This window comes from Ammospiza nelsoni, chromosome 1, assembly GCF_027579445.1.
Source record: "Ammospiza nelsoni isolate bAmmNel1 chromosome 1, bAmmNel1.pri, whole genome shotgun sequence".
NCBI lineage: Eukaryota > Metazoa > Chordata > Aves > Passeriformes > Passerellidae > Ammospiza > Ammospiza nelsoni.
The window spans coordinates 143,534,734-143,606,822 of NC_080633.1; the positions used below are offsets into that span (position 1 = coordinate 143,534,734).

Sequence of the window (72,089 nt, forward strand, 5' to 3'; positions counted from 1 at the left end):
ATCTCCAGCAGCTGAATTTAGACTCCTCCAACATTCCTTCTATTGCAGCATGATGATGGGGGACTGCTTAGCTAGCATTGAGAATGTGGAGTTTCATGATTAACAGTAATTTTGGACAGATAATACAAACTAATTTCATGTATTTGATAACCCTAAGTAAGCTTTGCCATTTTTCGGTATTATGTTCCTCATTAATATCTACATACATTTTTGTGGTCAGTGTTTCCCATTATGATAACATGGTAACAAAGCTAATATCTTGAAGCATTTTAAGTAGGTGATTCCTATTAAAGAAGGCTTGATGACTTTTTAAAGTGGAATTTGAATAAGCCCAGATGCCAAGTCTCAATGCATGACAACAGTAAAATTTCTTTACATCCATGAGATTTTTCTGCCATGTCTCTCTACTCCTCCCCACTCTCCAGACTGCCATCAGCTCCTCCTTGGCCCATGGGGAAATCTCTTGGTCTTTCAAGCAATGGCAAAACTCAAATAAGAAATCTATGCATAGCACCTTTGGGGAATATATGATGTTAATTTTGTCTTGGTGATGATCCATAAATTTGATGTCTCACTTTGTGGGGACCAAACCAAGAAATTTGCAGACTTGTACTCTTTCAATATTTCAGATTGTGAAGGGTTGGTAGAACCTTTTTCAACTGTATTTGCAGCAGAGTTATGTTTAATTAGAGACCATTACAGATCACTAATAAAAGCATATGAAGCAAGTCTCACTGTAACTTGCAAAATTATTATAACTAGCCCTGAAAGCTGAGGCAGATGGAGGCAGCTGAGGCAGAGGTAGATAATGATCTATGGTGGGCATCAACTGCATTTCCCCTGGGCTTGGCTAAGCCAAGTGTGAGGTGTGCTCCAGCCTGGGGAGCCCTCCCTTCAGCATGGCAGGGCAGCTGTAGAGCTACAACATCACTTTATTTTTGAAGGAACAGTAAATGCAGGTGTGATGGTAAAAAATCTGTATGTGCAGGTGAGGTGTGCTGTGCTGCTTATGAAACTGTGCAATTAAAGATGAACACTCTGTACCGCTTCCTAGACCCTAAATCTGTGCACAGAAAGTATACAGGTACTCAAACAAAAAGGTCAGGAAGTTTTGAAACCTTTTTCCAGAGGCAGGGTAACCAGTATATCTGTCACCCCAAATTATTTCCCATGTGGTTGCAGTGCAGGAGACAGGATGGAGAGAATTATGTGCTGATAAAAGTTAATGAATACTTTGTGTATGCCTCAGAGAACAAGCTCCCTTGATTTTTAAATCTCTTCTGTGTCACTTCAGCTCCCCAGACTGATCACTATCTCTCAGACAAGGCTTTGTCATTGGAGTGCAGCCAAAGCATATTTTGGCATAGGCAATACTAACAATCTGCCACTCTGTGGATAAATAAACATTTGCATCATTGTGTGTTTAAAAACTAATCCTGAAAGGCATTAAGTTGCTTTTGCAAATGTCCTCAGTGTCAGTCTGGGTATTCCTGATGTCCTCAGGAGCATTTTCCAATGAGCTCCCTTTCCTGCATTGTGTGATTTCCATCTGAGCACTGGGGGATGCTCATTCTTCTTTAGCTTTTTTTTTAGCTTTTTTTTTTAATGTAAAAATTCCCAAACTGAGCCATGTCAGTGTCACTCAGCTATCTTTGCTGCCACTGCTTTTGTGCCAAGTTCACACAAAGCTAACAATGACCTCAACTGAATAGCAAATCTAGAGTCCACCTGATATTTTTTGATTGCCTTTTCACACGAGCAGTGCAGCCCAAAGCAGATGGAACAATACAGTGATGAGAGGAAATACTCTTGTTTTGTGTATATATCTAGTGCACAATTACAGTATCCAAAGGGGCAGGCCATGCTTTTCCATTAAAAAGGACCATTGACCTTAACACCTCAAAACATTTCAAAGCCCTAAGTAAACCCATTTCTATCCTGAGTTCATGTATTGCCTTGCAATCTAGTGCCTTTTTTGATGTTTGATGTTTATAGGTAAATGTTTTACAGTAAGGATAACAAACCCAGAAAGAAATGAAACAACATCAATTTCAGAGCACATTTGGTTTCCTGGAATAAATCCTTGTAAGCTGGTACACTCTGATCTTGTGCTGCATTTTGTCCCTCAGTTTTAGCAACACTGCAGTTTGGATTGCTATATCCTACTGTCTCTGTGGGACTTCAGGTTCATAAACCAGTGAATGAATTATATTCATCCATTTGTTTAGTTTTATCGTCTGTGGCAGATAGGATAAGGAAAATAACTTTGTGTAATAAGGAATCTGTGACTGATGCTGTGTAAGTTTGAAATATACAAGTCATGGCTGGCCCTGTGTATTTGACTGAGCACAGTTTGGTGTAAAGAAATCATGAAATGCACTGATTTGTGGCATTTCTGCAGCTTGTAACTATGGCCACACTTTAAGACGTTTTCCTTCTTCTCTATGCTTTCTAAGGCTTCCCCCTCTCTCTGGTGTTGTTTGTTCCCACTCAGGAACACATCTGCACCTCCCTTCTGTCTGTAGAAGAGGGCAGGAGCTGCTGCAGGACCAAGTACATATGTCCCCAGCCATGTGTCTCCTGTCCCAGCTTTCCAGTGGAGCTGGATCCAGCTGCTTTTCCATGAGCAGCTGCACTTCTCACCCGTTTGAAAAAAGGTTCTGCTTTGGAGAACAGCAGGAATGGCCACAACTGGTTCCCAGAGAGACCCTGGAGCCCAGGGAGGGTCCCATGCCATAGCAGGAGGATATTTCTTGCAGGAAATGGAGAATCCTGGCAGGATCAGCTGTCCCTGAAGAGCTGTAGCCTGGGGAAGGGCTTGCACTGGAGCTCTCTTCCCTGCTGCATGCCACAGATTAATTCTGTGTGTTCAGTGCCATGACAATAATCAGCGGTGACAGGTTACTGTAGGCACCGTGAGATCTCCAGTGGGGACCTCAGCAGCATTTGGGAAAAGTCTAAGGGATATTTTGAAGTTTAAATTTGGAGCATGTTCATTCTACTTAATATTACTTAATTACCTAATAACAGTTTTTCTATCACAGAGACCAGCTGAGCCAGAGCAATAGCAGAAAATGCACAAAGGTCTCAGAGTGATGTTGGGATTTGGCTATGATGCATTGACAATTGTAAGTGCATTGGGAACATTTGGACTGGCTTGTTAACATAGCTTTGACTCCCTGAATGAGATTTAAAGTGAAGATGAGATGAGAAGTTCCCATTTGACTCTAAATACTGACAGGAGGTTGTTTATTTATTTTTTGATTCTAATCTGTAGCTCCAGGATTATGTGACACTGTGCCCTGACTTTTCTGTTGAAGGTTGGCTCATTGCTGGAAAGTCAAACCTCAAACTCAAAAACTCTAGCTCTAAAGAAGTGAAAAATGCAAGTGCTAATACAATGTGTTTTATAGCAATTCCTGGAGTATGAGGGCTTGGAAGCACAGTAGTCTGCCTGGAGACTTGCAGTTCATATAATAAAATTAATCCTGTGCATTTTGTTTGATCTCCAGGCATTACTCCAGCTATTTGTCATGAGGAGAGCAACACAATCCCTTGTGACCAAGCTGAATAATCCAAGATTTTATAGGCTAAGACAAATACCTTGGTTGCTAACTGGAAGGCAAATGGCAAGCAGCAAGGACTGTGGGTTTCTAACTTTACCATTTCTCCAATGAACCACTTCATTCAATATCCAAGCTGCATCCTGCCTTTGCTCCAGTGCCAAGCAGTCCCAGAGCAGGGTCCCCAGTGGAGCAGATTTCAGCAGCCTCACTACTTCAGTTAAACTGGAGGAGGAGCTGGTCAGTTAAAATTAAAAAAAAAAAAAAAAAAAAAAGGCAACACCCACATCACATATTGCTGTGTATGACTTAGATGTTAAGGATGGGATTAGAATTTGCAAGAGCTAAGACTCTTCAATATATTTGCATATATTATGTAAATGTCCTTGAAAATATATTGACATATATTAAACATGTGAACTCTGTAATTTGTGGTACAATTTCTTACACTGAGAGAGTTTCTGTATGGAAACTAGTAAAGTTACCTTGAAAATATGCATGGTAAATGTTTATATAATTAGCCAGACACACAAAGTGTAAGGCTAATTATTTTAATTGATTAATTTCAGTTGTGTAGACCAATTCTTAGAGTAATTACTTGACAAACCTTAATTGATTAGTTTGCTTTTTTTGAAGGCATTATTAAAGCTACCATTCCCTGGGGGGATCTTCATTTCTAAGAGAAATATATATCATATATAGCTAATGTCCTGGGCACTGGCACAGCACTTGCTGTTCAGGGACAAAGCACTGCCAGCCCTGGAGGTTTTCTCACCAGCCAGTATTAAAGGTGTTCAGATGAACAATGTGGAAAACAGCTGCCCCTGCAGAGAGGAATCCTCTAATATCCAAGTACTTGTCTGAGCCTGGAAATGGCTGGGGAAAGAGCAGGAGCTGCTGCTGCAGTGGCATGTGTGCAGAGGAAGTGGAAGCACGGAAGGCAAAAGCTGTATTTTCTGCGTAGGAGCAGTCTGAGCTGCATAACTTTACTTAAAATGTAAGGTTTCAGGGAGCTTCACCAAGGAAACAACACTTTTTCCAGCAAAGTCATCAGGAAAATATTCCAACTATTTTGGTGGTAACAGCATTTTGCCTAAAATCTTTGGGTCATGGCTGCAGATCTTCAAAAAATTAGGGCTGTGATCTGCTCCATGGATATTTGTGTGTGTGACTGTGTCCTAGCTAAAGAGGCAGGATAATAAAGTTTCTGGTTTGCTTTTGCTGTGATTGTATTAGCTCCAAGTATTTTTATATATTTAAACTAATGTTTCTGAAAACACAGAGTTCAAAAGCCAGTTCTACACAGGAAGGTTGATCCTTTGTTCACAGTGGTTTTATTGTTAGTGAGATTGACTCATGGATTAGAAATAGTGAACCTGCTAGTTTAATTCCCCCCACCACAATTTTCCTACCAAAATGCAGCACTCTTGTCCCAAACACAAAGATACAAAGACTTTACCAGAAAAAAATCAACTTGGGAAATATATTTATTTCAAGGGGGGTAGTGTTGGTGGGGGGGAGGGGGTGTGTTTAAATTGTTTTTTATGTTTTTTTCATTCTCAGAAGTAACAGAATAGCGCACTGAAAACCAGGGAGGAAAAATCAATCTGAGGCAAGAAGCAAGCATGAAATGCTGTAGCCCAAGTGGATAAAATGAGATATAAGCAACTGAAAACAGAGACTTAGCATGGGAAACGTTAAGCAACCTTATCTCTCTGTGTTGCTAGCAGCTCCATCTGTTACACACAGTAAAAATACTGAAACCAGAAAAGCAAACACAGCAACGATCAACTTTATTTATTGAAATAAAGATGCATAAAACAACACTCTTATATCAAAATGTCCTAGAGGAAGAAAACCAATCTCACCAACATGGTTTCCCAGTACTGGAAGAGCTATGAAGGGAATTGCTGGAGGCAGAGAGCTGCTTTCTCTGTAGGCAGTGATACATCCTGAGATACAGAGGACAGAAGGGTTTCTAACACAACAGAAGCTTTATATAAATTTTTCCAATTTGCATTTTCTATAGCTATATTAGAGACCCTGGCTATTCTGTTCTCTTTTTTTGAAATTAATTGTTGTGAAAGTATACTGGTCTAGGTAATTTACCGTTTCCCTAGGAGATTATAAAGAGGGAATCTATTTTGATGGTTAATCATTAAATGGAGTCCTTTCCATTTCCAGAAACAGAACAGCTCCTAAAAGAAACAGTGACTGAAGTGAAATGCTCTGTATTCATGCAACCTTGGGTTGTAAATAAGCTGAAAGTCATGCAAGCAATGGCACATGTGAGTCAGGTACTTTCTGAATAAGCAACTGGAACCCTTCTGTTTGCAAACAGTGAATTGGCCCAAATGGCACCTTAGGAAACAAGATGTTATCATCTGAGTGATCTAAAATATGTTTGCTGCTATGCTTGCTGCAGATGACGTTTTTTTGTTCTGTGCATTCCTAGATAACTTACCTAAATTGAAAATTAACTTATTATGTCAATAATCATACAAAAGTATAATTTTTGTGGGGTTTTTTTCTGTAAAGATGGAGTCAACGCTGCAGTTAAACAGGCTGATCTAGCTCCCTTCTCCAGCAGTGTTGAAATGAGGATGCACAAACTGTAATAAGCATTGATACTTCCATTTGCAACACCTACTGAAGATTCCTTCAGTCAAGGATTTAAATCAAATGAAATCTTTGCCCAAAGCAAAATCAGTTCTACAGAGACAAATATATAATTGCATTTGGTTCAGGCAACTGCCCTTCTTCTGATCAAACAAAAAAATTACTTTCCTTTTAACCAGTTCCTTTCTCACCCAGAAGTTGTTCGTGTTTGTATAAAATACCACACAAAATTATGCTAAATTTCATGAGATCTGCTTAGCTGGAGCAAATTTAGTAATTTTTTTTTGCAGAAATATAGAGTCAAAGAAATGTATGTGGCTTAAATGTTTGCAGGACTGATACATGTGTTGATGTATGCATCCTTTTCCAGAGAGTTTTTAAGCAGAGCCTCTGAAAAGATCTCTGAGTTCCAGTATAACACACCAGAATATGCTGAATTACTCAGCTGCATCGCCAAGCATGGCAAGCGTGTGTGGATGTGGATGTGTTTGTGTAATTTCTGTCAAAAACAGGAAGTAAAAGGGGTGAGGCTCTGCTGCACCAACAGATGCCTCACTGTGATAACCCTGCTGCCCACTTCACTGAACTTCCCATGCAGAGCCCAGGTGTGTCTTGCAATGAGTGCCAGCTCTCCACACCTCTGGGGTGCTGCTCTGAAGGCACTCCGTGCTCCTTTCAGTCTCCTGGCACTGGCTCCTACTCATCACAAAACAGGCGCAGATCCTGTGCTGCAAATGAACCCAGCCTGATTTCCCTGGAATGTGTTCCCAGCCTGAAGGGGCTCTGGAGCAGCCTGGATCCTCACAGACAGAGCAGTGCCACGGCACACAGCCCTGCTCTGTCCCACAGAGGCCCCTTCTGTTCCATGATGGGCACAGCCCTCGGTGTGAGCTGGCCCACACCAGGGAGAGGTTGCCCACAGGCTGCCCTGGCAATGGTTTGGGGCCAGCACAGAGCAGCTGCTGTGGGCTTGAACATCTTGTGCTGAGGACAGGGGCTTGGAGAGGGGGAATTAGATGTTGGATATAAAATTCATGTTATCACTTTGCTTACTAGGACCAGAAGAATGGTCTCTAGGAGGTTTTATCTAGACACACAATCTGAAAGATATGAGCCCAGCTCTTTTTACACGCAGCTTCTGAATCATTAAACTACAAAGCCCGCCTAAAAATGAAAGTTGGGACTTTGCTTCCATAGTGTTTTCCCTTCTCAGCGTCATTAATAAATACAAACTAAGTTTTACTCTCTATTACATCAACAATGTTTGGCTGTGCTTGCTCCTGTTGTAATTCCTGCTCTGTATTTTGGAAGGAACACAGCTAATGAATGATCTTTGTTGCCAGGGTTTCACTAATCATTTTCTGCTCTAGGAAGCTGTTGGGAAATGTGAATGTACCATGTTGCTCAGAAACTCTGAGTTTACTCAGTGATACCTGGTCACTATAAGAGTGTGAACCAATTTTTTTCTGAGATTAGTCTTCCTACAAATCTTCCAGGTATTAATTTAATAGAATGATTTACATAATTTATCTGCACTCACCTATGTATAGCCTGCCCCAGTTTTGTAGGGATTGGTTTAAACTTGTGTTGTGCATCCATATCAGAGAAAATATCCCTTTAGATGCTGATGAATCTATGGTGATAATTTAATATAAGTGGCTTTGATGTGATAGGAGGGAGTCAGACAGAGAAATTATGCCTGTGACTTTGACCCCTTGTTGAACCTGCGGTGCCTGAGGGGAGACATCTCCAGTGCTGAGAAGTGCACAGGATCCTGTCTGAGATCAGGTTAATCTCAACCCAAGTAAAATTTTAATGAATCTTTCCTGTTTTACTGCAAAATTTCAGGGTGTATGAGCCCCACTTAGCATTTGCACAGACAGGCTCCTTCTCCTCAGTTGTCACATACACCACACTACCTTTACAGAACTTTTGGCCTTTACCTTCCATTTCTAGGACACCTTCAATCTGGGACTGCCATGCTTATCAGATTTGGGGTCTTCTACCTTTATAATTCTCAGAGAGGTGAAGGGTCTTGAGTTGCTCTATTCATGGACTTGCCAGGCTTAGTGCATGGAAAAGGCTTGTAAATTGGTTTCTTTCTTTTCCACTGAGTTTGTTTTCTCAAAGACACCATTAACAGGTACAGTACAATTTTGCCTTTTCTTTTGTGACCAATGCAGTCACATGGATAACATCCACCTGGGTAGGAACAAGCCCATCTCTCGAGATGCCTGGTTCAGCCTGGAGCTGCTGGTATGAGTGGTTACTGAAGAGTGAAATGCAGCATCTTTAGAGCCTCCATTAGAACTCATAAGTTTCACCACTGCCTTGTTGGTTGTGCTTGCTTTTATTTACAATATAGGGTACATTGACTCCTCTGCCTTTCTTTCTCAAAATAAAAAATTATCTTTTCTCCTTCTCTGTGTTATCTGAAGGTAGGGACCACCCTCAGGGAAGATGCCAGTTGATGTCTGCCACCTAAGGTCCTGCCCTTGACGTTGATGGGATACTTGAAGATAATTCACATCTACAAGTTCATATCAAATGAACCCTTACACAAGAGACAGAAGAACCTGGGGCATGACTCATGATTTTCAGAGCTGGTTTTATGTTTTACTTTGCTTATTGAGTCACTTTTTATGTCCCTTTGTGTGAATTCTGACTGCTGCTTCTGGCATTACACAGAGCATCTTTTGGTCAAGTTCTGCTTCCCTTAGTCCCATAAAGCCTTTGAAGTCTTTCATCACTGACATGGTCCAGCTGCACTGAAGCATGGTCTCCAAATCATTTCAAAGCACTGATTCATGTTGATTTTTTGCTGTGGTATTATTTTTCTGTTTAACTTCCTCATTCTATTGCAAAATTTGAAGATGTCCTCAGTGCTGCCCAGCTTTGGGCATACAGTGCTCTGCTGGGAACTTTTACAGGTGACAGAAGGTTCCTGGTTTCTGGGATTGCAACAAGGCACTTCACAGGGCGTTAACATTTACTGCCACAGATAGTGAGAAAGTTGCTTTCTGTTTATCTTTATCTATAACCTTATTTGTGAGAAAATAGTGGCTCAACCTTTTTAACCTTCTGAACTTCCGTATGCTTTCAGGCAGCTGCTATGTTTCACTGTCTTTCTTTATTATAATCAACGTGTTCATGAAGTGTTATCTTCTGTTCCCAAACAGAATTTCATTCCTCAAACTACTGTGACTGAATTCAAAATAGATAATATTTAATCTCTGCCTGTATGAGTAACAAACAGAGTATTCACCTATCACTGGTCACAGTGAGTGCTGGATATACAACATGAGGATTTCTTTTAAACAATGGATCCAGTGTGAGGAATGGGAAATATCTGTTATATTCTTTTCACTCTGAGCTTCTCCTTTGGATCAGGGTAAGTAAATCATCTTTAGATTGAATGACAGAAATACTGGTAAAATGAAAAAAAATTTGAAAAGAAACAGCATTGCTGCACATATACAGAATTTATAGTAGGCTAAACTTAAGCTAATCTTTTTTTAGCGGCCAGCATTCTTTATTCTGTTTTGTCACTCTGTCTGTTTATTAAGTTATACTGAAAAGGTTAAGTAATGCTGCAACATAATATTGTGGCTTGTGTACATCACAGTATATCACAGACCAGATGCTCTGCAGATGTAAATCAAGGGGGATTCAGTGGCATCTGAGGAGCAGTATTGGTTTATTAATCAATATATCAACTGGAGATCTGTCACTTTATATGTAGACATACATTCATACATAAAAGAGCTATAGAAGGTATGTTCATTGAATTGTCAAGTTCCTGACACTTGGAAAGGAGAGCTGATAGATGAGGTACAAGTGTCCAGGTGATTTCATGGAACTGCATTTTTATTTTACAATTGACAGCAGAGAGAAACAAATTCAGCAAAGACTCTGCTTCAGAAGTTTAATCCTGACAAGAAATGTGTGAATATATTACATTATGTGTACATGCACACAAATGTGTATTTAGAGTGAGGATATGCATGTGCATACATGTGTGCTGTGCAATGTATATATAATATCAATTACACTATCTGCTTCCCTTACAGCTGAGCTGGGAACATGAACAGGAGCAGAAGATGTGTGTAAACAGCTGTCTCCAAAGAATCCCTCTCCTCTCCTGACTGCAGGTTGCCAGTGTTTCCTAGAGACTGCACAAGCTACAAAGTTGTGCATTATTTAAGAGAAAGGCACATAAATCCCTCTTGAGGATTCAACCCGAACGTGTTCTTTAAAGAGAGAGGTTGATGATGCTGATGCTTGATTGTACTGTAAAGCTGTGCACTTTTCCATGCCAGCAGAGAATGTGCACTGAGTAGTCATTCAGTGCCTCAAAAACATCTGTGGCAAGACACCTGATTCGATTTAATCCCTTACCTTGCCAGGATTTTTGCAAGGCTTTTCATGTTGAATACAATGGGCTCTTCAGCTTCTTTCCTGAAACCCTTGGCAGCTCTACCAAATACTCCATTGCCCAAACCTGCTGGGGGATATCAGTTACAACCAAGAATACATGACAAAGTGTGCTGTAGTATTGCTAATCATCCACACTACGCAAACAGGGACTTGGTCTATCAGGATTCCTCAGCATTTGCTGTATGCCAGGATATTCATGGTGGGGAATGGAGTTGGAGGAGGTGACACTGGGGCACCAAGCTTAAGGATGCCCAGCACAGCACATTCAGCACAGCCTGCTGCAGGTGCAGCCTTAGCTTGGCAGCCCTCTTTTGTGTGGTGCTGTTTGACAGGCTGCTGAGAAAACTGCACAGGCATTTTGAGGCTGTCAGAAGCCAAACTTTTCCTTGGGGCTGAGAGGTCTCTTGGCTTCCAGGGTCTATTTGAGGTCACTGTCATTGTCACATGTAGGGACAGTGACAGAGGTGTTTCTCCCTGCCCATTGCCAAGACAGTGGTTCCGCTGACTAATCAGTGAGTTTCTGAAATGGTTGTTTTTGTACATTTTCTGCTTAGAGATTAAGCTGAGCAGAATGACAGCCCTTGATCTGCTCTCTGTTCAACATGAGGGAGGCAAATTAACACAGACGTGGGTGGAAGAATCAAGAACTGAAGTCTAAATCAAGAGGAAAGACAAGTTTTGAGAGGGGCTGATAAGTGATACAGCAGGTTATGAGCAGCTAGGAAAGGAGGATGAAGGAGCACGAGAAAGGCCACCTCAGAATGATTGGTGAGTGCTCACTATTTTGGGGGAGGGTGTTTGGCTTGTTATGACCTCCCCTCTTTGCTGCATTTCTAGGACATCTCAGAACAGATGTCCAGTTCACCATGTCCACTACTAGATTTGATGTACTAAAGCCACTGAGCACCAATGCATGCCAGATCCTGTTTATGTGCTGGACTAAATATCTCCATATTTCCTAGAAAATGATTCACCCACATGGGGAGAAGAAAAAATGTTCATCAACACTGCAAGGAATGGGCTACAATACTAAATTAATATCAATAGAGTGAAAGTGGCTAAGGTTGGAAAAACTGAAATACTCCAGCAATCAGTTTGAAACATTAATAAAGACAGACACACGAAACCATCCTTATGGAGTAAGTGAGTTAACAGAGAAGTAACTCACTAGTGACACAGAGATAAGCCACTAGGCTATCAGCTCATGGTGTATTCATCAAGCCATCTCAGCTTAGATATGCTCAGTAAACCTTTATCTTCATAGAGCTTTACAACCTATGCAGTTTGTTTTGGCTGTTTTTTTCTGCACCTCCTGATTTCTGAGGAATTACAGAGAAGAATCTACTCCAGTCTGTGACCTGGCTGTTTATATTGTAGCTAGAGGTCACCTCTGTGCTTGAACAGAATTCTTATCAAGCTAAATGCTCTTTTTTCCCTCAGGCATCAAAGTTTTGGCATGATAAGATAACCTGAGTTGAAAGTTCATATTGATATGAATTCATATGAGTTCATATTCATATAATAGGCAGCATACAAGCAGGAAAAATAAGTTCTATCTATTGTTTTCCCATTTCTAGAATCCCATTTTGTTTGTGGACACTAGAAGTAACCGGCTCCACTCAATGGTAATAGTAGTGATGGCTCTTCTAACACTTAACCCTAGATACTAAAGTGTAAATCTAAGTTATACACACCAGGGTGAAAATGGTTGTGGTCTCTATAGATTTCCACAGCAGATACAGTCTTACCCTGCAGTAAAACAAAGCAAATAATTAATAACCTAGAGCCATCTCCTTCTGTTGGAGTATATTAAAAGAATGAGGGGAACTGCAACTACCATTAGTGGAAATAGTATCTACCCATTTTCTGATATTTACTCCTTGTTCTTTGGGTGACTCTGAATGCAGGGTTGGACATAATCTCTGAGGCCCAGCAGTCTCCTTTGCATGAGAGATGAGGGAATTGATTTTGCTGCTTAAAAATCACTGGCTGCCACATGGGAACTAGGGACTATGATCAGGATGTGGAGCTGACATTCCAGGGGTGTGTGTGCCACCTGAAATCTGGGGCTCTCCTTTAGCCAACTTGCTTTGAATTTTTAGCTAGAAGGTGGGGGGAAGACAGGAATCACTCTAATGTAATATTAACCACTTGTACAGGGATAACATGTGCAGCTACAGAGTTTTTTACTCAAGACTGTCAGTCATCACAATTTAAGGAATTCCCTTAAATCCTGTGTGCTACATTAGGTAACTGGACAACTATTTGCAGTAAGATAAGCCTGGCACTCCTGATGTTCGTGGTATTTCTTATGCAGGCAAAGACTGCAGACACAGAGTTTACCTGTTTATCTCTGGTTATATTTAGTAATCTTAAAAGATGGTGAAACTTAATGATAACAGTCACACTATGAATCCATATTGTAACTAAAAGGTAAAATGTTTTGTGTTTATCTGATTGAGATGGAACAGCTTCAGCCCAATCTTGTCTGTGACTGGAGTAGGATATATATTTACTTTCTGTTGTAAGCTCTGTAGTGACCTGCAAACAAGAGTCAAAATTCTGTTCTCCTGCATGTGGGAGGTTAAGCCTCCTTCCCTGAGCACTGTGCAGGGAGCGTGCAGCTCAGTAATGCTCATGCATTTTACATTGGTATCAGCAGGGTTTTGTTTCTCCACCGTGCTCAAAACTGAAATGGCACCTCTGGGTCAGAGAGAACCAAGGGCACAGCCCAGGCTGGAAGGAAGGGATCTGCCTGCTCTGAGGGCATTGCAGAAGAAAACCTGAGGCAAAATGATCCCACAGGGACATGCAGGGAAACCCAAATGCTGATCAAGGGAGGCTCTGACCAGTCCCTCAACTGGTCTGTGGAGGGCTAAGGTCTTTGGCTCATTTCCATGAGCTTAAGATGTGACTGTGACCTGACATATCTCTCAGGTATGATATTTAGTTTGCTGAACCATGTGTTAACTACTTAACTATCAGTTATATTCAAAACCATATAAATATTACTATAAGATGATGTTTTTGTGTCCCTTCCAAGTCAGAATATTCTGTGATTCCATGATTCTGTGATTTTATCTGATATGGTTTATTTTCAAAGCCTTTTACTAATATGAAGTAAATTCAGAGTAAGTCAGATAAAACTCCTCTATGCAGTATAGTCATAAAAACAGTGAAGGAGCAGAATCATAATTTGCTCTGTCAAACATCCATGATTGGATTTATCCACTGTAAGTGTGGGTGACAGTTTTGGATTTAGAATGCAGCTTGCAGGGGACTGTCAGCACATGCACACAATGTGTGTGGAACACATAGACTCACACAGATGTGTATGCACACATCTAAATCTTTCCTTGTGTGTGTGACTGTGTGTCTGTGTACACATACATATCTATAGAGAGAAAAGGTAAGAGATTGAGTACATATGAGCAAATAATTCAGCTCTCCTAAGATCCAAAATGTCCTCTGGATATGTTTGCCTCCCTTTGCTAAGTACTGAGAAAATCTAGGGAGGCTGAAAAAAGGCTATTTTTAGTAATACATTTCCTAGCTTGTGCTACTAATTCTGAGGTAATTTACCACACTGAAAGGTATTTGGGATTTAATTAACTTGGCTTTTAATTCTGATTGTTTGCTTTGTTCTTTCTTCCACTGTGGGCAGGGAAAACGAATTGTGGACTTTCACCTTTATTACCAATCAGTGCCCAATCACTTCCACTTTTGCATTCTCAGACATGTACACAGAGCCTCTGTGCAAGAATACAGACATTTCTCCTGAATTCAAAACTCTTTTTGTTAGCAGAAAGAACTGAATAAACAAAAATTCAAGGAACCTTGTCTGCTTTGAAAAACAATATATTTTCTACTGTCACTGTTGCTTACATTTCAAACTATTCAAGTTCAATTCTGCCTTTAAAACTTATTGTTTAATATATTTCTGGTCTTAGTCTGGGGGTCTGCTAGTCTGAGGTCCGTGCAGAACACTTCATTATTTCTACATAAAAATGGTTCCCAGTGCTGCAAGGCTGAGCCAAACAAGGGAATTCACACCACCCAAACCTCCTTTGAACTCCAGCCAGTCCAGACTCGTTTTTGCATACTTTGGCAAGCCCCAAATGCAGAAGATGGTTTGTCTTTCCACAATAGGTACAGTGACACTGAGTACACAACAGGGGCAAATTCTCAATCTTCTACTTCATGAATTGTTGCCATTTTAACCTCTTAATTTAAAGCCATTGTCTGAGATGACTGCTTCTTCAAGAACGAGGAACATTTGCCCAGTTCTGCCAAAGGCTGTTGTTATTTAGTTCAGAAAAAATGTATTGATAAAACATTGCTTAAATCAATGGCAGTATCTACCTGTTGATAAAACTGTTGTAGTAGTACATTTTAAAAGAACAGCAGAAACAAAATTGCATTTAGTGACTATTTGACACATGAAAACAAAGGTGTGTGGTTGCCCCCTTTCCTAGTCTCAGGGCAGAATCAACAACAGGAGGGCAGTGCAAGAGGCTGAAGAAAGAATTTAAGCCTCTTTTTCCTTATTCATAGCAGTCAGCTTGTTATTCAGAACCCGCTGTGTTGGTGAGAACACCTGTTGATGAGTGTTTCAGTTTTGTGGAGTTTTAGCCAGGTAAATTGTGTTGAATTGTGTAATTGTAATGTTTAACTGAAAAAGTCCAGTTTCTTCCAAATGTGAGTACTAGAAGAGCTCCTTGGTCTCACATCAACTTTCTGTGTATGAATGGCACAGTGCTGTTCACATTATCCATGGTGGCACTTCCATGCAGCCACTGGACAAGACTGACCCTTCCTCAAGCCAAAATTTTAGTTCTATGTACAGATCTGCATCTTATTTGCTCCCCATTCTACTTTCCAATTTGCAGATGATCCTTCTACAAGAAACTTATAAGAAGAAAACCTAATTTCAAGGTTGCACTGGATCTAGTTCACATCAACACAGGGTCTTTGACTCAGAGAGATGAAACACTGGGCACTGCTATCAATAAATAATCATATCTTCCACATGCCCTTTCCTTGTATAAGTATCTTCCATTTGGCCTGCATTAGAACATACTTCTGTCTTTGGCTAGGTTGTATTTTTGTTTCTCCACCAGAGATTTTGAAGTGTACGTTTGTGCCTGAACAGAAATTGCTCTCAGCATTGCTTGAAACAGCCTCTGTTTGCTAAGTAAACAGTTTGTACTAGTTATCACTAGCCTAAAATGATAGCAGACTTTTGAAAACTGATCTAAAGCAAAAATGGCTGCTTGAGATCAAAGTCCAGATCACAAACTTCATTCATTTTGCTTTTATATACCAGGAAAAATGACTCATATTCTCTGTCTCTGTTTCTTTTCATGCACCACAGTAGGATGTCTCATTTGCAGCCAAAAAGAGAATAAAGACCAATGAATGGCAAATTAAATTCTTGAAATTCAGTTTCTCTGCCTTTCCTGAAATTTGCAAAACATTATTGCTATCTTAACACTTCAAAATCTACAATATATTTTGCCCCATTTGTAGGTGGGCTTCTTTATTAAGTCACAAAACACTAACTGCAGTATCCTATAATAATGGTCTTAAGTGTGGCAGTAAATTGGCAGGAAATTATTGTAATTTCCCTTCTTGAAAAAAACAGGCAAACCCATCCACAAATTCATGTTTGTGTGAAAATACCCAAACTCCTTTTTTTCCATTTAACGTCTCTATTACCCACTCTAACATTACACACCCCTTATTTGCGCTACACATCTTGTTTTTCAGAAGCTACATATAAAATTATAGTTTAAAAATATGAACCAAATTTTTTTAAAAAATTATGAAATTCGCTCTAGAATTACGTTTCATGACACAATGTAAGCAATCACCCTATTTTCATCTTTCAAAACAACATTCCAGCCTGGCACAACATTAGCCTGCAGGAAATATATAGGACATCAGCAGAGCTGGCAGCCTGTTGGGACCATGTTTGCTCAGTTTGCTCAGTTTGCAGTGTTCACATTGCTCTAACCTTTGTACTTTTGCACAAGTGCACGAGGGATTTGAAACCTCTCACACCCTCCACAACCACACATTGCCAACCCACAGAAGTCTTTGCCTCCCTGGTTACCCAGCTAATGGAAGAGGAAAGGTGGAATGAGGAGTGGGTGAATGAGCTGTCTGCTCAGATTTGGACGACAGGGAAGAGGAAAATGCCTGGCCTCGGGAAGAGTTAATCCTGCCTAGCCCAGCCTAGCATGACAAGCTGCGTCATGGTGACTTCCCTTGCAGCACTGAAAAGTTTGACAACACTGTTTATTTAGGGCTGTGTCCAAAAGCACAGTCACACCCTATCAGGAGCTACAGCTTTCCTTTGGTGCCAGCTCTCTGTGCAGTCCCCAGGGACCAGCAGGGAGAGAATCCCCTGGTGAGGCAGAGCTGGAGCACCAGCAAACATTGAAACGAGGCTTTATCATTTAATCGTTCATTTTCAGACCCTTGATTCAGAAGCATTTTTGGGTGTAGGCTTACAAAGAAGCAGGAACTTCCGCTGAGTGTCAGAGTGTTCTTTCAAGTGCACTTCCCTCCCAAACAGGCTTACACATTTCCCATCAGCTCGGGGCTTATTTAGCTCTAAAACATGTTTTGCTGTAACAAAGTGGAAAACCTGTATTTGTCAAAAATGAAGTGCTTCCAGGCCTACCCACATTTTTAAGTAAGGTTTCTATTCTGTTATGGCTCTGCTGTTGCAATTTATCTTTATGTGCACGTTTTAGTGCTTGCAGAGATGAATTCTGTGTCTACAAGTGGCCTGTTTTTCAAAGGCATGCTGTGGAGACAAAGGTTGAAACCCAAATCACTTCACAGCAGTCTGCAAGTCTGCTTCTCTCTTCAGAAGCTGTAAATGTGTCTAAAGCAAAAAACAACAGTTCTCTCCCATCTGTAAATAATGGGTTTGGGTGAAATAGCTCAAATACCTGAAAAAGTCCTTATTTAAAACAGAGAAAGAAATTCTGGTTCTGGGCAGTAGCCTGGAATACTTTAGGGCTGGATTAGTATGCAGGAAGTAAAGAAATGAAAAGGCAAAGGGTGGTTTAAAAATGTCATTGCACAAACAGGCATGCATATTCTCTCAGGCCCTGCTTGGTGGTTCAGTAATGCAGTAGGCAATGATAATGATACAATTTCATAGCTCCTCTAATCCCAGAGGATGCACAAAATGCTTGACAAACTGATGTTCTCTATAAGCAATAGTCTGGGCCTCTCTTTCTCATCTGTAGAGGAGTGAAAAAGATTACAGTACAAATATAGCAAAATCTGGTAAGCTCAGAAGCAAGGGGAAGGAAAATACATTCCATTCAATGAATACACTGAAATTTGTATAATAAAGAAATTAAGACAACTTTACACTTAATTAGCAGACAAGCTAGAACTGTTCCATTTTGGTTTTGGGAAAGCGTGTGGTAATAGAGAACAGAAATCACCTAGAAGACACATAGGCCTCTTGTACACATAAACCTCTGATTCAGAAGAGAATATGGAGGTCTCCGATCTCATTACATGGCAGAGAGAGAAAGATACAGCCCTGGTAAACTTTATTTGTGAACCTTGTAATTTCCCTTACTGTTGACTTTGCTTTTTGCAGTTTGCTTATTATCTTCTAAGTAGATTTTATTTAATTAAATGACACCCTATTAGAATCATGTAAAAATTCTTCTGAGGAAGGAGTCACCACATGTGAATGAAAGGTTTTATTTGAGTGGAAAGGTGAGGTTCAGTAAATTAGGTGTTGTTTCTTGTTGAAGCCTCTAAAGACAGGCTGCCTTTAAAGGTTTCTCAATTGGGTGATGGGATTAACTCTAAGAGTAGCCTGTCTTTTTTCACAGATAGGGAACCCTGTCAGACCAAATGCATCATTTGCCTGCCTTACATCATGCTCACAAAATGCTCCCCTGCAACACAAATTACCAAATTTGTGAGCCAATAAGTGAGCTTCTTGATTTGTATTGGAAAAACCTTAGTGCAATGTAAAATTACATTCTACCAGGCAAAAAGGAGTGTTCATAAGCTTAATACATTGATATACCTCAGCTGCTGGTGGACAATAAATGGTTATTTATCAGGACATCAAAATCTTTCAGAGAACTTCCAAACCTTTACAGTCTCTGGAGCAAAGCAGTCCAAAAGTCCAAGAAAGAACATCTTGTGCTTTGAAGATCTTGATACAGACTACACATCTGCTTTGCAATGTTATCCTCTGTTGTTTCTCTGTGGCATATTTAGGTAAGTGTCTTCAAAAGTGTTTGTAATCTCAGTGACAATTTCTTCTAAGAAAAGAAGAAAGAACTCTTAAGGTGTTTTTATTGTCACCTTAGCCACAGTCTACTCCAGGAATAAAGCAGCAGCCAAAGAGCATTGGGTGTTTCACACAGGAGGAGTGCAGGGGTGGGATGCTGGCACAGATCCCCAGGCCAAGGAATGGTGGCAAGACTGTGAGGCTGAGAGTGCTCAGCTGAGAAGTGTTGGTGCTTGTGCTGGGTGGTGATTCCTCACCTAATCCTCTCCCAGAGGAGAGCTGGTATCCCAGGGAGAACACACACACACCAGCACAGCTCTAAGAAATCAGACTAAAAATATTCATCATGGGACCACCTGTGGCACCTGCAATGTCATTTATTACTCAAGGTCTATCACATGGTGAAGGGACAGATGCTGTGGTCATCCTCAGCACTGACAGGCTGTTCATCACTGTTATGAACTTATATATCTCCTACAGGTTCTGCTCTCAGTTCTGACCCAGTTAAATGGGTCAGGCGAGGAAGTACATTCCCTAAAGGAATTGCAGTCTCCTATACCTCAAAAACTTCAGTCACAGAGGAAATATCCTATTTTGATGTGCTTCAAGAAGGTGGCAGGGAGAGGAGTAGAAACTTTATAGCAAGACCAGTTTGACTCAGAAGAGGGACTGTGTGCTACATATTCAAGACTCTTTGGGATGAAAAAAAACAGAGAGAAGAGCAAGAAAATTGTTCTCAGTCTACATGTGGAAATTGTTAAAGGCGCATAGAGCGAGACATTGTGATAATATCTGTATTATTTGAAGAATTATTCTTTTTATAATGCCTTTATTCCCACAACAATACATCTGTTCCAATAGCTCTGTCAGAGCTACTGAGTGGTGAGTTAACCCTGCTGCAGCTCTGAGAGAAGTGGAAGCTGCTGAACTAAAGCAAAGAGTGTGGATAGACCTTTTCAAGCTGGAGAAGCCATCAACATAGAGGAGAGGAAGTGACTGAAAAAACAGGGTAAGGGAGACCTAATAACAACTTCCTGAGGAAAACTGTTGGTCAGAACAATTAGCTATGAATCTAGGAAAAGCCATAATTGAACAGAGAACAGAGGATTTATTTATTTTGGTATCTGGGAACACTTTGGATGGGAAATAAAAGAATACTTTCCCTTTCTAAGCAGATGTCTAAAAAGAGGTGACCAGAGCAGCCTCCCAGCTCCAGCTCTTCACTCTTCATTATGGCACATTATGGGACAATTGGAACAATAAGTATGGTGCAGTCATTATGCCAGTCACAGCTATGCTCTGTGAATGTGACTGCATGGAATATCTGGTTTCTAACACGGGCTGTGAAGGGATGTCCCTTTTTACCACGGTCAGGTAGGAGCTGACAGACTCGCCAGAGACTTCAAAAAACCTCAGCCTTTCAGTTAGCAAGGAGCTCAGTGCTCTCATGTACTCAATTTTCTCAAGGGGAATGCCATGCAATATTGCTCAGAGTAGTTATAAGGCATTAGCTGCCATCTCATTTACAAAAAAAAAAAATCACTCTTTTCTCTGCTGCAGTTCACCAGTGATCACAGTTACCCACAATACATCCTTGATCATGTCTCAATGGAAAAACTTCTTTTTCATTTTGCTGGGCTTTATGTATAGCTTGTGGGAGACCAGGCCAGTTAACAGTGTAATGTACTTCTAAAAGGAATGTGATTACTAGGAACTAATTTTCTCCATTAAAATCGGCAGAGAAGTTTACTTAACTCTTTGTCCTTTAATCAAAGCAGTAAAAAAATTCAACAACCTGTAAATCTGGCTGTATAGAGTAGGGAAAATTCACAATAGTGTCATTTTTCTTTGAAACTCTTTTATCTCAGTGAAAGATATTTGAGCAAACCCATCACAACACACACTGCTGTACAATTGACTGATGTTCCTGTTAGGAATTCTTGCCACAGGTTTTGCAGCGGAGGGTAAGAGCAGAGCGCAATCACGTTGAAAAGCGTTGGTGCTGGTGGTTTTAAAAATCACTGCTCTTTTTCTAAAACCCCAACTTTGTACCATGTGACACACACAAGCTGTGTTGTATTAAAATGTTAATTAGAAATATGAGTTATGCATTGCATAGTAACAAGAAATCACCATAAAATAATGTATACTCTGACAGTCTCAGACTATCACAGCAGTCATGCATAAGTTCAAATCCTTTTCAGTGGGACATTGATTAATTCATTCTTTGATGAATCTAGGCTCAGGCATTCAGCAGCTTCTTCCCTTTCCCAGCATGAGTTTAGTTATGTGAAGCCAGAAATGGCCTTAGTATGTTTAGACTTTGAGAGCACATTCAGCTGGAATCCTGCCTCACACCTAGGGCTAGACCTCTGCAATAATGCAGCTCTGCTTGTTCCAGCTCTGAACAAAGACAAGCAGGGCTGTGGAGTTATGTTACTCACTGCAAGTTGAGGAATCAGCTTTCCATGTGGCTTTATCCTCCCACCCCCTTTCCCACAGGAATAACGCAGTGTGAGTTAAGCTTGTGCCTTTGCCATTATCTTGCTTTAGTGGCTCAGGTCCAACACATAGCCATGTACCACCTCATTATTTATATCCTGCTAGCATCTTATGTAGTACCTCAGCTTCCACCACAAATGTATTGGTATAACTGGATAAAAGACTCATTATAATTGCAGCTTCTCTGCAGGGGTCAGCACCTCCTCCCCATGAATATTATAAGGTGCTCCAAGTGCCACCTCACCTGCAAATGGTGTTTTTCCCTGAAGACTCACTTCCCACAGGCTACAAGCTGCTGTTGAATTTCTGAAGTAATATTTTAATAACTTAATTTAAGATTTAACAGCATTCTTTCCTGTGCTTTGTTGTATAATTAATCCATGTGACGGGAACTCATTAGACTTAGGGATCTGAGATGCATCTGGACATGCTGGGGCTGTAAACAGCCCTAAACCTCTGTCAAGGCCTATTTAAGGTGGGCAAATGAGAGCTGTGTGTGGAAAAAATAAATTATTTTATCCTTGGGTGTAATCAGAAACTGCTTTTGATAGTTGGATGTGTCTTTCAATCATATCTGTAATTTGTTATAATAGTAGTAAAATCTACAATTTTTTGTCCACTGATATTTAATGTGGAATCCTTGACTTCCTTGGCTGAGAAGATCTGGCCCAACACCTCCAAACATCTTGCATGTCTGTGTGCATGCCCATGAGCTGTGTGCTCTCCTGCCTCCTGAAAACATACTGCAAGCAGATACTACAGAGACCCTTTGAGCCTGACACTGAACAGTCCACCATGGGATTTGTCTCTTTTGCTTGCTTGGTGCTGTGCTGCTGTGTTTATCACACGGAAGAGATGAGACCTGCCATCCTGAATTGCTGAAACAACTGAAGCCTTGGGATCCCACTTCTCCAGAGTTACTTCTCTGTAACTGCAAGCCTTCCATGAGGTTTCTTGTTTCCTGCTGGTATCAAAGCTATTCTGCTTTGATATGACCGAGAGAATGCAAATGGGTCTGGCCCTAAGCACTGGTTAGAGCATTTGCTCAAGTTTAATGTCCAAGGCCATGCTCTGGATTGGGCAGAGCAGAGGTTTGGAATCACTTTCCAGGAAAACATGTCTGAGTGAGCTGCCCATTTACCTGTAAGCATGGTGTGGGTATCTCATTTCTTCAGTTTGCAGTGAGAGCTGTGGAGCCAGCTCCAGGAGACAGGTTGTAGCAGAGAACACAAGGCTAAGTGTGCACACCAGTCTGCCCCAGTGCTGAATATTTCCCTCCTCTGCACATCCCTTTCAAGGGTGCACTGCTCTCTTGAGAAGCTGAGGAACAAAAGCATAGAAAACACAAAGACAAAACAACAGCATGAAAGGAGTAACACCTTTGGGCATCAGGGATGTGTTCCTCACTGTGTGCAGTGCTGAGCTTCCCAGCAGAGCACCTTTTCCCCACTGGACAGGAGCAACAGCTCTAATGAAATCTTTGTAAAGGAGAGTGCTGCCAGCTGCCTTCTCTGGGAGCTGGATGGGTTGTGTGCAGAGACCTGTTTTCCACAGACAGGACTTACATAAGCTCTGCACACATCTCTCTGAGTGCTGTCAGGGTGCCTCCATCCTTCTCTCTCTCAAGGCTCATCTTCCCCTGTACAATTTCTGTGGTGAGCCAGGTACACTTGTGTACCTGTTTTGCTCAATTAAAGCTTTTCCATGGATGTGAGTCATCTATTTCATGGTCCAGAACATGCTCATTTCATTTCCTCTGCCCTCTGGTTATTGAGTTAATGAATACTTTGTAAACACCCGGAGACTTCGTCACACTAACTACTGTACAAAGAACAGGGCTTGTCCCACAATGATTCTTCTGAATAGGACAGGTCAGAAGAAGCTCAGGAGAAAGAAAAAAATTAGAGAGCATAGATTTTATATGCTGCTCAATTCTTAATAGTCCCAGTTAATTTCTGCTGACGGACTAAATGCAATCAACAAATTCTGGTTTCAACATAGGGACTGACCACAATTCTCAGTGACCTGGGGTGAGACAAATAAGCCTCACTGAGCATTTAGGTTTCTGGCAAGCTCCAGACACTTCGAACAAGCTCTGCCAAATCTTCCTGACCATGGGCTGCTTCGAGTTCTTCATTTCCACTGGACTTTGGATCCAGTGTTTGGGAGAGAGGTGATGGCTGGCCCTGGCACACAGCCAGCAGTGTGTTTTGGCTGACAGGGGCTTTCACTTGCCCAGAAGGGCGAGGAACTCCATTGAGAGCAACAGAGATGCTCAGCAATGGTGGCGATGTGCCACTGGCATCCAAGGAGGGAGCAGCTCCAGAGGGACCCCAAAGAGAAGGCCTGGAGGAGGAGGAGTGCAGAAGGGGCTGCAGGCCCAGAGCAGAGATCCCCCTCAGGCAGCACCTCAGCTGGAGCACAGACACTCCTGTAGCCCAGGGAACACCCTGTGCCAGCACAGGGAGAAGGGGAAGGAAGGGGGAGCAGCCAGGAGAGGCTGGCAGAGACTCACCACAGCCCATCTCCACCCCTACACCCCTTGGTGTCATAGGAGAAAAGGAGGAAAGGTTTGATTTCATTTCATTCTTTCCTTCTCTCTTTCTCACCATTCAAATCTATTTTAATTGACAATATATGTAATTTTCCCCATTATGTGTCTGGCTTGCCTGTGACAGTCATGGGTCACTGATGTCCCTGCCCTAATCCCGACCCATGAGTTTTTCCATCTTCTCTTGCTCAGTAAAAGTGAGAGAGCAACTGGAGAGTTGGGGCCTTTACCCCAGGGAGGACCCAGCTGTGCAATCTCAGGCTGCAGGGTGCTCCTGGGGCTCCTTTCCTCCAGGTCTGTGCTGATGGAGCACCTCTGTGACCAAGGGAAGGAGCTGCAGCAGGAGCTTTGGAGCTACACAGATGATGGAGAGGAGGCTGGCTGGATGTTCTCCTGGATACAGGGGAGCCTGACCCTCCAGCTGAAGGAGGCACAGGCAGTCTCTGCTTATTGCATTGGAAAGCAGAGAATGGTCCATTCCTGTGTGCAAGAGGCCAAGCAGAGGTGTCATGGATGATCAAGGGGTCCTTGGCAAAACTCAAATACAAAAACCTTCACCACATAAGTGATTAAATGCTGCATTAAGAAATCCTCAGCCTCCATAATTGGAGTTATGAACAATAGAACTGGATTCAGCCTTGAGGAACCTGCTCCAGTTGCATGTGTTTTGAGCAAATGGGAGATTACAGGATCTCCAGAGGTCTCTTCCACCACTATGGATTTGCCATGACTATGCAAGTCTGCTGTTCCCTCTTCCCTTCCTTTCCCCTCTAGCCCTTGGGCACCTTGCCTTTGGCTACAAGCACTGCCTCCTGCCACAGTGCAGAGCTCTTTGGAAAAAAGCACAAGGCAGCCACTCCCAAATTGAAACTTGGGCATCTTCCTTTACAATGACAATGGCAACGTTAGTGGTGGGCAGTAGGATTTTATACAGTATCCTAGAGACCTGAGCAGAATTTCAGGACAGATGAAGGCTGAAAACTGATTTCCTTTTCTGCCTGGGGATTCAATCTTCCCATCACTCCCAGATTCTGTGGGGTGAACCTTCAAAGGTATTGTACTGGAAATGATCCATAGTGCACTGAAGAGAAAAACTCTCTGTATAAGTCCAGTGCTCAGAGAAACCAACCAGGAGTGCAGAAACCTTGACATAATCCATGCCCCAATACTTGCATTTTAAATTACCCTATTTCTAGCTCAGGTGCATTCTGACATAAAAGGGCAATGCAAATGTCCTCTTCAACATGCTTCTTTTTGGTATCTGATGTCACAGACATTCTGGAAGCAGCCACTGGGAGGGAGATCCAGCCAGCAGAATCTTCCTCTCTATGGGCACAGGCTGTGAGAGAATACATGCACTGCTTTGCTTTATGTACCTGGTGAAATTTCAGGAAAAAAAAAAAAAAGGCCCAGAGCATCAAGAAAACACTATGGTGATTAAATAAACACACACACACAAAACCCAGGTCAAACTATGAAGCTTCAGAATTCAGTGGCCTCCAGTGCTAAGTGATAACTGAGCAGGGATTTTCACATATTGATCCAGGCACCCAAATCACATTTTTGATTCTTCATGTTTTCAAATCTAGTATCAGACACCTGAAAATTCAGGCACTCTTGCAGTAACACAGAGCACAGCTGGGTGCCTCATAGATCCTGTTCAAAGTCACCTAAGTCCATACCAGAGCTACAAATTCGATGTTATGGTAGATTCACACCTGCAGCCTTGAGCCTTGAAAGCTGCTGTGTCTGATATAAAAATTTGTCTCACTTTCTCACACCTATAAGACAGCTGTCACGGACAGCTGCCACCCACAGAAGAGCTAAATCTCCACTGATACTTCCAGCAGAAGTCTCATCTTGTTACAGCTAGATTTCCTCAGGATAGTTTCACTCAAAGAATCCTTGCCAGTCCTTTTGTGTGAGACTCAAATAGCTCCTTGTGGTCAGGACCTTGAGGACAAGTACAGCTTGTTGGTTGTATCCCTGTTTTGCCATTGTGAATGCATCCAGCAGAAGGATTTAACTGATTAATGGTTACCCCATGGGTGTAATATTTCCCACAACACACAGCCCTTGTCACCTTGATTAAGCAATGTCCCTTAGGCTGGTGTGGGTAGAACGATGATCTCACACCAGCCATGGATCTGCCATGAGACCAAACACACAAACTGAACAGTTGTACAGATTTCCCCAAAAACTCCCTGTGAGTTCTGTTCTCTCGTTTCTCCCTCTAGCAGACACTACATCTGTTCCTTTAGCAGTAGCTGGCAGAAAAGACAAGCCCTGCTGCCAGCTAATACTATATGATCTGCTGCTGAATTAATTTTCCACTTAAAAATTAAATTATGGGCCAGATCCTCATTGGATTTAATACAGCTATCATCTATTAAGCATCTGATGGTCTGGCTTTTTATAGAGATTATTCTTCCTCTTTCTTTGAAGCAAGAATACAACCAAAGAGTTAGATTTTGATCTGATGTGTGAAGGCAGTGAAAATATTGTTTTGTGTCTGATGCGTCCATCATGGGAAATTACAACTTTTTTCCGAAAGTGGGAGAAAAACATGCTATTCAAAAAAACAAAAGAAAGAAAGGTTGTAAAAGACACTATAAATCTTTTATTTCTTTTGAGTTACTATGAAATGCCCTTCATTTTGAAGGAAATGGTACAATCAATGATGTGTACTTCTTTCTCAGGAAAAGAAGATATTTGCACTAACAATTCAACATTTACTGACAAAAGACAGCTTACAGAAAATGCTCATGGTGGGAAAAAAATCATATTTGTGATTACACTTCTTATTGTGGATGATTTCACGAAGTGTTACAATGTTAGGAATTTCAAGTGTGCGCTTAAAGAAAGATTCTAATCCAGTATTAATGCAAAGGAATTTAAACCATCTAAACCACTGGTGTTCAAAATCACCCTCATTTCTTCCTATTCACAGTTAAAGAAAAAGCCTAATCTGAAAGTCTAAGCCCATGATATAATACTCCTCGCCTTATCACTGCACACTGATTTTTAAGAGCAGTCAAGCATACTCAATTAATTGTAGATTTCTTACAAATAGAAACTGTGGTGGGAAACATCATATTTCCTACCTCTACTTAGTTACTAGTCTCTGATCTCTTATATAAAATTAAAATTTTGCTTTCAAAAATACTTGTTCCTACATGGCTGTTAGCTTTATGGTTGGTGCTGTTAATTGTCAGAAAAGCACAAGTGGGAAACCACCCAACAACACACTTCACATACCCAAGGACAGACCTTTGGTAAAACTTAACCAAAGGAAAAGAGAAAAAGAAAACCACCATTACATTCAAAATATGAAACAGATTAATCACACAATATCACCTATTATAGTACTGAATGGAATAGTGAAATCAAATGAACAAAAGGAGTTTGCCTATGGTTTCATTTATACAAAACAGTTTAAAGTTTACTTCCATAGTTTAGGGTCCTTCAGTCTGAAGAATGTATTTTTCAAAGTAAGAAAATACAGATTTTGAAGCAGCTTTTGGGAATTTTCCCTGCCTACTTGGCAGCTGCCTACCACATTGGCCAGAGGAGTTCTAGAGTTGCTGTAATCAATACCTTGCATTCACACAGAATCAGGGATAACAAAATAGTCTTCAGTTTATGTCTTTGTTCACTGCCACGGAAGGTGAATGTCTAAATTGTGTTTTTAAAATTACTCAATCAACGGATAATTGTAGGTTTTACTACAACGCCTTTTCCAAGGCATTATTTGCATCAAACACACCAATACTCCAGGGAAATAAGACTGCTCATCTACATTTCCTAGCTGGAGCTGCATTTGCACATCTGGGGCTCAGCCTTGCCAGCCTACACATGTGCATATTGATATTCACAAGAGTAGAGATGCCCAAATGAGTAAATTCATATAGATTAATGTTAGCACCATCAAAGGGCTTTTAAAACAAATTGTATTAACTTTAAATGTTAAAATGCAAGGGAAAGCTTAAGCACGACAAGACAAAGATACTGGAGGAATCTGCAGCAGATCACCAGCTTAGCTTACAACTGCTGTGTAACACACCTCTCACCAAATCAGTGCAGCTCCTGCATTTCCAGAGGGAAACTGAGGCCAAAGTTTGGGCTGGGTTCCACAAGCTCTGTTTGGACAAGAGGCCCTTTGAGAAACAGCTTTCATTGCACTACTTATTCTCCCCTGTTGATTATGCAACCTCAGAAGCTCCACACCCCCATCAGAGACATCATATTGAAATTCCAGACCCTCATTAATAAAGAAATGCAAATATACACTTAATTTCAAGCACAAGAATAGGCTTACTGATTCTCAAGGGGCCTCAAGTAGGTAGGTCTACTCAAAACTTTAAACTCAATCTAGACTTAAGACCTGTGAGGAAGCACAAGCTCTGCAGAAGGAGCACACCTGCATTTCTCTATGTTAAAGCACTTTATCTATTCCCTTCCCCTCTCTTTTGTGATCCATGTAAAAGTCCTGAAGTAGACATATACACAAAAGAGTCAGTTTTCCTGGGAGACCTTTTGTTTTTTTTAAATCAAGCTCCAGAAATCCCAGCTTACTCTGCAGAGAGTAACTGAGCAAAGAACAGCAAAGACAAGAAACCAAGTAGTTGAGCTGTGCTCCTACAGCAATTTCTGTTCTCACATCCAGGTCATTACAGGTCCATGGCTTTAAAAGCAGACTGCTTAGAAATGTGTGCAGTGGTGTTTAGTAGCACCTATTAAATAACACTGCCTAACCAACAAGTAGGGGAAAAGGACCTGCCTGTTAAAGATTCAACAGTTGCATCTTTATCTGCTGGAATAAGAAATCCCTGTATGTAGGTAGCCTCTTAGACAAAATTTTAAAAAATGCCAAGCTTTCCACCCTCTTTTACTTTTTACACATAATGGAATGTCAGGGGACAATAAATTCCCAAACATAGCTTGCAGGGAAACTTTATGATTCCAAATATCAAACACCTGTATGCCAGAGGAGCACAGAGGTTTTATAACATAGCAGAATGCAGCCAAACTCTGCTGTGAAGCAAGCTCCTCCTTCACTCTCTATCCTATCAAAGCACTGCAAGCTCTGGAATTCTTTGCTAAGGCCTTGTGCCTGTGGGGGAATTTATCCCAAAAGGCATGACCGGTACAGAGAAGCACCAAGACCAGCACAAGATAAGATTTCAATTGGTCAAAGAAGCTTTGCTCTCCATTCCCAAGCAGATTTGGTCCTTTTTTAATTAAAACAAACAAAAGAAAAACACCCAAAAAAACAAAACAAAAAAGAAAAAAAGTGGGGGAAAAAAGAACAGAAAACAAAGGCAGACTATTCAGGATATCTCAGAAGGAGAGAAATGGCTAAGTGTCATAGTTCTGATGTTTCAGACACAAAGGAAAAATATTTTCACAACTAGTTTACTGTTTAGTATCCTGTAGATACATAATATTTGACATTTATAGCAGTTTCAATATTTTATGACCTAGAATATACTTTAGATCATGAATGAAAAATAAACCCATTCAGAGAACTGGAAAATAACGTGCATAACAATTTACTTTCAAATGCAAGGTTATGAAGGGTTTTTTTTAAACTTCCAAAAATATCTCTAGGAAAATATTATTTTACACAGCTATATTACACAGTGAAATAAACTTTGTTATGTACAAGGTTTCAGTATGAAAGAAACCACAGCTAGACATTTGCTCATGGTCTAGATAATCTGTTGTCTCATATCAGTCAGAAGTACAACAGAGAGACTCTCCTTCACTCTTTTTCAGACTGTCTCAGTGATCATTTCAGCTTTCAGTAGTTACTAGTAGTTGTATAAAACCTGTGTGCAGACATCCACATATTAACCCTGTCACAATCAGATATGGGTAGATATGCTTTCAAACAAGGTTAGACATCTGCTTGACAACCACAGTAACCTGAGAATAACTCAATTGCATATTGGTGAAAAAAACCACACTTTGTGTAGGCACCTGAGCTATAGCATTCTAAGGGAGCTTGGTATTAAACTCTCCCCTTGATTTGTGTTTCACAGGCCAAATCCTAGCTTCTCTATTTTAGGCAGAAAACATGAGACCACAACCCACTTGGCTCAAATTGGCAAAGTTGCTTCATACAGTCTTAACTGATCAAAAGCTTGTGTCTACCTATTCTTGAACAACAAACTCTGCTCCTGTCACAGAGGTGGAAAGGACATGGAGTACTTTGCTATTTGTGGTAGAACTGTAAACAGCTTCGGGGAAGACCATATTAATTATGCTTCAAGTTTACATCACACTGTTAGTTTCCATTACTTAAATGAACTCAAGCTTATCTTCAAGTTCACATCATCATATTGGGTTTTAAAGGGAAGGAATTTTGAATTAGAAACTGCCTCCAAATCAGTGCTTGTTCATACACCCCAGATCCCGGGACAAAGATCTGACAGTGGTGCCTGTGTGGGAGATCTGTTCAACAACTGAATAAAAGTTCAGGGATTATTCAGGGCAGGCAGCACTGCACTCCCCCTTCCTGAGGGACTTGCACAACTTTGGAGGCATGTCCTCTCCTCTAATGCTATAGCTTAGCTGCATACCATAGAAATTAGCAAAAAAAGAAACAAAATCCCTATTGAAGAGGAAACTGCTCTGGAACACCTAAGCCCTGTAATGTCTTCCAGCCTGTGCTCCCTTCCATCACAGCTTTGTTCACTGTGGTGCAGAACCTGTGGCACCCTCACAGCCAGAAGCACCCAGCCAAGAGGTCACCCTCTTGAGGGACAGCTTACTCTAGACATACTCTTACACATAAGCAACCTGCCTCTACTGCCTCTGTGTGTATTACAGACATGGTCAGGAGCTCTGCCTCTTGCTTTAGGAGAGGTCAAGGCAGCCTGCAATGAGCCCTGACACAACTCAGCATCTGCCTGTAGGAGTCCCAACACACACCAGTGTGCAGAGTACAGCTAGGGTGGCAAACTTCCTTCCCTGGGACCTGCTGGCAACAAATTCATCTTCTGTCCCCAAAGCCACATGCTGATGGTAAAGGAGAAGGTCTCCCAGCCCACCTGCGACATCCTATCAATTAAGAAGGCCCAGGCACCTCAAACCCATTTCATCAAAATCAGTGGAGATTTCTGCCTTAGACCTTCTGGGGAATTGGTTCCCAAACCCACAAAGCCTTGAACCAGGCGAGGAGCAGCTCCTTGCAATACCAACAGAAGCCACAGCTGAAGAGAAACAGTAGCAGAGAAGGGAAAACAATATCCTCATGTTCAGAGCTACACGGTCATGTGTAGGGGCCTGAATATATGTATTAGGTATGGAATCCCCCGGACAGCCGAGAGCTGTGGCAGCCTGGGAGCTGGGACAGATATGGATATTGTAACTGAGTAATTGAGAAATTGTTAAAAGAAAAGGGGGGAAATGTAGGGGCCTGAATATATGTATTGTTATAAAGGAGTCCTTGTGAATATATATATATGTAGTGAGAGTCCTATGTTATGTATTAGATAGGTGGGTCCTGTTGCTCTGGATGAGCTACAGCTGTGGGATCCTTGGTTGGGTAGCAGCTGTAGCTCATGAAGGGCTCTGGGATAAAAGGGGGTTGGGTCGAGAGCCCAGGAGGAGCCCCTATGGAAGCCATGAGGAACTGTGCTGCAGAGAGGAGCTGCATAATAGGACCAGCAAGAAGGTATGGACTTTAAGATGGGACTCCAGAAATATGAAATACAATAAGATAACAACAACAATTGGTGACCCCGACGTGATAAAGAACATGCAGCCAAGGAGAAGGTATGGACTTTAAGATGGGACTCCAGAAATATGAAATACAATAAGATAACAACAACAATTGGTGACCCCGACGTGATAAAGAACATGCAGCCAAGGAGAAGGTATGGAATCCCCCGGACAGCCGAGAGCTGTGGCAGCCGGAGAGCTGGGACAGTGGAAGATAGGACAGCTGAGAGCTGTGGCAGCCTGAGAGCTGGGACAGATATGGATATTGTAATTGTATAATTGTTAAAAGAAAAGGGGGGAAATGTAGGGGCCTGAATATATGTATTAGGTATGGAATCCCCCGGACAGCCGAGAGCTGTGGCAGCCGGAGAGCTGGGACAGTGGAAGATAGGACAGCCGAGAGCTGTGGCAGCCTGGGAGCTGGGACAGATATGAATATTGTAACTGTGTAATGGAGAAATTGTTAAAAGAAAAGGGGGGAAATGTAGGGGCCTGAATATATGTATTGTTATAAAGGAGTCCTTGTGAATATATATATATGTAGTGAGAGTCCTATGTATTAGATAGGTGGGTCCTGTTGCTCTGGATGAGCTACAGCTGTGGGATCCTTGGTTGGGTAGCAGCTGTAGCTCATGAAGGGCTCTGGGATAAAAGGGGGTTGGGTCGAGAGCCCAGGAGGAGCCCCTATGGAAGCCATGAGGAACTGTGCTGCAGAGAGGAGCTGCATAATAGGACCAGCAAGAAGGTATGGACTTTAAGATGGGACTCCAGAAATATGAAATACAATAAGATAACAACAATAATTGGTGACCCCGACGTGATGGAGGTAACAGCCTGAAGAGCTGTGGAAAATAGGACAGCCGAGAGCTGTGGCAGCCGGAGAGCTGGGACAGTGGAAGATAGGACAGCCGAGAGCTGTGGCAGCTGGAGAGCTGGGACAGTAGAAGATAGGACAGCCGAGAGCTGTGGCAGCCGGAGAGCTGGGACAGTAGAAGATAGGACAGCCGAGAGCTGTGGCAGCCGGAGAGCTGGGACAGTAGAAGATAGGACAGCCGAGAGCTGTGGCAGCCGGAGAGCTGGGACAGTGGAAGATAGGACAGCTGAGAGCTGTGGCAGCCTGAGAGCTGGGACAGATATGGATATTGTAACTGTGTAATTGAAAAATTGTTAAAAGAAAAGGGGGGAAATGTAGGGGCCTGAATATATGTATTAGGTATGGAATCCCCCGGACAGCCGAGAGCTGTGGCAGCCTGAGAGCTGGGACAGATATGGATATTGTAACTGTGTAATGGAGAAATTGTTAAAAGAAAAGGGGGGAAATGTAGGGGCCTGAATATATGTATTAGGTATGGAATCCCCCGGACAGCCGAGAGCTGTGGCAGCCTGAGAGCTGGGACAGATATGGATATTGTAACTGTGTAATTGAGAAATTGTTAAAAGAAAAGGGGGGAAATGTAGGGGCCTGAATATATGTATTGTTATAAAGGAGTCCTTGTGAATATATATATGTAGTGAGAGTCCTATGTATTAGATAGGTGGGTCCTGTTGATCTGGATGAGCTACAGCTGTGGGATCCTTGGTTGGGTAGCAGCTGTAGCTCATGAAGGGCTCTGGGATAAAAGGGGGTTGGGTCGAGAGCCCGGAAGGAGCCCCTATGGAAGCTATGAGGAACTGTGCTGCAGAGAGGAGCTGCATAATAGGACCAGCAAGAAGGTATGGACTTTAAGATGGGACTCCAGAAATATGAAATACAATAAGATAACAACAACAGTCATGTCCTGGAAGTTGTTGGCTACTTCTTAATGGCATTAAAAACTATTAACTTCTGCTGATAAGTAGATGTCAAAGGCATTTAGCATCTTGTAGGGTCAGGCCTACTGGCAGATGGTTGAGGAAAAGGCTATGGGCGAATATGGCAGAGAGGAAGGGAAAGAGAGAGGAGAGGGGTAGAATTGCCCTGAGTTTTATCCTCTACAAATATTAAGTCAGGGGTTTTGTCATCAAGCACTGAAGGAGTTAAGCACTAAAGCACAGACACTTAAGCAGCTTTCCCCCTTCCTTTCACATGTGATTGGAATGAAGCTGCACCGAAGCAGCCCAAAGGGCTTATAACAGCTCAATTTCGCAGCCTTCAGTTTTAATCCCCATCACCCAGGCTAAGCAGAATGGTGGTGCTGAGGCTGCTACTCCACAGCAGTCTGAGCACCTGGATGATGATGGACTTCATCCTCCTCTTCCTCCTCCTCTGCAGCCTGCAGGTGGCTGGAGAGCTCCTGGATCACAGCAGCTCTACCAATCTGGTCATTTCTCCTCTTCTCCATGATCAGATCCTCCAGGCTCTGAAACTCCAGCGTGTGGCTGCGCTTGTCCCCCAGCCGGATCTGCAATCGGTAGGGCTGCTTGCCTATGCGCAGCTCCCCGCCGATTTTAAACTCTCGCTTGCCGTATCGGCACCAGGCAGCAAAACACTCCGAGTTTCTCCAGCTCAAGTCCCGATCCTTGCAGCCCACCTGCTCCAGGGCATTGCGCACCACCACGGCCGGGCTGAGGGGTTTGTAGCGGTACAGCTGGTTGGCAATGCGGCCGCGTCTGCCCTGGCTGGCGTCGGTGAGGAAGCTGTTCACCACCTCCAGCCGATGGAGGTGCACGACTTGAAAATCCCCCACATAAACCACCCAGTGCGGATACTGGGCTTGGCACACAAACTCCACCAGGTCACCTGGCTTACACCTATTAAGCAGGTTCTCCGGAGTGTAGGTGCTCAGATGCCCCCCACCTCCTTCATCACCCTCCTCTAGCTGCGTGTCCTCCTCTGAAAAGCTCTTCTGGTAAATACACTCATCCCGGTAATAAACTGAGCACTCCACCTCGTGCAGCTGGGGATCGTAGGGCTGCAGGGCAGGGTTCTCACCGCCCAGGTCATGCACCGAATCCTGCTGCTGCTCCAGCTCATCATCGTCATTCGAAAAGATGTAGGAGACCCCGATCCTTGGCCCTTCATCTCTGTCCATACCTGTCGGGTCGGCTGTGGGAACTTCCTTGTAGTTGAGATGGGTCAGCTTCTCCACCTGGTTCCCCATGCCCGCTGCAACGACAGACACACGGCGGGGCCATGAGGGGCGAGCGCTCCCGGAGCAGCAGCGCGGGCACAGCGCGGCTCCCCCTCCGCAGGCGTCCCGGCTCTCCCCGCCCAGCGCAGGCTCCAGCAGCGCCCCGGGGCTGCGGGAGCCCGTCGGGGACGGGGGGAAGGGGACCCGAGACTTCCCTACCTGTACGGAGGAAGGCGCGGCGGCACCACCACCTGTTAGGCGGCGGCGAGGAGAAGCAGAGAGGCGCAGGAGCCGCCGGGGAGCGGGGCAGGCACCGAGCCACCTGTTAGAGAGGGGCTGCGAGCGCCTGGGGAGGTGGGGAGCTCCGAGCTGGGCACGGCAGAGAGCGCACCCCCCCGCCGGCCAGGTGAGCCGCGCCGGGCCGCCGGCCAGGTGCGCCTTCCCCGCCCTCCCCCGGCACCGGGCGGCCGCGAACTTACCCCGCGGGGCCGGCGGCGGCGCCGGGAGCGGCTCAGGGCGAGCGGGCGGCGGGGCGGCGGCGCGCCCGGATCATGGCCCCGGCCCGGCGCGGCTGCTGCTCCCCGCGCAGCGGCAGCGCCCGAGCGCCGCGCCGCCGGCTCCGCGGCTGGGCATGAGCGCCGGAGAGGCACGGCCGAGGGGAGGGAGGGAGGCTGGATCCGCCACGGACGCCCCGGCAAGCGCTCAGCCCCCAGCATTTAAAGAGGCAGCTCTTTTTTTTTTCTTTTCTTTTTTTATTTTTTTTCCTTCCTTCCTTCCCACCCCACCCCCCCACCCGCCCGGCTTCCTCCCCCTCACCTCGCTCCGCACCTTTTCCCTCTCTCCGCTCCTACATGCCCGGCGCTCTGCTCCCCGCCGGCGCTGGCGGCAGGCGGAGGTCGGGCGGGCGCGGGCTGTGGGCGCCGCCGCTGCGCAGCTCTGCGCGGGCAGCGCGCTCAGCCCCAACTCGCCCGGGCGCGGCGCCTTTAAGGGAGCGGTGCCACGGCAGCCCAGCCCGCCGGTGTGTGCGGGGGGAGGCTCCGCAGCCGGAGTTTGCCCGGGACGGCGCCGAGAGGCGAAGCGGAGCCGCGGTGGACGCGCAGAGGCGCGGAGCTGCCTCGGGGGCAGCGCCAGGAGCGGCCGCCCTGGGGCCGCGCACGGTGACGGGGAAGTTGTTAAGTGAGCACAATCAAAGTGCCCCGTTCTCCTGGGCTGGCTTAACGCCTTCGATTCCTCCATGCGCGGAGTGTGTAATTAGGTTTATTAATTTATTTTCTTTCCGACTCCGAGAGCTCAGTCTCTTTTTCAATATAGAAAATTATGATTTTTTTCTCTCCTGGAAAGGAATTATGTGATCTGGTGGGAATATTTTGCTTTCTGTGTTTTGGAGAACACAAAACAATATTTTGCTTTTTCATTAATGCCTAGTTAGTGGGCTAGGTGTGTTTATTTTTCATACTGTTTTAACAGACACTGGTAAATTCACGCTGTTAAAACAGACTACAGAGAAAATTTATGGGATGTAGGAGTAATGTCTTTAATTTTGTCTCATTTATTCCCTTACAAGTCTGTTGTCTTGTAAGGGAATAAATGTAAGCCCAGCTGCAACTGCTGTTCTGAGTATCCACTAAATAGCGGCAAATGAAGGAACAATTGTTGTGTTACCAGGGCCCTGGGCACTGCCCACAGGCTCAAAGGATACGATTTCCATCAGTTTCTACATCTCTGTGGTTTCAGACCTGCCCTTTGGCGTGAGAAGAATTGCTCCATCTGGGACTGGGGAGATGAGCACTGCTTGGGATGGTGAGGCATTACAAGCAATTTTAGCAGTGACAGACAGCCAGATCAGGACCTTTATATTTTGGATTCAGCTGGTGACTATGTCCATGGGAGCATTTTTGAAATGAACCTCCCAAACATCCAGCCCTGACACACATGCACTTTGGTTTGCATCTCAGTGTGTTTTCAAACTGTGCACGTTTCTTTCACATCCCACCAAACTAGATGTACCCCGTGTGGCAGGGTTGGATCAAGGCTAGTTGAGCAAATGTCCAAAATGTATTGAATGTAGATGTGATTTCTGGGCACTGCATGTTTCCCCCTGCAGTTCCTCTCTATAACTTCTGTTGGACAAAAGAGGGCCTTGTTTCATAGTCAGGGTATTGTGAAATTGCTTTGCTAATTAAAGATGGCCATGTGTGAGAGTATCCTAAAACGAGGAGCTAAACTGAACATAGAAGTGATTTCTATTTCCATTGGAAGCTTTATCTCAGCACTGTATCTTCCTATCTCTGGACCACTTATACTTCGTTAAAATGTTTGGCAGCCCTGTGTTCAGGGCCAAGTTTCTTTCTGATTCTTCTGCAGTGTGTGGAAAGATGTGTCTGTGCATGAGTGGAAACTCAGTGTGGCCCAGACAGTCACTTGTGTGTTCATGCACATCCACAAAGATGTGCAGCTCTCTATCATGTTTTCTCTTTTTCTTGTCTGCTTCATTTCATCTCAGTGCTTAATTTTCTGCACCTTGTCTGCTGCTTTGATCTCTTTGAGCTTCCTTGCCATGACTGCTCCATGGAATCCATACTGTCTGTTCAATCTGCTGCTTTCTAGGCTAAGAAGCCTTTGGTAAGTATTTTTGTATTGTAAACCACATCCATAATGGCTTACTGCACACGTAGGTAAGGAATTGGGTGGAAAATCCACAAAGAATCTACAGTGGCTATATATCACTTTGACTAGTGCCTAAAATTATGGTGGCTAAAACTTCTTCATGCTTCATCTCTAAACCTAAAAGCACCTGTGCGTGCACATACACTGAAGTCAATAGGGAAGCCCACACTGTGAGTGTGATTCCTCTCTGGGGTCACTCCCAGGTTCCAGTCGTTTTCTTGTTCAGATTGCAGAAGTATTTCTTCTTTGTAAATTCCCTTTTGGAGAGAAAGCTCCACCCCTGACAAAACACAGCTTTGCTTCTGGAGAGGACTCATTCCAGCAGCTCCCTTATCTGAGTCCCTTCAAAGACTGCAAGGAAGCAGGGTTCAATCTGTGTGAGATCTGCCTCAGCTCTACAAGAGCCCTCCAACATTTTCACAGCTGAATTTCACATCCATATGCTCTCAATCCATTGTTGAATTCAGCAACACATCTACAGGTTCCTGACATAAAAATACTGTTCTGGTGGATCTTCATATGGCTTGTATGGTATTTGGTATGCCTGAAACTTTGATAGCCCCTTTTAAGGCAAAAATACCTGCCCTGCTGAAGGGCTCTGTGGGAAGCCAAAGCTGCTTGGCCATATAGTCCATTGATGAATACAGAGGGGACTGCACCTCTTGGCTTGGAGACTGTGGGACATCTATGTAGCTGCTATCATCCAGGGGCCTTTGTAGTGCTGGTTGTGGTTGCCTTAAACTTAAAGCTAATTTTGAGAATTAGATGTAACAGTTATTTTTTTGTCCCAACAGTTATTTTGTTGCTCCAACTGTGACCTTACAAATATTTTACATCCAGAGATCGAAAAGGTGATATTGATTTGAAATCACAGTTCATCCTTACTTGGATATGATGTGCTGTGGGCACGCTGTTATTGTTATTAAAAGATATCCTGGATGAGAAAAAGAAGTCTTGCTATGTGTTTTTTTTTTTTTTTCTTAGCAGTGTTTCTGAGTAAGACAAGGTTTAGTGTCATATTCTGTAAGCACATTCTGTTTCACAGGTATTCAGCCAGCTGATGGCTATGACACCCTTGAATTATTTAATAGCTTCCATTTCTTTTTTGCAGTAGAGTTTTATGAGAACTGAGATAAACGATGCTCCATTTGGCATGTAAGCACTCTACATCATAGATCTAGTGAACCAGAGTGCTTAAACACCATGGTGGAATTAGGGGCACTGGAAAAATAAACCACTTCCTAGTGCAGTCCATGGAAGTTCTCTCATGGAGTTCTGTAGAAATCAGTTATGTCCTTAACTGAGGTAAGTGTATGACCTGAGAGTCACTTGATGGATGGTGTCCTTCCATGACAGCCATGGCTAAGTCCTCCAAGGATATTTGGATTCAGAATAGTGACATTTCTTTTGTGACCTCTTTGTCCTCCAGTTGAAGCTGCACCAAGGTCCTGTAAATCCAGGAATGCCACCTAAAATGAGATTCATCCAACCTGGCATGCCAGCACTAGATGGTAGGGAATGGGACAGAGAGTTAGTTGGAATGGTGCTTCCTTTCACTTTTGTCACCCTAATACTCTCCCAAGGTTAAGTGCTTTAATGAGGTTGAATTTTCTCACATACAAGAGGAAATGGTGCCACGTCAGTTAATAAAAAGCATTAATATTTAAGATTGCTTCCTTGGGGTATGAAAGACCAAGGCTGAAGTCTCTTATCTCACTGAAGGAATTTGAACTGATATCTCCCGGGAGGGTACTGGAAGCCACCAGACTGTAAGCTCTTTTTGAGCAAGTCTTGCTTTCTCCGTCCCACTGAAGCTGTTCAGCGTTGCATGGGCTCATTAAATACCCATTCAATCTGTCTGAAAGAAAAGAAAAGAATGACAACATCTCTTAGATCAGATGCAAGAGAGTGCTCTGAGGTCTTCTCTAATGAATATTCAGATGTCTCACAATCATGCAGTATCTTCATCAGGAGCCATTCAGACAGACCCACCAGAAAGATCTGAAAGTTTTGGTTTTAGGATGTGATTATGAGAGAGTTTTTATCATGTCTGTGCTGGAAGAGATTGGACCTCTGGGTCTCACATGTCCAGCATGAGTGGTGTAACCCAGTGCTATTAGATATCAGCTTCTCTTTGTTTCTGTTGTGTTAGAGCCCTCTCACACTGCTGTCTCTGCTGGGCCAGGCCTCATGAAGGCAGAAGTGAGAGTTTGTGACATGAGTTTGGGGATCTGTGGGAAACACGCTAGCACTACTCAATGGTTCTGCTTGTGTCTCCAGGGGAAATACCAGGAACCAGAAAATTTATGTACCTCATAATGCTGAGAAATATTGTAGAATGTTGGTATTTCTGAACCTTGAGTTTCATATTTGACTTGAGACAGATAATCAGCCTCTGGTGTCAGGAAGGTTTTATCTGCATTTAGCCTATGAATTTTTGATTACATTGTAGAGAGTTTGACATCTGTGTGCTTCTACACATATGATCTTTGCTATTCCTTGTATTGTAGCATGGCTCACCATATATTCAAGAAATGAAAGATAGGCAAACTGCAGATAGAGGAGAGACCCACATCAGAGAGAAAATTCTGTTTTTTTCTAAAACTCTTACTGGAAGCTTATGGCTCTGTTATCTACTTCCAACACTCTAATTTGTGACTAAATGTGTTCTGTGGCAAAATAAATTGCTGTAATTGCCAAAGCTACAGAGTTTTTAACTGAGACATCCAAGCTGTATCTCAGAAGCTCTTCCACTGTGAGTTTTTAATTGTTGCATTTCAGCAAATGAAAATGAAGTAATTCACATGTCAGTAGGGGCCTGGATTCATAGGAATTGCTATCAAACCAACTTGAGCAGCAGGAAAAGATTAATTAAAATGTAGTCCCTTTTTGGGGGGTTTTTAAAACCAGAAAATAGCAACTATATTTCAAACATAACTTAACAAGGAAGGAGGTACAGCACACACATCCTTCCAGCGTGAGAACTGCTCATCCCTTGCAACTCTCATCTGTCTCATGCTGAGCTTCTGCCCTGGAAGCTCCTCCTGTGATGTGTCTTTTAGCATGTCACAGGACTGCTGGCTGCCTTGGTAGCACAGAGTGTCCCTGCAGCTGGGAAGGCGTGGGGCTTCTGATGGAAGAAACTTCTGATGATTGCTCCTGGTGAGCAGTACCTGAGCAGAAGCCATTAGTAAAGGGAAAGAGTCTTTTCTTTGGCTGTTGCCATACTGCTGATAAAACATTACTGTGAGGTAAACACATCGCTCTTTCCAGCAAATTTGTGATGTGACTGCAGGTAACTCAGAGAAACTGTTTGCTCTATCCCTCAAAGTGTTTGGGCCAGACCAGATGGGGACTTAAAGCAGCCTGATCTAGTGGAATTGTCCCCCCGCCCATGGCATGGGGTTGTAGCTTTAAGGTCTATTCCAACCCAAAGTACTCTATGATTCTATGGCTGTGTGTTTTTGCCCCCATTTAAATGGGGTGGAGCAAAGGAAACATGAGCCAAGTCTCCTGTGGGTGGTGGTGAGATCAGGCCGTGTGACCATACACAAGGTGCTGAAACAGCTGGGAATGTGTGGGGTCTGCTCTCTTCAGCCCAGCTCTGGATGCTTGCTAACTTGACCCAGAAATGCTGGCCATGGCTGCTTGCCACAGCTGCAGATCCCTGGCAAAGTATGGGAACAATGGCTGAGCAGATGATCCACCTTGTCATTCACCCATTAGACTGAGAACAGGTTAATATTTTTTTCTTGCATAGCCAATGGAAAGCAACAGATATGCAAAGCCTCAAACCATCTGTGAAGGTGATGTTTAGGGCTTTCTGCTGGACTTGTTCCAAACCCAGCAGAGCAGGACGTGGCCCCTGGCTGGTGTCACTTGCTGAGGCTGCAGTGCTGCAGCTGTGGGGTTGTGCAGCCACCTGCACCATGGAAGGCCTTGGGCTAGCCTGGCTCATGGGGTGTGTGTGTGGAGGATGGGAAAGGGCTGGTGCACAGCTTCCCCTCCTTGTAGGCCTCTCAGAGCCTCCTGTCACATTGCTTATCTCCCTCAGCCCTCACCACAGATGAATGCACAGAATGAACCCACATCAGCCCCAGGTGTGTTAGGGGTATGCCCGTGGAAGGAGGATTTGCTGAGCAAAACAAGGAGGGAACTGAAGGATTTGCTCTGGGGCATTAGAGGCAGAGCTGGGGGAATCTCATGGGCCTCAGTTTGCGTCAGTCTGAGGCAGTTTTGCACACACCCCCATCAGAGTGAGGCACAGCAAAGCTGGATGTGAGAGCAAGGCACCCCTGAGAGCACCAAGTGTGCTTTAGCAATGAATTTGAACTTCTAATGATATGAAATGGAAAGATCAATGCTTTCAGGGCTCTGGTCTCCATTTGTGAATAGCAGCAACTCCTACTTGTTGCACTGAAATGCTGCAGTGATTTATTAAACCATTAAGGCCCAAGGTGCTCAGAGTGCCTGCTAACAAGGCCCGTGGAGGCAGAGAGGCAGATTGCTAGGTAGGTGACATGTTTTTCCAAGGAGCAGGAGTATCCAAATTTGAATCAGCCTGCTGATGTCCACAGTGCTGGGTCTGACTTGGGTCTCTCGGTCCCTGACTCCTTACCTGGGCCTGCCTCTGGAAATGACTGCAGGAAATTCCCTGCAGCACATGCACCAAACACCTTCCAGCGAGGAGGATTTCAGTCAGCTGCAAGCATCCCTCTCCTGTCCCTCACTAATGATGCTGCTGAGTTGTTGGAGGCTGCAGGGGACCAGCCAAGCCCAGGCAGGCTGGAGTGACTCCTGTGGGTTCATTCATTACTGCCTGCTACCAAGAACCATTTTCTACCTCAGTTAAATGCACATGCTGAGACAACCTCCTTGGCTTCTAGACAAATAGCAGGTACAGAGAGAATTGTTAACTGTGCTAAGCAATTGCTGCCCCTTGGTGGAAGGTGCATAAGTGTGAGGAAATGCTGCTGTGCTTCTTCTTAAGAAAGCATCAGTATTATCCTTATCTTCCACTAAGCCCTGTCTGATAGTGCCTGTGGGAGGAAAGCAAGGAGCAGATGGTTATTCCTTCAGTCCTGTGAACTAGTTAGATGAAAACCATATTCCTAGTAGAATCTACTGTCAAAGAAGCTTCTGGCCTGCTGGATGACAGTGCTGGGTTGGATTTATAAAGTGGTCTCTGGATAATAATGTGTGTGTTAGTAATAATGACTTTCATCCTTGTTAGGACTGACAGCCTAATGTGTTTGTCTTTCCAGAGACAGATGTTCTCCTGCCTGGTTATGTGGGTTGCTTCCAACTGGGGAAAGAGGACAGCATGAGCAATGTGCTGTTCATTGTTATTTCATTCTTTTTTTTTATTCCTTTCCCTCCTTTCCTCCCTCTTTCCTTCCCTGGGCTGTCTTTTGGGCAGAGCCTGACAGATCACATCAGCTGCTGCAGGGAAGCCCCTTGGCCATCTGAGTTCATCCTGCTCTGCCATCTATCAGAGCACAGGAGGAGGCTCAGGCAGGGCTCTGAAATTGTCTCAGCTCAGCAGCACTCCAAGCAGTTTGATGATGCTTTCCATCCTCACATGTGATACCAGCTGAAGACTGGGCTTGATGCTCATGCTTACAGGCAGTGCTTCATCTCAGACAGCCTCTGTATAACTTAAAATTGTCAGCTTGACACCAAATCCCTTTTCTTGGCTTTTTCTGCATAACATGGTGTTCTCTTGCTCTGATTCAAGTGTTATGTGGTTCCACATGAAGGAGATAACAGCATGAGCAAAGCTGTGGGTAAAGATAAATCATCTGTAGGAGAAGATAGAAATGCTGTTTTTTGGAAGGCAACAAGGCCACCATGCCAAGGGACCAAAACACTTACTGTAGCAAATGTCTGCAGCGATCAGCTTAAATCTCTACTGCCTTAAATTCAAAGTGATTTCAATGCAAAGCCATTTTTCAGTGTACTTTTTTGTCAGAATGAGCTGTATTAAAAACATTTCTCTATGGAAGACTCAGATTCTCATTTTTCACCTGACAAGTCCCTTATTTGTTGCTATAAAGTAAATCCAGCCCATGGTTAACTTGACGGAAAAACTCCAAATTACTTCAAGGGAAGAAAAATTAAGTTGTGTGCGTTGTGCTCTTTCAGGGATACACTGATTCAGTGATCTAATTCTACTGGGTGTCCTCTCTTTTCAACAGTTACAATCTACTGATCCTAAGAGTAATCAGAAAGAAGACAGTGTTATTTTGCTGCTGTAGAGTAGATCAGGGAAAACAATTCCTACAGTCTGTGCCATTTCCTTGTTCAAAGTAACAAGAAAATACACATCAAGGTGATGACTTTGGGATAGATTAATGAACTGGATCTTGGTAACAAGAAAAAAAAATGACAAGTTAGTCTGATTTTGGGTCCTCTAAAGAAGTGCCTCCATGACTGTGCCACACAGAATAATTTTGTGTCTTGATGAAACTCATCAAGACTCACCAGTCTAGTGAATATGGGGGGTTGTATTGGTTTAGTTTGTCAGGGTTTTTTTGGGTTTGGTTTAGTTTGGGGGGTTTTGTTTGGTTTTTATTTGGGTGGGTTTTTTTTTTTTTTTTGTTTTTTTTTTTTTTTTTTTTTTTTTCATTTCAATCTTCATTTCGCTCTTCTTTCCTTGAGAAACTCTGAACAATTTGTGGCCTGAGTCATAGTCTCTGTTGCACTTTCTTTTATAAATGCAGAGGGGAAACATTTCCAGTTCTAGGTTTCCAGTACAGACTAATTAAAGCCATATTATAGCCAGATTTAAAGCATGTCCTTCCACAGCAGACTGTGTCCTGGATCCATCCCAGAACAACCTGATCTAAGCAGACCTTCTTTGCAAAGGGTTGAATTAGATGACCTCTGCAGGTCCCTTTCAGGACAAATTATGATTCCATGATTCTCACAGGTCACAATAAATCTGCTTATTAATAATTCCTGCTGGATCCAGTGATTATAATTTACAGCTTCTTTCAATTCCATCCTGGAGTCTGATTCAGTAAGAACTCAGATAAAATCTTCTGCTCAGTTTGAAACTCCGTGAAGAGAAAAGAAATCCTTGAGGCTCTCCTTGTCTAAATACATAAGTTCTGAATTTCCCGAACTTCAAAGGCAGAAGCACTTTTCTGCTTGGAAATGTCTTTTTCTGTGGATGCCTGAGAATAAAACTTTCCTTATCCTTGCAGATACACTGGGTCACCTGGCCAAATGACCCCAAACATCTTCCCTGATTTTGCCCCAGCTGTTTGGTTGTTGTAGAGCTGTGCGTGCACCCTATCCTGGGTGAACAGCACCCTCCCAGCTACCTTGGGTGGTGCCCAGGGGACCTTGTCACTGCCCTAGGATGGGGCTGAAGGCTGCAGCACTCAGGGGTTCTTATGGTCAAGGCTTTCATGAATTCCCTTCCCCATCAGAAATTTTGGCATAATGGCACTGATGGGTTTAAATCCAAAATCCAAGCTCAACACAGTGCTGAGGTGACTGCAGTGCCAGGTCTTGGGAAAGATGGGCATTACAGATCCCAAATAAATGCATGCTTTAAAGCACGAGGTTGCTCCCATTCTTGACAGATCTAAGCAGGCTTGTGAGAAGGTGCTGCTCCTTAGGCAAGGCCGTGGGAGCTTGGCTCTCAGGGGCTGTGGTCTCCTTGGTACTGCTGTGCTCAGTGCTTGTGATGGACAGCTGGGTGGCATCTGGGGTGAAGCCACTGGAGCTGTGCATGTCTGGGCTCCTCTGGCTGGAAGCTGGCCTCATTCACTCCACAAAAGAGGCTTTGAAAAGTTGATTGCTTAGGTTTTAACTTTTCCAAAAAGGTTTCTCTGTTAAAAGCTTCTGGTTAGAAATACCAAACCCTGTCGTTGCTAAGATTAAGGTATTTGTTTCTTAGAAATGGCTTATAAGCAGAGACCAGCACATGGATTATTTCTCCTTCTTTAGCCAAGTGGAGCGAAGGTGCTTCAAGTAAATTGGGTTCTAGGAGGATCAGTTTTGCATGTGATTTTGATAATGGTTTTGGGGAAGGAAGGGTCAGATCTAATTTTTCATGTTTGTAATTAATATGGAAAAAAAAAGAAAAGAAAAGAAAAGCAGTACTTACCACTAACATATTGGGGGATTAGGCTGTTTTAAAAGAAGATAGCAAAACCAGCTACTGTGTTTCAGTGAAAATTTAGAATGGGTTTTATTTTTGAAGACTAATGAAAAAATGGAATATCGTCAGATTTATGGGTTTTGCTTTTCTGGAACAGGTTTTTTTCCCCTCACTTTTTTTCTGTGGTTCACCACTGCCTCCCTCCCCAAGGCTAATGTCATAAGCAAAATAAAATCTGACTAATTAACAAGACCTCAGGAAGATTGTAAATACCTGTCAGGAAACCAGAATGTTTTTTGCTGTTGCTAAAAATGACCTTAACTGCGACCTGGAAAAATTGTGCTTGTAGTTTGTGAATGAAGTCAGTAACCATGCTGTGGTACTGCTGGCCTTATTATGAAATGCACATCACAGATTGTGTCTAATTGCACACGGTGGTTTTATGGTATCTGTAGCTACTGATCCAAGACTCAGATGTCAGATATCAGCACTCTTGCTATAGTTAAATGCTGCTGCCATGTAATAGGTTCTGTTTATCTCTCTTCCAGCTTCCAAATTGCTGTGTCTTGGGTCAGTGGCCTAAGTTCAATTCCTGACTGAAGTTATTAGCTCTCCTCTTTAAAAACCAGGATGAATTAATGTTGCATTATGCCCCATTCAGGGAAGTGTGGCCCCAGCTTTTATCATTGTCACTGGGCTTGCTTGTGCTAGGTTTCAGCAGAAGGTTGGTGGAATTCCTTCAGGAGGGTGTATCCATCCCTTTGCTTACATGAAGAGGGAAGCTTTCTGCTGTTCACAGATATTGCAGCATTGCTTTATCCCTTTGGAGGCCTGGAAAAAGATAGATCTCCAATGTGGAGAACAGATATTTCCTCATTTCCCCCAGCCTCAAATGCACATCAGCTTGAGATGTACTTACAAACAAAATGTACAATAAAAAAAATGGATATTCATGTTTCTAAAGCTCAAGGGTGCAATGCTGATGCCTCAGAGAGCACTGAGGCACTACCACCACTACCTTTCCATCCTTAGTCCTCTTGGTCAGTCCTCCCTGTGCCTAGCAGATTCCAGACACCAAGATCTGCTTCTGTATTGCCAAAGGGCCCTCGTGGCGCCCATGCCTGGATGGAGCCTCCTGCAGTGCCCTGTCTTTCATCCTCCCCTTCAATTTCACACCAACAGCAGTGGTGTCCTTCCACAGTGCCACCAGAACAGGATGCTGCTGAGAGGGATTGTGTGGGTCCTGTTCTGTACCTGTTTTTCAGACAATCAGCACTGCACAGAGCCACTTTCAGTCTTTGGCACATATGGTGTCAGCTGCCAGGAAAAGGACTAAAGTGCTGGGCTCCTTGCTGCACTTCATTCTCATGCAGCCCTGTACTGCTTCCTGTTTTCAGTTTCATAACAGTTTTTGCAGAGTGCTTTGTTCTTCCCCTATGCACTTGGAATTGGCAGTAAAATGTGGATTGTTCTCAATGTTTAGCATCAAGTCCTGCATGTGGGAAGTGATTTATCAACAAGATTACAGGCTGGAGTACTGTGAAAATTGGACTCCAAGGTGCCATAATTCTTTGGAAAATGCCAGCCACGGTAGGTTTTACCTCCCAGAGGCTGTCCATTATTGATAGCCTTATTCTAATATTATGTTTATGTTGTAAGCAGTGACCAGTTTCTCAGCTTTATACTTATACAGGAGCAGCTAATTCAAGTTTTTATCTTCATACTCATCTCTGTTCTTTTATGTCAGTCCCCTCTTCCTCTGCCCTCACAGTCTTCTTTTCTTTTTTTCTTTCATTTTATGCAAGAAAGCGGATATCTCTTCCAAAACAAAAAAAAAAAAAAAAACAACAAAAAAAAAAAAAAAAAAAAAAAAAAAACAACAAAAAAAACCCAAAAACTTTCCATGCAAAGTAGTGCCATAAGAAGTCATAATCATTAAGATATACTTCTGGAAACATGGAAATGCCTAAAACATTCTGATGTGACAGATGAGATAGACAGGGCCAGTTGTACAGTACTATGGAATCTTCATGCCATTGATAGATGATGCTGCTGCTCAATGGCAGAGAAAAAAGAATGTTGTAGTTCTCCTGGGACATTTTTTAATTACTGGACCTATGGCAAGGGAAAGAAATAATTAGCACAAATGCCCGCTTTAAGATATCCAGCCATTGGTTTTTTTTTTCATGGGAGGACTACAGGCTGTATTACAAAATGTGCTCAGTGGGGTGATGTGGCTGTTCTTGAGCTGACAGCAAGGAATGAAGTGGTATTTCAGTCTGTCTCTCTGCCAGCATTGCCTTCTCTTATCTTAGCTCCACACCAGAGCTTGCTGGCCCATAAACATTGGTGATGCTCTTAGCTGCCAGACAGCCAAACCACTGAACCTGGGGACCCTGAACTCCTCTGGGCAACATCAAAGGTCTCAGAGACAAAGTTAGTGGGAGGAACAAAGAAACAGGGAAATTTGACACGTGTCTCACATGACCCCATGAAACTTTGAGAAGTGCCAGACTAAATTGCTCTTTACATTTTTTTGCTTTATATCCTCTTTTATCTGCCTGTCAGGACATTGTCTCTTTCCCTGAGAAACTAAAGAACAGCAGGCACTGAAAAAAAAATCAAAGTGGTTGAACTGCTTGGAGGCTGCAGTCAGTAGTCCCACTAAAGCTGGAGGTATGGAGACTTCTAAGACAGGCTGTTATCTGGAAGCTGCAATAAAATACCTGAGAAGTGATCCAGTGTAAAGTTTACCCATAACTGTGCCAGCCTGTTTTAGACTGGAATTCTTTGATATTGAGATAGGTTTCACAGACTATCCATAAATATTTTGGAACCAGCAAGTTTAGGAGGTAACTGTGATACAAATAAAAGAAATTTTGAGGGTCATGAAGCAAGCAAAATTAGCAGAATTCCTATTGATTTCACCAGGAACAAGTCTGGGCCTTGAGTTATTTGGCTGATAAATTTTCAGCCAGACTGAAAGAAAAGGAGTCTAGGATTTTTTTGATTCTAAGATTTTAATAATGTCCAACCAGGATGCTGTTTATTCTTCAAAACAAATTCCAGCACTCAGAACACATCAATTGTTTGTATTCTGAGCTCTGTGTTGCACTTATTCATGGACAGGGAAATTACAATAAGAATAGTCATTGTCAGAATACTAATGTGATGTAAACTAGTGTAGAGATATTTATTCAATAGAATGCAATTACCAGCAATATTCTATTTTCTGAACAGTGTGACTGTAATCCAATTTAGGCTGTTTAACCCCTGGTGATTTGTTTCCGTTTGTATTGTGATAGGCTGAAAACAGGCAGGATTGCTGGGAGCAGCAAAAGGGAGAGTAAGGGGAAATAGGACCCCATGTAATCTTAGATCTTAAAGACTTTACTAAATCTACATAACTATAGGGCTGTTCTTCATGGTTGTGTTGCTAATTGAATTTTAAAATAAGGGTAGATCCTACACTCACTTTCTCCCAACATAATTTCATTTTCTGACGAATGCTTAGTCACCCCTTTATTACTTCAATCTGAAGTTACATCAGACCCTGGATTTCTTATAAGAAAGAATTCTCAGGTACATGGTGGAGGCAAGTGATTAAGAAGATATTCAAAGTGACTTTCATGACCAACTTCTTTTACAGAAGTGTTCTCGACTGCAGAAATTGCGGCAGGATCCCATGGGCAAAGTGCAGCTCCTCTCCTTCAGAGAGAGGGGCATCACGGGAAGGACAGAGCATGGGGACCTTGCTGCAGGCAATTTCTTTAAACTAAAAACTTTCAGCTAGATACTGGTACACTCATTAGCACAGAGAAGTCCCCCTGAAACTAGCACAGTTTCTGTGCTTCTGAAACTAGCACAGGATATCTTATCAGCACAGATAGAAGTCTTGGGATCTGGTCTTTAAATAAAAGAAGTGCCTGAGTGATCTTGTTTTATGTGCAGAGGGATATTTTGTAAACACACAAAAATAGAGGGGGAAGACCTCTGTCCATCTGGTACGGAGTTTGCTAATGGTGGTGGCAATTTCTCCAAGACAAACAGCATTCAAGCAGAAACCATTGCATAATTCTGCCACACTAGAAAGCCACAGAAAAGCAGCTCTCTCCAGAGAAATGGGCCCTGGATGGGAACCTGAGTAAGACTTCCAACTTTAGGGCTTCTGCACTTCTGTTCAGGTTTTTGTGTCACTTAAGCACCTGCCTTGGGCAAAAAATGCCAGCTGGGGCTTGCCCACTTATGCTGTTGGTTCATCTTGCAATATAAGAGGGAAGCAGAAATGAGTGGGTAAGAATTGCACAGTCAGGACAGAGTGGTCCTAACTCCCAGGGATTCTGCATATGGGAGATTTGCAAAATTAGTCCCTCAGTATTTCCAGCAGCCATTCAGCCATAAAAGCAGTGACTGAAAAACACAGTGCAGCTACTATTCTTTTAAGTCCCAGTCAAGCTGTTTATTTTTTCACTTAGTTTTTAATATAATTTGTCTTGTGAGTTTGTATGAAGTGTCTCTCCCCAGCCATTTACCAAGAGTGCTGTGGGGATTCCTGACAACACAACTTTTTGTTGTCACCACACCAGTAAGCTAAGGAAGAAGGCAGTTGTGTTTCCTACAACAGTTCTTACCTGGGCCCAGTTGGATTCAGTCTGCAATGCAGTGGGAACTTTGTACATCTGTAACAAAAGAAAGACCACAGAGCAGACTGTCAGGTGACGAATTTCCTCTCTCTGGACTAGCTCTCATCTAAGCTGAATTCTCTTTGCCAGTGTTCACAGCCCATGATACTTTCACTGGTGTAAGATAAGGGGAATCAGAGCCTTTCTTTCCTTAAGAAAGGAAAACACTGGGAAAACTTTGTCCAACACGTGGCTGCATAGCAAACCTGGCTGCACAATGCCCAGACAACTCCTTTTCCAGTGCCATTCCCTCTAAGCAGTCTGCTCATCTTGAACAAGTTGCAGCACATGGCCTCTGTGAAAAGCCAGACCCTCTTTGCCTTTTCTCATACCACCAGGTTTTGAAAGAGCAGTGTCTTACAGTGAAATAGAATGTTGGTTTCTATTCAATACAGATGAACTATGAGATGAATCGTAGTTCCATCTAAGTGAATTTCCACTGACCATAGACCTTCATAATTCCTACAGATTGATTATAGTAATTTCAGTTGATGAAGACTCTATGCAAGATTTTGAGGTAATGTTTTTGGCTATGAAGGTACCATACCATTTTACCTGGGAGAAAAGACTGACCTCTACCTGGCTACAACCTCTTTTCAGCTGCTTATAGAGAGTGATAACGTTTTCCCTGAGCCTCCTTTTCTCCAGATTAAACATCCCCAGCTCCCTCAGCCACTCCTCATCAGACTTGTGCTCTAATCCTTTCATTAGTTCCCAAGTTGCCTTTCTCTGGGGACTCCAGAACCTCAATGACTTTCTTGCAGTGAGGGGCTCAGAACTGGACACAGCACTCGAGCCTCACCAGTGCCTAGTACAGGGGGACAATCACTGCCCTGCTCCTGCTGGTCACACTATTGCTGATACAAGCCAGGATACCATTGGCTTTCTTGGCTACTTGGACATCATCATCATCATCATCTGCTGGCTTATATTCAGCTGGTTGATCAATATCCCCAGGTCCTTTTCTGCTGGGCAGCTTTCCAGCCACTCTTCCCCGAGTCTGTTGTGCTGCAGGGAGTTGTGATCCAAGTACAGGACTCAGCACTTGGCCTTGTTGGCCAAGTTGGGCTATTGATCCCACCATCTGTTTTGAGTGGGAAACCCTAATTCCTATGTGACCATCCTCCGGAATTTCTGTGCTTTCTATCACATCAATAGCCCTTGTGTCTTTGCTGGCACATGGATCTCTATCTCTACCTCCACTGAGACAGCAGACTGAAGGCCCTTGCTAGCACACTGTCCCTCAAACACTGGCATGATGCCAGGTTTACCCCTAGTGATCTTGGTTTTATCCCTTTTCCCCTTCAACTCTAGCTTAAAGTTCTCTCAGTGAGCCCTGCTATCTCCTGCACAGATCCTTTTGTCTCCTTGAAACAAGCATACCCAATATTGCCAGCAGGCCTGATGTCATGTAGACCAGGTCATGAACAGAAAATCCAAAATTCTGTCAGTGACAGCAGGTTCAGAGTCAGATATTGGGCTGCTATTCTTCCTATTTCTTCCCCCATCATTCCTTGCAACTGGAAGGATGGAGGAGAACACTACTTGTGCTTCAAATGTTCAACTGCAACCTTACTGTAATTTACAGTGATGAATTCCTAGAATTTTTAGAAGTAAGCATGGAGACTAAAATCCTTATTTGAGGGGACACTAGGACCCATATTTGGCACTCAGTCAGATCTCAAAGTTTCACAGTCCAAGTAAATTTTGCACCTGAGAAAGCCAATTGGTCTGCAGAGGCTTAAATGGGAATGTGTGATAAAGAGTTTTTAGAGAAAGAGTTCAATAGGCAGAAGAGAAAAGAAAAAGTTATTAACATTTCAGATTGTCCATGGAGACGCAAAATAAGGTGGGAGACAAAGTTTCTGTGTACTAATCATCACTGTCATGGTCTGAAAGGTCCTGGTGTGTGCTCCAGGCCATGCGAGGAAGCTCTCTCCACCTGCATCCAATATTCTTGTTCCAGGACAGTTCCTCCTCATGGCTTGCCTTGTTGCTGACAGTGTAACACTGTAGAAACAGCTGCAGGGGAAGTGTTTGCCACTCATTTGGTGACAGGGTTGAACATGGAAGGATCCCATACTTTTGCACCAAAAGGATTAAAGAAATGCCCCTCACCACCTCCTCCTCCTCCTCCAGAAAAAGTAGCAACTGACGAAGGTTGAGGAGGGACATAAAGATGAAGAATTGAGAATTTGTGCCTTGACACTCACCTATTTGCTGGAGTTGTGGCCATGAGTTTTGGATCTTTGCTGCTTTAGGGCTGGTGCATTTGTCATCAACCTTCCCTCCAAGGCTTCATTCATAAATCACTTTTGGAGTGTGAATAAGCCATGGGGATGCTTTAATAAATGGTTCCTCACATTAAGTTTTATTCCCCAATAATGATTAGCTTATTAGTAAATCCATGATGGCATTACTAAGGAGGTCATTATCATTATCCCTGTTTTATATCTGCAGAAACTGAACTAGAGAAAGGAAAAGTCACCACTAAGTAAGATTTGTGGATGCAAGCTCCTGAGTCAAGGTACATGCTTTCTTCAGCAGGTCACAGGACTAATAGGAGCTTGAAATAAATGGTCAATGAACTGGTTAATCAAATCATTACATCAGAATGCTATAGGACAGTGATATCTTTTTAGAATATATTTAAAACCATAAAGAGTTACCTGCATCTCTGGTTGGTTGTCAACATTTAGCAGCCCAAACTCTTCATAGAGGCTAACTTAAAACACAAATAACTATAGAGTTCATCTTTAGGAACCTGCATAGGTTGTGTGCTGTCAGAATTTGTGCTGGAATTTTCTGATTTGTTAAAAAGAAACTGGGATGCCATTTACTAAGTTTTTTACTCAGAGGCATCATTTTTATTCAGCTTATTCCTGATCATTTTGAATATAGTTCTAGTACATTTGATTCTTTTAACATTGCATTACTGGCCGTAGAAAAATCTACTGTTGTCTCAATATAGAGGACAACAAAATGCAAAGTGGAGTTAAATCAAAATAGATGTTATGAAAGCTGCTGCAATGATTGCATCACACAAGGCAGTCTTCAAATTCAGTGAAAGACTTGCATGTCTTTTTCTGACAGCAATGAGAGAGGATTTCCAATATATAAGGATTCCCCTTGAAATAGAAACCTGCCATGCCCAGCTATACATGAGTGGCCTAAATTCTCCTTAAGGAGGAGAGAGAGGTTTAGAGAGAGAGTGCTTCATGTCTGCATTGTATAGAACAACAGAATCATAGAATTTTGAAGGTTGGAGCAGACCTCTAAGATCATTTGTCCTACAGTTAGCCTAGCACTGCTCTGTTCACCACTAACCCATGTCCCCATGTGCCACAGCACACCTTTTTGAATGTTTCCAGGGATGGTGATTCCAGCACTTCCTTAGGCAACTTGTCCCAGTGCTTTTCCACCTTTCACATGAAGAAATTTTTCTTTATATCCAATTTAAACCTCCCCTGGCAAAACTCGAGGCCATTTCCCCTTGTCCTATCGTTTGTTACCTGGGAAACTGACCCACACTTTGCAACAATCTCCTGTCAGGGAGTTGTAGAGAGCAATAAGGTCCCTGTGAGCCTCCTTTTCTCAGGCTTAGACCCTCATCTCCCTCAGCTGCTTGTAAGAGGACTTCTGCTCCAGACCTTTCACCAGCTCCATTGCTCTTTGGGCATGATGATACCAACTGCAGCTCGTCCAAGCAGGCTCAGGCCCTGAGAATTTACAAAACTTAAAATTCAGTGCAGCAAAATTAGTGTAAATTTAGTACATTACTGAGCAACTTCCCAATTCCTTTTGTAATGAGTTATGGGGAAAAGAGATACTTTTAGGTACCATAGGTAGGTACCATCTGATTTACCTCTAAAGTGCTGAGCATCGGGTCCTCCAAGCCAATCAAGAAGCAAATCCAAAAATAAGTTTGAGAGACTGTTATCTAGGCTTATTGATCCTGCTACTCAGAGTCTGAAACCATTCTAGAACTAAGATCATATGTTTGGAGACTCTTGGAATACTTCTGACACCATTTCACCTATTGACATTGTGGTGAAAGCACCCAGTCAGGAGGTGGAATTTGATGGTTTGGAGTCCTTTTCCACCTGACGAGCTTTGACTCTGTGACTCCATGAAAAAGCCTTGAGCATCAGGGTGTTACAGAGACCAAAAGAGCAGTGGGGTGAGCAAAGGTGCCCTCTACACTTCACCAAGTCACAGGATAGCCAGGGATTCATTGCTGCAAGGGAAAGGCCAATTCAGGTTCCATTGTACCCTGTGCCAAAGCTCCTGTCTGATTCCTGGATCTCTCCTTGCTGCTCTGAGAGTTTTTTTCCTGGTTGCTGTTTTTATTCCTTCAATCCAGGCTCTCTAATGAAGAATGTGTAAAGAGTTGTGGGAGCAGTGTAGATTCTTCAGGCTGTCCCTTGCCAGCTGAATATGCAGAAAGCTCACACACCATCCGTGTTGCTCAGGGGAGCTGGTTAAGGTAGGATTGTGTGTATGAAATGGGCATAGTTAATGCCTGTGAAGTAGTTTAAAACATCTAAGGGCAACTCAGACACAAAACCTCCTGCTCCAGTGTGCCGCAGAAACCTGAAAGACCCTCTGGGGGAATTGTTATCCCCCTTGGTCCAAAGACTGCCTGTAAATTGGTCCCTTCAGTGGAGTTTTTGCATGTGCAGATAGCTGCCCACCTCCTGCAACACTGAACAAAGAAGTGCAAGGCAAATTCCAGCGCTTGGAGTGTGACATGAAGAGTTTGACGTGCTGCTGAGGAAGCCACACATCCCTATAATGACTTAAAATTCCATGCCTGGCAACCAGGTGCAGGGGGTTAATTAGGCTCATAAGCTGGGAGAGCAGGGAGACCTTTGGGAGAAGTTTGTAGACAAGCAGCAAAGCATATGACCTCATTTGAATTTTCCTATTAGATTTCCTGCAGAGATCTCAAAAGCATCCTCCGATCACTGTCTGAAACTGTGAAGTTTTACATTTGCAAACACAAGGAATCTCCATTAGATTCTGAAGCTGCTGCACATGTTTTAAGAGATCAAACTGATCTTTTAAACTGATGATTATGACAAGCAAATAGATCTCCCCACCTCCTTTTGTTTGTTTGGACTAATGATTCTCGACTCTTGGGGTAAACAATCTGCAATTCTTCATTTAGAGCTCTTGTGGTGATGCAGATTGGAGCTGAAATGGGTGAGACTGGCATTGCTGGACATAAGGCTGTGCTTATGTGAGGATTTGTATGGTCCAAAAAGGCTGCAATAGGAGCCTGAGCTGTGTCTCTGTAATCTGCAGCTCCTTTGGTTGCAGTGGGCTTTTGAACAAGTGTTTGGTGTTTCTCTCCTGTTCCTAAGTTAGTGTACTGTTCTTCTCCTTCCCCACCAGGTCATAGCTGCGGTGCCAGTACAGCTCATTTCAGTCCTACAGCCTTTTGGTCAGAATAGGAGAGATTTCCCCAGACTAAATGGCAGCTAGTCTGTGCCTGTGCAAAAGGCTTTGCTGGAGAAGGAAAAGATAAAAATAGGAATGGGCCATAACATGAAAGCCAGCACAAATCCAGCACCAAACCTTTCTGAGTCCTTTCTCCAGCCCACTGCTATTCATGGGGGTCCTTCCACTGGCCATAACAAACTCCGGTTTCACATCAACTGCAGCTCTGGGAGCACTCAGGAGAGGGAAGGGGAGTTACCCATCACCGTGTCCAGTTGCAGCTCATGTCACTGGAGAAGTGTCAAGGGAGTTTCATTTGAGTGCCCTGATCCCTCCTGTCCCAGATGCATGTTTTGCTTCTTCACATTACAGCTACCAAAGGGAGATGGTCCCTGGTGTCAAGACAGGAGCAAATAATAACCTTTACATCCATTCAGGCAGAAATCATGCTTGGAATAACTCGCTGTGATGGTTACAGTCAGTTTCACCTTTACTGTGGTACCCATTCCTTGTGACAATGGCATCAGAAAATTCACCTTCAGCCTTTTGGGCACCCTGTGATCCCAGGCAGCCCCTTGGCCATGGGCTGTGTGCAGAGCACAGACGTCACACACCACACCGCAGAATACAAATGTGAGAGCCAGGCTGACGCAGGCGTGAGAAGCTCAGCCCTCCACCCCAGGGACCAGCAACAGGCAGGCAAACCTTGGAGGGCAGGAGAGCTCATTAACTCCCTGCTTTAAATAATAGCAGTGGTGAGGGTGCTGGTGACAGTGTCCCTGTGGTGTCCCTGTGTCTGTGTGGTTTGATGACAGGCGGGGAGCAGCACTTGCTTCTTCGCTCCTCAGGCAGCTGCCCTGTGCAACAGCATCAAGGAGGGCATAGGAAAGAGGTTATTTATTTTTTTCTTCTCCTTGGAGATTTTGGACTGATTAAAAATCTATTTTTGCTAGGAAAGCAATGAGGAAAGAAACCCCAGCCATACACAGCAGGTATAAAAGAATGTTTGATTCTTCCAACAAGTACTATAAGATTTAATATCTTTGCTGCTCGACCCAATATTGTATCACAGGCATCACTGGTGTTGTGCTTCCCAGCATGCCCTAGCATTCCTTCAAGCAAACATTCACAGTAGCAGAAAGTCCAAGAAAAGGCTTACTCCCTTGAGGATCAAGAAGAAAGCAACAGTGAAGAAAGGTATAGTAGCTATTAATATTAATGTTAAAAGAAGGGGGGGAGAGAGGACACAGGAGCAGCAAAAAAGCTACTATTTATGGCTTTGATGTGTTCATTTTCACAGGACCAATAGCAACATGGAGAATATGGGAAGCAGATAAAGAGGAAAATGAGGAGGTGGAGGTGAGCAGAAGGCAGCTCAGAAAATTGCACAAGCTGTGGGGAGATTTTCCCGTCTAGACACTTGCACACAGCAAAGGGAGTGACTGCCATCTGCATCTCCTCCAGAAAAAGGAAAAGAAAAAGGGACAGAGCTGAGACTGAAAAGGAAATCCACCTTCATGCCTCTCATTTTGGCTGTGGTATGGCTGATCCACACTGCATGCCTGCTGTGGGAGGGGAGAGAAAGCTTAGAGAGCTATTGTTGTGTCTAAGGAGTCACAGCATTAAGGCAGCATGTGAATCCTCATGCAGGGCTCTGTCCTACTGACACAGTGGGAACAGGAGGGAAGGAACTATTTTAGTCTTGTTGACGCTGCTGAAGAGTAAAAATGGAAGTAATTAAAGGCCTATTCTAGTCTCACTTAAATCTCCAAGTCTTCAGGCCAGAGTTATTTTTGTTACATTGCTTTAATGGTGTTACATTGATGGTTAGACTGGGTTGGATTTTTTTTTCCCTACTCTGAATTTAGGAAATGAGCCAACACTTTTCCGTGGCAGTGCACTCACTTCACTGAAATTTTGCCTGAGGAAAATTGTTCAGGTCCCAGAAGGAATTTTTCTAAATCCCAAGCAGCCCCACCATAACCAGTGCTTGGGGCAGCTGGGTTGGTGCCTTATGTTGTAGAAAGAGGAAGTTTGAATCCCAGCATTAGCTAGACCAAAGCTAGACGGGAAATAAGAATGACTCCTTATTCTCAAGGATAAGAATATCCTTAAGAATATAAGCACCTTATATTCTGCACCTTAGGAAAGGTGCTTGATAAATAGTGACCCTAAAGTCTTATTGTCCCCTATTTTTTCACTGAGAAAAAAACCCCAAATCTTCACTGCTTAGGGCAAGAGCGGGACAGGCTTATTTGTAACAGCACCACTGCTGCCCATTTTGTCCTCAGTAGTCTGCAGTGGCTGTAAGCAGTGACAGAAATCCAGCTGCCATGCACATCCTCTGTGAAACTCATCTCATCTCAGCATCACTTTTAGCCTTTCTGCTCCCAGGTTCCCCTGTGCAGCCATGCAGGCTGCACCTGTGACTGTGTCTCCTTGGCTGGCACCTGTCCCATGTGGGATTAACCCACATCTGCACCCTTGTGTGGCCTCTGACAGTGCAGGGTGTCAACAGGAAGAGGTTGATCTCTTTTCAGAACAGATCTTTGTCCTGTGCTGGATCTCACAGGTCACTGCAGGCAAGGCAGTGTAAAGAGCACAGAACTTGAGGCTTGTTTTTTCCAAAAAAAATCAGTGTTGCTGCCCTCCTACATTAAGGCCTCACGTGGGTGTTTCAGAACTACCAGTTCATATAAGCAGAGATACAAAGTCCTCTGTTTGCAGAGTCAAGGAGGACCCTCAACCCAGTGTGCATTAGGTCTAAGCAGCCACAGAAAGCAAAGCATGGCAGGAGCTCACCATGGGAAAGTCCTTCACCTCCCTTGCAAGTGGGGCTGAGCATCAGATCCCAGCAGATGCTGAGAGCCTGCCCAAAACCTCTCAGTCCTTTGCTCCAGAATAACCCCTGAGAATCATCTTCCTGTAGAGCAATTGCCCCAAGGAGGAAAAGGATGTATTTAACCAGCCCCAGTGAGAGGTACTGCTCAGTTCCTGAGCTCACTGAAAATGCCTGTGCTGGGTGGCCGCAGTACAGGTACCACAGGGTCCTTTAGAAATGGGGAAAAAGCTACTCCCTGTCTTCCCAGAAAAGCAATAAAGGACTGAACCTTTGGACCAATCAAAGGCTCAGGTCAACAGAAAAGGAAATGCTTGGGCAGAATGAGATATCATAAGAGGAAGGATAATTTTCTGGTGTGTAGGCAGGGAAATTAGGTCAGACACTTTGAAACTTAGTCTACATGTTTTCACCTCCAAGTGGTATTAACTAGTCATACTCTTTTGCAGAGACTAACTGAATGCTACAGGTGTATTTTAGACCTTATACCATTCTTGTTACTCCACCCTGAATTTTCTACAGTTCTTGTTTCAGTTCCTGAAAGCTATTTTTCCAGCTATACACAGGGAAATTGCTGAACTCCTCTGGCTCTGAACAGAGCAAGAGAATTATAGACAATATGTCTTATGGGCAATTCACCCCTTTATTCATCTCGGCAAGGGAGTGGATTGTTACATCTCAATGTCCCTTCTGAGCCCATTTTTTGCACTCATACAATCCTTGTAGCCTCTCCAGGGATACCAGCCACCATCATGTAAGCTCATCAGACTTGATTTCTTGTGGTTGCCACTCTGTGTGCCTCACACTTGCACAGGTGTGTGAGAAATAAACAACCTTGTTCATTTCCCATAGCCTACCAATCTGCCATGATGCTGTCCCAATGCCAGCACCCATGAGAATCACTCACTCACCCTCTCCTGCTACAGCTGGGCAGTGGAGAGAGAAAAAAAAATAATGAAGGGTTCATGAGTGAGATACAGGCCTGGAGAAAACACTTCAAGGGCAAAACAGGCTCAACTTAAAGTTGCAAAGTAACATTTATTACTAACAGAACCAGAGCAGGATAATGAGAAATAAAATAGGCCTTTTAAACACCTTTCTCCCTGCAACCCTGCCCTCCTTTCCAGTGACAGCACAGGGAGAAAGGGCATGGGGTTTGGGTCAGTTCATCACCAAGATTTTCTTGCACTGCTTCAGGAGAGGAGTCCTTCCCCTGTGAGACCATGGGGTCCCTCCCACGAGAGACAGTTCTCTGTGAGTTCCTTCAGTGTGGCTCCAAATCTCATGAGCAGCACTTCTCCCAAAACTGCTGCAATGTGAGTCCCTCCCACGGGCACACAGCCCTTCCAAAACTGCTGTGACATGGGTCACTCCTCCACAGGGTGCAGTCCTTCAAGGCCAGGCTGCTCCAGCCTGGAAGCAGGGTCTCTCTCCTCTGAGTCTTCCCCTGGATCACAGCCCCCTCCAGGCATCCACCTGCTCTGGCATGGGCACCTCCCCATGGGCTGCAGGTGGATCCCTGCATTCCTAATGGATCCATGGGCTGCAGGGGCACAGCTGCTTCACCATGCTCATCACCATGGCCTGCAGAGCAATCCTGGCTCCAGTGCCTGGAGCATCTCCTGCCCCTCCTTCTCCACTGACCGTGGTGTCTCCAAGTTGTTTCCCTCACATGTTCTCACCTCCTCCTCTTCTCTGACTAGAAGCAGAACTGTGTGACTTTGTTTTGATTTCTTCTTAAATATGTCATCACAGAGGCATTGCCAACCTCTTTCATTGGCCCAGTTTTGGCCAGTAGCATGTCCCTCTTCAGAGCCATCAGGGGTTGGCTCTGTTGGACATGGTGGAAGCTTCCAGCAGCTTCTCACAGGGGCCATCTTTGTGGGCCCCCTGCTACCAAAAACCAGGCTGTGCAAAACCAGTACACAACCCTATTTGATTCATCATCATAAGCACTTGCCCAGCAAACAGTGCCACCAAATCCCATGGCTGCCCATGTTCAGGTTCTCTTTTCTGCTGTGTGTTGTTTGAGAGCAGAGAAGTGGCCCAGAATGGTGAGCCTGTGTCCCTGGATGTGGGAGCTTTGCCGGGCCATGGATATCACCAGACTCCCAGAGTTCACAGAACAGTGAATGGAGCTGCTTGATCTCTCTCACTTACTCATTCCAGCAGATCAAGGCTGATAATTCCCTGTTCTGGCTTGTGGAGTTACTTTCCTGTTCTTCCAAGCATGGCTCTTTGCAAAAAGATAAACAAGATTTTGAAGAAAGAAGGCAGTGAGGGCACTTCTAGTCCAGGGAGGTGCTGTAGTTAGTTCATTACCAGCAAGCAGTTGGGGTCCTTCCCAATGATGAAGGCTTGTGAAGTCCTGCTTTGGGCTTGCTGCTTGCCCTTTCTGTAGGATGAAACTCAGCAAGATGTTTAAGCTAAAGCACATGAGTAATCATGTATGTGTTTGCTGGCTGGGATGAATGATGAAGGAACGTGCTGAAACACGTTTCTGAATCACAGCTACATTTGAGACCCCTTTAAAATTCACCTCTGGCTATGTTCCTTTGCAGGGCTGATACAAAGTGGTCTGGTTTTCAGTACTTTGTGTTAAAAGTGATCCTTCTGTGCTGCCAGCAGGAAACTAAGACACAATACACACTCATCTCTATTTTGTTAAAAGTTATTTTAGATCCCCCAAATGTGCAAACACCAGCACACCTTGTTGGCATCAAGAACCAATTAACAAAACTGATGAATGAAAGGAAATCAAAATACAGTCAGATCTAACAGACCTAGAGTCAGGAATGTAAATTGCACAATTGCACATTCTGTAAGATGACTTGGTTTGTTCTCTCTCCATTGTAATCAAAAGTGAATTACAATCTTGAAAGGTTCTATCTCTCCCAGATAACTGAAAAAAGCTAATTAAAAACAAAAGTCACAGATGTAATCATTGCTTAATGTTGTAAGCATAACATGACCTAATGCTATTATGAGTTCTGAACAAATTTCAATTAGGACTCCAGCTGGTAAACAGATAAATGTGATAAGGACATTTTAATATTACTTGATAATTTGTTAGTAAAAGCTATTTTTATTTCAGCCATTTTTAAGTGTATAAAATGGGTTTCGATTTAGATAAGTTTTTCAGCACAATTAAAGGACTAAAAACCATATCAATGAGTAGCATTTGAGAGGATCCTCCTCAGAGATGTGTTCTATTTTTATTAGTTAACCAGTTTGGGGGTTTTTTTACACAGTCATCATCACTTTGTATCTTGCTAGTGATTTACACCATAACCAGATCAGAAGAGTAATAACAACACATACTTTGTACTCTGCATTGGGATGAATCACTTCTAGGCCTTTTGTTGTTTTGTTATTTCTTGTTTTATTGAGCTTAAGGGAATGTAGAAAGTCATGGCTGTGATGTGAGGTCAATGGTATTTCAGAACATGTGGGAAACCTAAAGCGCAAAACCGTAAGTTCTTTCCAGCAGGGCAGGCGTTGATGTAGTTCTGAGAAGATGAAACCATGAGTCTGACTGGATCCCTGTGATACACCAGGATGCTAGCATGGCTTTATAGAGCCAGGATGAGTTCCTCACTCTGCCATATTCCCAGTGAAAGTCATTATTCACATTCCCATGTGAATAAAATAGTCAATTTACTGTGTCTCAGTTTCCCTAAATAAAAAAGGACATAGATACTGACTTAAAGTGACTGTGCTAAAAACCAGGAGTACAATTTAGCTCAATCAATCTACTTTTCTTTTTTTTTTTTCTTTTTTTCTTTTTTTTTTTTTTCTTCTTTTTGGAGAGGCAAAGGTGAAAAGCCTGGCTCTGAAGGATGATCTCTCCTGCCCAGACTGGCATTCTGGCATTCCACCTTCTGCTGAAACTGGTGCTCAAGACCAGCATTTGATTTCAAGACAGGTGTGGAGTAGCTGCCTGGTAGAGTGGTGACAGCTTATCACCTAATCAGCACACAATTCCCCTCTCTCGTAATTTGGAACAGAGATAAATAAATAAATTCCACCACTGGAGGAGCACAGTGGCCTGACAGCATTGAGGGAGGAAATCCAGTCCAAAATTAAGACACTGAAGGAAGGTACAATGTCCAGCTCTCCCTGCTGTGCTTTTAACCACTCTTGACCTTGTTCTCATGGGACCACCCCTAATGTGGGAGCATTCAGCATCCACTGCCTGGCCTCTGTGCTGAGGGGACTCACCTGCCATTTAGATAACAATGATGCACATCATGTGGACACCCATATTTCATTTACCTTCATTTGCATGCAGCAGCCTTCCTGAGTTCAGAGTTATTTGATGGCTGTCACTACCCTGAAATACTGAAATAAAATCCTTGCTTTCCTTCTGTGACATGATTTTTTTCCATTTCCTCCTTCAATTTATCCATTTAAAATATTTATTTTATACTCCGTAAGGTTACTTTTACTCTTGAAAGAGCAAGGGCTAAGATTTCTTCTTCTTATACAAGAAGAAACATTGAAATAAATCACTTTCCTCAGCAGCAATAACATACACCAAAAAGAGAACAAAATCCGGTATGAAAACATACTTTTCCTAGTTAAAAGCACAATCATTCTTGGGACTGAAAGCTCTCCTGACTAGCTGTTGTGTCTTCTCCATTATTTACTCATATCACAGTAGCAACTGGAGGTTTGAAATGAAATACTGGATTGTGTGTGCTAAGCCCTGCAAGATGCAGCAGGAGCTCTCAGTCTGCAAAAGCAACAGAACGCTCTGGGAAGTGGAATGCCACTGCGTCCATGAGAGAGACAGAAGTGTAGAGAAACAAAGTGACTCAGTGACACAGGAGGTGGCAGATGCAGTTTGTGCTGAGGTCAGGACTGAAATGATGCTCCTGAAGCATTTGTATGCTGTGAGTTCCTTCTTCCTGATGGGAATTTATGTGAACCTCCCAAGACTTGCCTTATCACTGTGATCCCCGAGTGACTCTTAGGGGGATTAGCGAGATGCTGTTTTCTAACCTGACATTTCCAAAATGTAAGAGCTTACCTTTGAGGCAGTCACGTGGAATTCAACTCTGTTTATGGAGAGCCAGTCAATATTATCCATAATACCTGAGGCATGATTCATCTGACCTAAATATAAGTGTCTGCTTTAGAATAAACTGACTGATGCCTTCTGGCTGTATTGACCAGCTCTCCAGCGAGTGTAACAGGAATACAGCCAATAGACAACCTAATTTAAAGAGATGAATAACACCCCATTTCAGTCTGTGCACAGTGATGCCTTTGCAAAAGGTAAAAAAAGCTCTCCTGTCTTAACAAATGCCGATGTGTTGCTGGAGTTGGCACCCAGGGTGCCGAGATCCTAAGCAGATGCAGGGATCTGAATAGACTGTAATAAAGTTAGTTAATGGGAGACACATTTTGCCAGAGCCAACAAAAAAATTGGCAAAACAATCTTTGGACTGCTGCAATCTGCATCACAGAAGCCTTTTTCTGTGTAGTGTAGGTAGGTATTTTTATTGTCTGCATCTGGAAATAGGCTTGGCTGTCTTAGAGCATACCATAGCAAAGTAGACTGTCCACACACCAGAAGAAGTCCAAGAGAGCTTGGGGGTGAATGATGAGTGGAAGATATTCATCATTTTGACCATCTGGCCTGTCTGTGCCAAAGTTGCACGGCTTCAGGTGAAATAAGGTCCATCTCTGCTGAGCGTCATTGTGGCTCCAGCACTTTGAAAGCATGGAGGAAATCTTACAACAGCATCACATTCTATGATACTGCCCTCAGCTGCCTAATATCCCCTCAGATAAAGTGACACAGCTCAGTGGCCTCAGCAACAAGAGTGGGATCTGGTCTTTGGCACTGGCCAGAGCAATGTCAGGCCAGGTCATTCATGGAGGTCTCACAGAGTGAGGTGGCTCCAGCGTGGCTGTCCCAGCAGTAATTTCAGTAGGGTCCTGTAGAGGTTTCCTTTTTCAGCTCTGAGTTTACTTCTTTAGTGCTTATCCTCACCTTACTTCTCTGCTGAAGGCTACTGAGGTTCATTCCTATGAAGTATGTCACACATTCCTGGTGGCAGGTCATTTCTTAAGCCCTGTTTTCCATTTCACTCTCTGCACAAGATTTCACTGATTGCTATCCAGATCGGATATTGCATATCAGATAAAATATAACCAGCAATTCCTTCCTTCAGGAACCTTCACTTTATCTAACCCCTACTGCTTAGTTTATGATCAGCATTCCAGCCCATTGCCTACCTTTTATCCTATTCTCATTCCCTCCCTCATGGTCCTCCACTCAGAGGATGTATTTTTTTCTGAAATATAGGCCTACTTTTGTTTTAATTGATCAAAATCCATTGCTTTCAACCCTCCATATGCTAAATGCAGTACTTAAAGTCAGACTTTGATGATGTCAGACCTTTCCTAGTCCCTTCCTTCACCTCCTTTCAGACTGCACTGACTATAATAACTTCTTCCAAACCAGCACTCCACCCTCAGCTCTCTTTGACACTATCAGCAGTATCTTCCATGATCCAATTCTCTCATTCCTTTTTCCCCATCTGTAACTCTTCTTTCTCCATATTTCTCATTTGTTCTCCAAAGTGGTAATTGTGTTCTAGAAATGAAATATTTCTGGCTCTTCTCCTGCCCTATTCAGTTACTGTAAAGGTACAACAACAAATCTATTTTAGTAAAGTAGAATATACAGAATATCTGTAAGAATATAGAGTATATTATTGCATAAAATATACAACTCAGCTGCAGCAGCTGCATTTGACCTCAGAAATGTTGCTGTGCCTTAAATATTCTAGAATTTGTATTTTATTTTATGTGCCTCTTCAAACATTTTTATGCTTCATAAGCCCCCTGAGTACCTGTGTAACTACTCAATGACCACAAATCACAAAGAGGAAAACTCAGCACAACTCCCTTATTTATTGAAGCCATCCTACTACAGATTTGCTTCCTTAGTTCAATATTTATCATACGGTTTTTGCCTATCTTCTGGTTTCTGCAAACCCTAATTAACTGGATCTCCTTTAAACACTGTTTTATTGGCAGGGTGTTCAGACAGCCCTGAAAACACCATATTAATTGATATTGTTGAAAATCTGGCTTTTCACTGGTCAGCAACCTTTCCTCTAATTCATCCTTCCAATCTCTCAACAAGGTCTTTTTTATGCTCTGGCAAACGGAATAGATTTTTTAGTATTTCTATAGTTAAATTGCTCTGACATCCACTGATTCTCACATCAAATGTATGCAATTATTACCATCCCTCCTTTATCAAGGGGGAAAGAAAGGGCAGCATTCCCAGAGCATGAGCATGCCCCTCAGGTTAGTCTCCCCAGGCTCTCTGTACAGACACAAGCTCCTCCAAAGGACAGCATTAGAAAAGCCTGCTGAGATGAGCCTACTAAGATGAGTCAGATAATTCAGCTGGCTAAATTAGACTCTTCAAATGAGTCAGTGCTAGCACTCCTAATGGCTTCAGAGGATGTATATTCCAGCAATTAGACACAATGTGTAACTGGAGTTCTATATAATTAGCTATACAAATTGCAGCAATATACAATAGGTTGCTATGTCTTAAATAAGCAATGAATAAGTACAGTGTGACTGGAGCTCAAGGTTATTTTTGTCTTCAATTACCTCCTACAAGAAGCCTGCAGGGCTTTGATTTCCAAAGGGAGATGAAGTTTGTCTTTGTTAAGCCAATAACCAGATGACAATTCTTTAGGCCTGGCTTAGTATTCAACTTAGGCACTTCTTTTCTGTCTGCCTTACATATTCCTTGGTTATTGAATCTCATTTTGTGCAGTGACATTTCTGGTTTTTTTCCTTACACCTCATTTCTATTCTTCTCTAAAATCTTACAAAGCTATGATTGACAGAGAACTCCAGAGGCCAAAGCAGGATGGCATCAATGTTGGATCAGGTCCCTCAAGGCCTTTGTGCTGTCTTGCTTTGAATATCTCCAAGGATGGAGGCTGCACAGCCTCTCTGGGTCTCTGATGTAATGTTTGTCCACCCTCACTGTGAAGAACTTTGCCCTTATAGCTAATTGGCATTTCTAGTTTCCATTTGCCGTACCCTGTGTCTGCCAGCCCTTAATTTGGATTGATCTCTTTTTTAAACTCTCTTTGGGTAGTTGAAAATAATAACATTATTCCCCTTAGCCTTCTTTTTTGGCAGCTAAACAAGCTTGGCTTCTGAAGCCTCATCTTGTCCATCATATGCTTTGGTCCCCAACCATCCAAGTGAAGAGCTTGCTTTAGCTCATTGATGACTTTGTTATCCTTTGAAGCCCAAACTGAACTCAGTAGTCTGGATGTGTTCTCTTCACAAGTGAAAAGCAGAGGGGGAAATCCACTTGCTCAGACTCTCAGCTGTGTTTTTGCCAATGCAGCCCTTTGTGCAGTTGACTTTTCTCACTGTAAAACTGGTTTGTAGAACTCATGTTCAACTCCTTGTCCCTCAGCACCCCAGGTCTGTTCTGCAAGGATGATTCGTAGTCAGCCACTTCTCAGCCTTCAATTATTCCAACCCACATGCAGATCTTTGTTTCCAGGAACAATTTCCAAATCTTGATCTTCACAGGTTCTAAGACTGCATGTCAGATCCATCACTAATGGCTGTTGGCAGAGTTCTGCTAAAGCAAATGGAACAAGTAACATTTATGTAGCAAAAGATCTTGATCTCGCTTTCTTTTTAATCCTGATATTTTTTCTCTCAATATCCTCCTTAATGGTATAAACATCCAATATTCATTTCTATTCTTACTGTGCTCTTAGCTTCAATATTAACTTGTGGTAATGATTTAATTTTTACTGGTTTTTAATCTGAGATGGTTGGTTCAGCTTGCTTCTTTCTTTAACAGGATCTTTATTTCACACTGCATGTTGTAAATATGCTGATAAATGTGTTAATTGAAATGACTGTCAGATATACTGAAAATGAATCCTTGCAGGAGTCCTACCCAGAGAGTGTATTCATAGCTAATTCTAAAGCATAGATCTGTAGAAGTTAGACTGTTTTTTGCACTATAAAGAAACAGCAATTAATAATTTGCTGTGAAGCACAAAGACACACATACATAGGGATGCACACACCAGTGCACACTCTCAAGGAGATGCTTTAGTTAGATTCATTATAATGGTGGACAGTGTGGGCAGTTTTGTCAGTCAGCTGAGCTCTAATCAATCTGTCTAATGCCTTTCACAATATCATTTCATTAGAGGCCCAAAATAATCATTTGCTCATCTGCTCTTCAGCTGCTGGGTTTGATTTGTGTTCTTTTATTGTGGGAACTAATGTGTATCCCATAAGAGCATTTCCTATTTATTGCTTATGTGCTAAGAATATGTATTGCCTTTATTTTATAGACATTAGAGGGTGAAATCCAGTGGGGGATTTCTACAGAGTATAGCATGTAAAACAGTTAAGTTCTTGTAGATTTGAAATGGCTCAAATATTCACTGACTTATCAACCATCTTCCCCACATGAGCCAGGTTAATTAACATCCTACAGAAGCCCTTAGGCATTTTTATTGCAATTCTTCAGGCTGAACCCCACCTTTATTTAGACCTCAGTTTTCAATGAGCTTAATGTTAATTTGAATGAAGAAGTGGATGGAGCAAAAATCTGCCTTCCACTTTCGACAGTCTGTGTCCATCTAGAGAGAGTGGGAGCAGAGATGTAATCAGAGGGGTGAAAGTTCCCTCTGATACAGAGGAGAGCATAAAAAGAGCAGAACCATTGAAAAAGCAGTGTCCAGTAAGGAACAATGAAATCCTTAGGCCAGTGTGACCAATATTCCTGTTTCCATGTGTTGGTTCCTGTCCTTAATCAACTACATTTTTCTTCCCCCTAATACTTCCATAATGTCATTATAGAATCTTATACACCTTGATAATTATGTTTACATTTTCCTCTGTTTACATGCTGCATGTATTCACATCCAGTATTTATTTGTTTTCATGTTAATAGCTGTCATTATTCAAATAACACATTTCAGCTGCCTTGCTGAGACACCAGTGAACCTCCATAAGGGACGTGGGTGTTTTGCATGCCAGACTGACTGAAGCTCTCTTTAACCTCTGTTCAGGATCCTCCACAGGCTGCCTCACTCAGATCAGAAAAGCTGTCTGAGGAGCTTATCTTAGGTTCTTTGTGGCTGAGTGGAACTAAATTACCTTTCTCCCTTCCTTTCTCCAGCTCAAAAGCTGGGCCACAAAACCCATGTTGCCTGAGGGAACATGACTGACCAAGAAGGAAGAGGAAGAAGCATCTGCAGCTGAATTTTGTCTCTTCTGGCTAGAACCCTTGTGAGAAAGAAGGAAGTCTGGGGCCAAGGCTTTCACCTGCTTGAGAGAGGTACCACAGTTCTTATTCTCTAGGGATGTGATCTAAAATATTCATGGGACTATGAAGTTCTGGTTCTGCTGAATATGGGCCACTGTGCAAAAAACAATTGTATGAAATCAATTGTATTAATCCAGAAAGATCCTGATTCTTCAGCCTATTTAATGGGGCTGTGGCTGCACAGTACTGGATTCTTTTATCTATTTCCAGTGCCTGTGGCAGTATTTCATGTAATGACCTTTCTGTGTGAAAAACATGCTGTTTCTGAAACAGGCACTACTGCTGATTGCAAGGCAGTTCCTCGTCAGCTAAAACAAGGCATTCTCCCCACCACTGAATTATCACAGAGTGGTTTCATCATTCCCAGAAGACACAAGAACATCATTTATACCATCTTTGGTGGAAAAATGCCTAGGATTTGTGTTTCCACCTCCTCAGTCAGTTGTGTGACCCCAGGCTCCACTGTAGGAATACATTCCTCCTGCTCTCAGCTCTCAGCTCTGCTTAATGCAGTTTGAGTTCTCCTAGTAGGTTGGTCTCAGAGGTTTTCTGTGTCCCTCTGTCCACCTCTGGATGACATCTGAGCAACTCAGCTTTCCACAATGAAATAGCAATGCAGCTTAGCTACTGACAAGGTCAGGCAGCTGTCCCAGTGCTCAGCTTTAACATGGGTTAAGACACACTGTGTCTTAGGTATTTTTATTCCTTGATAGTTTTTACTGTCTGGCAAACTTAGTAGGAACAGTGACAGTCTCTCCAGTATTTTTTCCTTGTCTAGTAAGTTAGGTTCCCTTGGTAATGTTAGGAGTCCTTCTCTGCCCATCTCAGTTTGAATTCAGTATTCCTGAATGTGGTTACACACTGCATCCCACATAAATTTCAGCAGAGCTGTATATTAATACTTCAGTATCTCTCCTGATATAACCAGTCATTTACTACCGTCTCTCCTGTCGCTTAAATGTCAGAAAAAAAAAGTGTTTGTATGAGCAGGTCACCAAAGTAATTTCAGATTATACAGCAAGATGGTAGCCAGCAGATCATAAAGGGTTTTACTAACCTTGGCAATGCTGAACATAACTTATTTATCTGACATGTTGCTCACAAAAACCCTTAAAACTGAGTTTCAGACTTTTTCTATTTACAGCACCTAATTTTTCTTCTCTCAGACATTTTCTCTGAATTTTGAGGGAATTCTCTCACTTCTACCTCTTTCCAGCTTCTCTACACTGGTGACACAATTTGTCATTTTTTTTGTACCTACAGAGATTTCTTGTTTTATTTGGGCATTGAGGTTGTCTTCTACCCCGCTTCAAGGTCATCTGATGATTTTAAGATGTCTGGTTGTGAAACAATGGTACAGCAGGATTAGGGAAATGATCACCGCCCTATACTCAGTACTGGGGAGGCTGCACTTTGAATATGTGAATATATTAATTTTGGGCTCTTATTGCAAAAAAGACACTGAGGGGCTGGAGCAAGTCCAGAGGAGGGCTGAGAAGGGGTCTGGAGCACAAGTCTGATGAGGAGCAGCTGAGTGAGCTGGGGGTGTTTAGCCTGTGGAAGAGGAGGCTCAGGGGAGACCTTACTGCTCTCTGCAACTCTCTGAGAGGAGGTTGGGGAAAGAGGGGGTTAGCATCTTCTGCCAGGTAAGAGGGACAGGACAAGAGGAAGTGGTTGTATGTTGCACCAAGTAAATTTAGTTTGGATCTTTAGAAAAAATTTCTTCACAGAAAATGTTATCAAGCACTGAAAGAGACTGCCCAGGGAAATGTGGGGGATCACCATCCCTGAAGGTATTTAAAAGACATGTAGGTGTGGCACTTAAGGACATGGTTAAGTGATGGAGTTGGCAGTGCCAGGTGAACAGTTGACCTTGATCTTAGACATTTTTTCCAACCTAAATTGTTCTGTGATTCTCCGATACAAGAGAAACTATTAAAATTCTGTACAAATGAAGTTATATTACCCTAAGAATAACCTAAGGATCTTATATTCACATTCATAAGCGCTGCATCCAGCTCTGGGGCCCCCAGCAGAGGAAGAACATTGATCTGTTGGAGCAAGTCCAGAGAAGGCCACCAAAATGGTTAGAGGGATGAAGCACCTCTCCTATGAGGAAAGGCTGAGACAATTGGGATTGTTCATCCTGGAGAAGAGAAGGCTTTGTGTTGATCTAGTTGTGGCCTTTCAGTACATGAAGGGAACTTACAGGAAAGATGGAGAGAAACTCTTTACAAAGACATGTAGAGACAGGACAAGGAGGAATGACTTCAAAGTGAAAGAGAATAAATTTAGATTAGATATTCTTTACTGTGAGAGTGGTGAGACACTGGAACATGTTTCTCAGAGAAGCTGTGGATGCCCCATCCCATGGGAGTGTTCAAGGCCAGGATGGTTGGAGCTCTGAGCAATCTGATCTACTGGAAGGTGTTCCTCCCTGTGGTAGAGGAGGTGGGAATGAGATGATCTTTAAGGTCCCTTTCAACCCACACCATTCTATGATTTTATGTTAAATGTTGCAGATTCAGGGTGTAGCATCTTGGGCTAAGAGAAGTAGCAATAACCTGGTTATTGAACTGATACCATGTGAGGTTTTGGTTATCACACTGATACCAGATGGTTACAGGTTCTTTGTTCTTTGGTCTGACCCCTGTCATCTTTTGCTCAGTCTGCTGTTCACATATCACATTGAAAACACAATAAGAAACACTTGAGCATTTATCAAATGATTTAGGGCAACCTACAGATAAACCAGGTGATATCATATAATTTCATCTCAGAAAGCAAAGCAAGGTTTATACAAACCCTGCAAGGTAACCCCAGTTGCAAAAAGCAATGAGGGCTTTAATATTCCTGCTTCAAACAAATTCTTGAGTTTTTCCTAAGATGGACTTTTGAAGTCCATGCAACTACATTCACATCAAGCTGAACATTATCAAGTTATTTTTTCACTTATTCAAATGTTGATATAAAATTTCCAGTCAATGTTTTTTCTTAGTAGAACTGTATTTGTGCAGCTCCCACAAAAAGGAAACTGAAAAGGTAACATGGGAAGTTACCACATTATGTCTTTTTCTTTATTTATTTTTTTTAATCTCATACTATAATATTTATTCTTCAATAATATTTATTTAGGCTTTGTTGGTAAAAGGAAGCTGGATTTTTCAGAGGTCAATTCTCACTACTGAGTCAAGGAGATCCAAATGTAAATAAAGGCTTTTAAATTTTATCTAAAATAATTATAGTGGGAGCTAATAA

General features: G+C 43.0%; 1 protein-coding gene across 3 annotated transcripts; it reads right to left on the reverse strand.

Moving 5' to 3' along the window:
* Nucleotides 1–26,550: 26,550 nt before the first annotated feature.
* On the reverse strand, nt 26,551–35,781 carry LRATD2 (LRAT domain containing 2). Of its 3 annotated transcripts, none has more exons than XM_059466387.1 (3): nt 35,560–35,781; nt 33,445–34,766; nt 26,551–31,221 (listed from the first exon to the last, which is right to left on the reverse strand). In XM_059466387.1, exon 2 carries the CDS (start codon nt 34,759–34,761, stop codon nt 33,865–33,867), a length of 897 nt encoding a protein of 298 aa, XP_059322370.1. In that variant the 5' UTR covers nt 34,762–34,766; nt 35,560–35,781; the 3' UTR covers nt 26,551–31,221; nt 33,445–33,864. The 3 variants fall into 3 exon arrangements, with proteins under 3 accessions (XP_059322370.1, XP_059322379.1, XP_059322362.1); XM_059466396.1 differs by having other exon boundaries at nt 35,548–35,649; XM_059466379.1 differs by lacking the exon at nt 35,560–35,781 and adding an exon at nt 34,951–35,120.
* Nucleotides 35,782–72,089: the final 36,308 nt, after the last annotated feature.

Bases quoted from the DNA above. Each gene is read 5' to 3' on its own strand.
- LRATD2 (XM_059466387.1), bottom strand. From the start codon at position 34,761: ATGGGGAACCAGGTGGAGAAGCTGACCCATCTCAACTACAAGGAAGTT.